Source organism: Salmo trutta, chromosome 30 (assembly GCF_901001165.1).
Source record: "Salmo trutta chromosome 30, fSalTru1.1, whole genome shotgun sequence".
NCBI classification, from domain to species: domain Eukaryota; kingdom Metazoa; phylum Chordata; class Actinopteri; order Salmoniformes; family Salmonidae; genus Salmo; species Salmo trutta.
This window is the reverse complement of record NC_042986.1, coordinates 20,951,989-21,016,047: the sequence shown is the minus strand read 5'-3', so window position 1 is coordinate 21,016,047 and position 64,059 is coordinate 20,951,989. Positions and strand designations below refer to the sequence as shown.

The window sequence follows — 64,059 nt, the reverse complement described above, 5'->3', positions numbered from 1 at the left end:
TATTCAGCATCCCTTCACCCATCCCTGCTAACTAGGATAGGATATAAACAAGGTAAATTTGTAAGAATTGTTTATTATAACTGTATCATAAACAATGCATGCATTTATTATGACTGCTTATTGTTCACATACACTGAGCATACTGCTCTTTCCATGATAGACTGACCAGTGAATCTATGAAAGCTATGATCCCTTACTGATGCCACTTGTTAAAACCACTTCAATCAAGGTAGATAAAGGGGAGGAGACAGGTTAAAGAAGGAAATTTAAACCTTGAGACAATTGAGACATGGATTGTGTATGTGTGCAATTCAGAGGGTGAATGGGCAAGTCGAAAGATTTAAGTGCCTTTCAAGGGGTTATGGTAGTAGGTGCCAGGCACACCGGTTTGTGTCAAGTACTGCAAATCTGCTGGGTTTTTCACGCTCAACAGTTTCCTGTGTGTATCAAGAATGGTCCACCACCCAAAGACATCCAGCCAACTTGATACAACAGCATTTCTAAGTTTTATAGAAAAAAAATAAAGTCAAAAAATTATACTTGATGACATCATCAAAAGTTAAAATTTCACATGCATTGCTTGCTGTTTGGGGTTTTAGGCTGGGTTTCTGTACAGCACTTTGAGATTTCAGCTGATATACAAAGGGCTATATAAATACATTAGATTTGATTTGATTTGATTTTAAAAATAGTGATTTTGCAAACACTATGAGACGCGGTGATGTGGAGAGCAAGAAAATACCCTCCCTCTAGCTAGAAAGTTGTTGCAGGTTTTGAAAATCACCTTTTTTCTTAATTTTAATCCTACCTTGTGGTGTCAGGAAGCAGGTTTCTATGCAACCTTGTTATGAGAGTAAAGTACGTCGGATAAAAAACGTCCTGACAGGCCTATCAGTAAACTTTCCAAATGTCGACAAAACAAAAGACGTTGTACAAGGTGGGATCTTTTTGTGTCGGTAAAATGTATTATGCGAGAAATGGTGGTGGAAGCGCTTTTATGCGCAAATATTAATATAATAACCCTGAAATCGAAGTGAACTTGGACTCACGTGATGACATTTTGTGTGGTCCTCCCACTACGACTCGTCAGGAAAACTTGCAGTTTATTAGGTTACAGATGAAATTAGTGATGATGAACTTCACAGGGTGGTAAAAGTGCAAGGTGATGAGCTTGATGCTGCTTTCCAATAAATATCAAGTGTCTTATTCTGGTGACATGATCATCGACGCTTGACTGCCTTTTGACAAATAAAAATAATCTCTCTCTTTTGTCCATAATAATCTCATCATGTAAATATACCCGCACTGTATTTGCGAGCTGTTGGCTAGAGCGAACATGCCAACAATACCAGAGTGAGCACACTTCCTATATAACACAATTGTTTTTGTGAGAAAACAATCAGCAGAATTAAATGCAATGGAAACACATTTATATTGTATTTTTTATTCGGTACATAGAAATGTAACCGCAAAAGTTATTTGTAGTTATTTGTATATGTTATTTGTATAATCCAACCATTTCCTGCGGCTGAATTACCTGATGCATTTAAAAAAAACTCACGACAGGTCTTATGAAAACAGATCATTTGAATGATGCCGGTGACATGATGATCGGTGATCGGCTGTCAATTATCAAATAATCTGGCTTTGATCCGCATCTCATCATATATTTTATCCGCATCTTTTATCCGCATCTCACTTCATCAGAGAGCTGTCTAGACTAGAGCATACGCCAAAACCAGATTGGGCAAGTTTTCTATATTATTGCAACAATTTTTGTGACAAAACCATCAGTAAAGTCTAAAATGTAATGGAAACCCATTTAACTTGGCAAATTAAAGAACGACTGCCCCTAAAAAGCAATTTCTCGTTTTGAAAACTCTATGTGGCATTGATATGATTAAGAAACATTTATTATTGTGTGAAAACTGTAAATAGGATCATTTTGGTCATAAAGTCAGTCTTGTACAAAACTGAGATTTGCGAGATAATAGGGAAAAAGGGTATGTCACGGAATGAAGGGTAAAGTAATCATTTTCCTTGGGCTGGGTTTATTTCCACATACCCACAGCTGGCAGCACCCAAGTAATCATCAGTTCAGAGCTCAGCTGGACGTGACCCGACTGTAATGTCCATGGTCAATTTCGTTTAACACTCGATATCCCTATGGGGCTAGTTAGGGACCATCAGTAAATTACACAATATACATGGGGCAAAAAAGGTCAATAGCTCCAAATTTCAATGACTTAAAACCACAAAACCAACAATAAATTGTAGAAATTCATAGACAAATATTGAAAGCATTTAAATTGACATTTTTCTACTTCATATTCATCATCTCCAGCACCACCCCAACATCAACATATGTAAAAATGCGCATTTCTATGTCTTGTAGTAAAAAAAAGATAGAGAAAGATAAGTGTTTCCAATGACAATTAGTAGGCAGTAGACAATTAGTAGGCAGGGCCTACTCACAATTGGTCAATAACACTGATGATGTCATTGGAAACACTTATCTTCCTTTACTACAAAACATAGAAACATGCCATTTTCACATATGTTGATGTTGGGGTGCTGCTGGAAATGATTTTATGTAACCTTTATTTTGACAGGGAGTAAAAGCTGAGACCTAAGTCTGTTTTCCAGATGACCCCTGTACAGAACCACAATACACATCAAAATACAATAAACACATTAAACTACACATTCATATACACATTAAAATACATGTTATTATACACAATACACAATACACAAAAAGCAAAACAATAAAAAAAAACAGACACATTCTTCAGTAAAATGGTCCCCTAACAACCACTACCTTGTATCACTAGCTAGCCAACTTTACCAACTAGTGGTACTGTAGAAACTAAATACATTACAACGGAACGATTTGATTAGTGTAACGTTAGCTAGCTACATAGTTGTCTTTGTATCAAAGATAAAGGTAAACGCAGCCACTGCTAGCTAGCCAACTCTACCAGCTACCAGCTAGCAGTACTGTATCATTTTTAGTCAATAAGATTTTTGCAACGTAAGCTTTCGAGTTGTGTAGTCCACTTGTGTAGCTAGCAGGACTGACTTTGCGTTAGCTAGCCAACGTTTAATTACTTCTGTGTTATGAAAGGAACTAGACACGGACACGAATGATCCATTGATAGTTTGTTGTAACCAAGTATTGGTGCTAACCGTGTGTTATTGGATGCTAGCATGCTAGTTAGCTACGGCGTCATAAGACACGGTGCACTGGGTGGGTTTCAAGGAAGAATACTGTACCAAGTTATCTAGCTGAATAAACTAAGTTTGAGCCTATTCCTGGAAACATTGAACTACTGTAGTTTACATCAATTATAATTTCTAAGTGGAAGTTGGAATAGTTATATTTGAGTGTTTCAGCGAATGGTTAGTGAGGGAGGCCCTGCTCTCTCGCTTCCCCAGTTGTCTAGTTAATTTTCTTTCCAATCTCCTTTGCATTAGCGTAGCCTCTCCTGTAGCCTGTCAACTATGTGTCTGTCTATCCCTGTTCTCTCCTCTCTGCACAGGCCACACAAACGCTTCACACTGCATGGCCGCTGCCACTCTAACCTGGTGGTCCCAGCGCGCACGATCCACATGGAGTTCCAGGTCTCCGGCAGCCTCTGGAACTGCCGGTCTGCGGCCAACAAGGCAGAGTTCATCTCAGCCTATGCTACCCTCCAGTCCCTCGACTTCTTGGCTCTGACAGAAACATGGATTACCACAGAAAACACTGCTACTCCTACTGCTCTCTCCTCGTCTGACCACGTGTTCTCGCATACCCTGAGAGCATCTGGTCAGCGGGGTGGCGGGACTGGAATCCTCATCTCTCCCAAGTGAACATTCTCTCTTTCTCCCCTGACCCATCTGTCTATCTCCTCCTTTGAATTCCATGCTGTCACAATCACTAGCTCATTCAAGCTTAACATCCTTATCATTTATCGCCCTCCAGGTTCCCTTGGAGAGTTCATCAATGAGCTTGATGCCTTGATAAGTTCCTTTCCTGAGGATGGCTCACCCCTCACAATTCTGGGTGACTTTAACCTCCCTACGTCTACCTTTGACTAATTTCTCTCTGCCTCCTTCTTTCCACTCCTCTCCTCTTTTGGCCTCACCCTCTCACCGTCCCCCCCTACTCACAAGGCAGGCAATACGCTTGACCTCATCTTTACTAGATGCTGTTCTTCTACCAATCTCACTGCAACTCCCCTCCAAGTCTCCGACCACTACCTTGTATCCTTTTCCCTCTCGCTCTCCTCCAACACACTCTCGCTCTCCTCCAACACAGATGGTATTGCGCCGTCGCAACCTTCGCTCTCTCTCTCCTGCTACTCTCTTCTCTTCCATCCTATCACCTCTTCCCTCTGCTCAATCCTTCTCCAACCAATCTCCTGATTCTGCCTCCTCAGCCCTCCTCTCCTCCCTTTCTGCATCCTTTGACTCTCTATGTCCCCTATCCTCCCGGCCGGCTCGGTCCTCCCCTCCTGCTCTGTGGCTTGACGACTCATTGCGAGCTCACAGAACAGGGCTCTGGGCAGCTGAGCGGAATGGAGGAAAACTAGCCTCCCTGCGGACCTGGCATCTTTTCACTCCCTCCTCTCCACATTTTCTTCCTCTGTTTCTGCTGCCAAAGCCACTTTCTACCACTCTAAATTCCAAGCATCTGCCTCTAACCCTAGGAAGCTCTTTGCCACCTTCTCCTCCCTCCTGAATCCTCCTCCCCCTCCCCCCCTCCTCCCTCTCTGTGGACGACTTTGTCAACCATTTTGAAAAGAAGGTTGACGACATCCGATCCTCGTTTGTTAAGTCAAACGACACCGCTGGTCCTGCTCACATTGCCCTACCCTATGCTTTGACCTCTTTCTCCCCTCTCCCTCCAGATGAAATCTTGCGACTTGTGACGGCCGGCCGCCCAACAACCTATCCCCTCCTCTCTTCTCCAGACCATTTCCGGAGACCTTCTCCCTTACCTCACCTCGCTCATCAACTCATCCTTGACCGCTGGCTATGTCCCTTCCGTCTTCAAGAGAGCGAGAGTTGCACCCCTTCTCAAAAAACCTACACTCAATCCCTCCGATGTCAACAACTACAGACCAGTATCCCTTCTTTCTTTCCTCTCCAAAACTCTTGAGCGTGCCGTCCTTGGCCATCTCTCTTGCTATCTCTCTCAGAATGACCTTCTTGATCCAAACCAGTCAGGTTTCAAGACTGGTCATTCAACTGAGACTGCTCTTCTCTGTGTCACGGAGGCTCTCCGCACTGCTAAAGCTAACTCCCTCTCCTCTGCTCTCATCCTTCTAGACCTATCTGCTGCCTTTGATACTGTGAACCATCAGATCCTCCTCTCCACCCTCTCCGAGTTGGGCATCTCCGGCGCGGCTCACTCTTGGATTGCGTCCTACCTGACAGGTCGCTCCTACCAGGTGGCATGGCGAGAATCCATCTCCCAACACGTGCTTTCACCACTGGTGTCCCCCAGGGCTCAGTTCTAGGCCCTCTCCTATTCTCGCTATACACCAAGCCAAGACCCAGCTTCTGGCAGGTTTCGGGTCGAGAGCCAGACCCAGTCTTGACCACCACCGCCTCATTGTGGTGGTGGTCAGCGCTCGCCTGATGGCCCGTTGCAGGCGCACATGGGCAGCGTCCCAGATCTCCTCTGAGCGCCGAAACCATTCATCCACCGCAGGTGCCTCGATCTGGCTCTGATGTCACGGTGCCAGGACCGGCTGATAACCTAGTACACACTGAAACGGAGACAGGTGAGTGGCGGAGGGAGTTTTGGGCCATCTCTGCCCAGGGGATGAAAGCCGGTCCTGGCAATAGGACTGCAGAAACCTACCCACATCCTGGTAAACTCTCTCCACCTGCCCATTACTCTCAGACATTCCATGAACATCCTCCAGACCCTCGATGTGAACCCCAATCAGACACTATATCCCCAGGCACCCCGTAGTGCCGGAAGGCGTGTGTAAACAGGGCCTCCGCAGTCTGTAGGGCCGTAGGGAGACCGGGCAAAGGAAGGAGAAGGCAGGACTTAGAAAACCGATCCACAACAACCAGGATCGTGGTGTTTTCTTGTGACGGAGGAAGTTCCGTCACGAAATCCACCGAAGGTGTGACCACGGCCGTTGTGGAACGGGTAGGGGTTGTAATTTCTCTCTGGGCAGGTGTCTAGGTGCCTTGCACTGGGCGCACACCAAGCAGGAGGAAACATAAACCCTCACGTCCTTAGCTAAAGTGGGCCACCAGTACTTCCCACTAAGACAGCGCATTGTTCGACCGATGCCAGGATAACCAGAGGAGGGTGACGTGTGGGCCCAACAGATCAATCGATCGCGGACATCAGATGGAACGTACAGACGCCCAACTGGACACTGGGTGGGAGTGGGCTCCGTAAGTAACGCCCGCTCGATGTCCGCGTCAACCTCCCATACCGGTGGTGCCACCAGGAAAGAAGCCGGAAGTATGGGAGTGGGATCCGTGGACCGCTCCTCTGTGTCATACATCCGGGACAGTGCGTCTGCCTTGGATGATCGAAGACCGCCCGGAAGCGGCGGGTGAAATCCTCATAGCGGACCAACGCTGCGTCTATTCCTCCCCATTCGGCATTGGCCCCCTCAAGCGCTTTCCCCAACAAACAGGAGATGAGGGCGGACACTCTCTCATATCCCGAGGGAGCCAGGTGGATGGTCGCCAGGTAGAGCTCCAACTGGAGCAGGAACCCCTGGCACCCGGCAGCTGTCCCATCATATGCCCTCAGGAGCGAGAGCCGAATCCCACTGGGTCCAGGTGACGGATGGGTGGACAGTGGTGTGGGTTGGTGTGGGCTGCCTCTGTTTATGTGTCCTTCACACGGCCACGGGGGTTGCTGCGGCTTCTGTCTCCGTGGCAAGGAGGGTTTCTACTGCCTCTTTTTCCATGACAACAGGGGTTGCTGTCGTCTCTATCTCCACAACAATATAGGTCTCATGGGCAATGTAGGTTGCTGCGGCCTCACTGTCCTGGGCAATGGGAACTGCTGTGGCCTTGGTCTCCTTGGCAACAGTGGGTGGTGTGGCCTCTGAGGCTCGAGCAGTAGTCTCCCCAGTAACAGCCTCTACAAGGGCTTCAGTCTCCGGGGCTGCCTCGGCCTCCTGGGCAACGACTGTGGGTTCAGATTCCTGGGTAACCACATTTGATGTGACCTCCGCTTCCTTGGCAATAGCAGTTGCTGTGGCCTCTGACTCTACTGTAATGGCTTCTGACTCCTTGACTGCTTCCGTGGCTTCCAACTCTTGGTTGGTTTTAGTTGGAGCTGGTTCTTCTTTAAAGATAGAGACCCTATCTACAAGTACCTCAGCTTCTACCTCCTTGGATGCAGACACTTCTGCTGTCACATCAACCTCCTTTACCTCAGGCACTGCTACAGTCTCTGGAACAACAGATGCTGCAGCATCTTCTGGTACATACTTGATGACCTCTACATTCTGCACCAATGGGATAGCAGTCTCAGTTTCCACAGGAACCTCCCCCACTTCTGCCTCTGAGGGCTGGAGCTGCAACTATCTCAGTGAGAATGGGGGTAGCAGCCTCTGCCTCCTTAAAACTTGTTAAGGACAGACGTTCCGCTAGCGGAACGCCTCACCAATATCCAATGGTAGAGCGTGGCGCCAAATACAAATACCTCAAAAATGCTATAACTTAAATTTCTCAAACATATGACTATTTTACACCATTTTAAAGACAAGACTCTCGTTAATCTAACCACATTGTCTGATTTCAAAAAGGCTTTACAGCGAAAGCAAAACATTAGATTATGTCAGGAGAGTACCCTGCCAAAAATAATCACACAGCCATTTTCAAAGCAAGCATATATGTCACAAAAACCAAAACCACAACTAAATGCAACTCTAACCTTTGATGATCTTCATCAGATGACACTCCTAGGACATTATGTTATACAATACATGCATGTTTTGTTCAATCAAGTTCATATTTATATCAAAAACCAACTTTTTACATTAGCATGTGATGTTCAGAACTAGCATACCCACCGCAAACTTCCGGTGAATTTACTAAATTACTCATGACAAACGTTCACAAAATACATAACAATTATTTTAAGAATTATAGATACTGAACTCCTTTATGCAATCGCGGTGTCAGATTTTAAAATAGCTTTTCGGCGAAAGCACATTTTGCAATATTCTGAGTACATAGCCCGGCCATCACGGCTAGCTATTTTGACACCCACCAGGTTTGGGACAACCTAAACTCAGAATTACTATTAGAAAAATTGGATTACCTTTGCTGTTCTTCGTCAGAATGCACTCCCAGGACTTCTACTTCAACAACAAATGCGGTTTTGGTTCCAAATAATCCATAGTTATATTCAAATAGCTCTGTTTTGTTCGTGCGTTCAGGTCACTATCCGAAGGATGACGCGCGAGTGCATTTCGTGACAAAATTTTTTCTAAATATTCCATTACCGTACTTCGAAGCATGTCAAACGCTGTTTAAAATCAATTTTTTGCTATTTTTCTCGTAAAATAGCGATAATATTCCAACCGGGCGATGTTGTATTCATTCAAAGGCTGAAAGAAAAAAATTGAGAATTCTCGTGAACGCGGCTCTCAGTCTCACTGTTCACAGGCTGACCACTAACAAATTCTCCTGCTGTTCTTCGCCCAGAGACAGCAGACACCCCATTACACTTTCTGGCGCCTTCTGAGAGCCAATGGAAGCCTTAGAAAATGTCACGTTACAGCACAGATGCTGTATTTTCGATAGAGATGCTTCAGAAGGACAACAAATTGTCAGACAAGGCACTTCCTGTATGGAATCTTCTCAGGTTTTGGCCTGCCATATGAGTTCTGTTATACTCACAGACACCATTCAAACAGTTTTAGAAACTTTAGAGTGTTTTCTATCCAAATCTACTAATTATATGCATATTCTAGTTTCTGGGCAGGAGTAGTAACCAGATTAAATCGGGTATGTTTTTTATCTGGCCGTGAAAATACTGCCCGCTATCCCAAACAGGTTAACTAGGGTAACTGCCTCCTCAATAATGGCAGTTGCCTCTTCAACCTTCACTTGTTCAGCTGCGGCTGCGGCCGGAGTGTTGGAGATGATGGCCTCTACGACAGGGAGCCCCCACTTGGATGGTGGGGACTGAATCCAGGGCCTGTGGTAGAGTCTCCTGCACTGCTGTGAATCCTCTTGAATTTGCTGCTGCCACCTCCTTTGGCTTCACCACCCTGTGCATCAATCATAGCAGCAGGCTGACATGGTACATGGATTGAACATTATCTTGTGTCCCGTTATCTTGTACTGTTATCTAGAGACAACTCAGCCAACTAAATGGTTTGGAAGCTTAACTGAACAGGTCACATGTATTATTCAAACATATTTTTAGTCAAGTCAAGCTTTTCATACTCTTCCTCAAAACTAAAATATAATCACCATTGTATCTTGCCAGTGTAAAATCACTTGAAAGGAATACATTTGTACATGACACAATTATTTGGTCTTGGCCATGGTGGAGAGTTTAGAATCTGATTGATTGATTGTGTCTGTGGACAGGTGTCTTTTTTACAGGTAACAAGCTGCGGTTAGGAGCACTCCCTTTAAGAGTGTGCTCCTAATCTCAGCTCGTTACCTGTATAAAAGACACCTGGGAGCCAGAAATCTTTCTGATTGAGAGGGGGGTCAAATACTTATTTCCCTCATTAAAATGCAAATAATTTTATAACATTTTTGACATGCATTTTCTGGATTTTTTTGGTTGTTATTCTGATTCTCACTGTTCAAATAAACCTACCATTACAATTATAGACTGATCATTTCTTTGTAAGTGGGCAAACGTACAAAATCAGCAGGGGATCAAATACTTTTTTCCCCCACTGTAGACTACTGCACATTAAGCACAGAAAAACATAAAAGCCCATAGATGTAGCTAGCAATATGCTGTTTTGGGTAAATAAATTAAACTAGCTCCAGTAGACTAATATTTTTGAGAGTTGACTGTATTGCTGTATTGTATTATATTGTTTTACAGTACATTCGGGAAGTATTCAGTCCCTTGACTTTTTCCACATTTTGTTACGTTAAAGCCTTATTCTAAAATGTATTAAATAGTTGTTTTCCCTCATCAATCTACACACAATACCTCATGATAAAGCAAAAAAAGGTTTCCTGAAATGTTTGCAAATGTATAAAAAAAGACATGAATATCACAGTTACAGAAGTATTCAGACCCTTTACTCAGACTGGGGCAAAGGTTCACCTTCCAACTGGACAACAACCCTAAGCACACAACCAAGACAATGTAGGAGTGGCTTCGGGACAAGTCTCTGAATGTCCTTGAGTGGCCTAGCCAGTGCCCAGACTTGAACATCTCTGGAGAGACCAGAAAATAGCTGTGCAGCGACACTCCCCATCCAACCTGACAGAGCTTGAGAGGATCTGCAGAGAAGAATGGGAGAAACTCCCCAAATACAGGTGTGTCACGCTTGTAGCATCATACCCAGGAAGACTTGAGGCTGTAACCGCTGCCAAAGGTCCTTCAACAAAGTACTGTGTAAAGGGTCTGAATACTTATGTAAATGTTTATTTCAGTTTTTCATGTTTTATGTTTTTGCTAAAATATCTAAAAAACAGTTTTTGCTTTGTCATTATGGGGTATTGTGTGTAGATTGATGAGGTAAAACATTTTTTTTAATCAATTTTAGAATAAGGCTGTAACAATACAAAATGTGCAAGTCAAGGGGTCTGAATACTTTCTGAATGCAGACAACCTTACATAATTTCCCCCCTAATGTTATAAGTCTACCTCCTCTCCCTCTCTATTGTTGCATCATTCCTTCCTCGCATTCAACAGTTAAATGTAATAATTGTTGTTGTCCTTATCTTCATCATTCTAATGACATCCTTGAATAATAGAGGACTAGAATTAGATGCTGAAGGGTTTCACAATCTCCCCCTGAGTTCTATTGGCTGCTGTATTTAACATTCACCAAACAAGAGCTTGCTTCCATGTTCGAATAGTCTATTGGTGTAACAAATGCTAAAAAAAAAAACATGTCCAGCAAGCTATTCTAGTATGGGACTCCCAAGATGCCAGCGGATTACAAGTGCTTACATATTGCGCAAAAGACAGAGGCTATACGTTAGAAGCTAATTATGCATTAATTAGCTAAATATAAGGATAATACTGCATTGAACGTATTACCTGAAAGAGGTAGGCTAGCACATCTATATATAGGGCTATATATCAATCTAGAACAGTCCAGCAACAATCCAAGATGGTAGCCAATCAGTCTGTCCGTTTGTATGTGTGATCATTGAGATAAGAGTTTTAATAGTTTTTATGTTTTAATGACCCTGATCCTGTTAACAGAAGCAAACACGTTTGATGTGGAGGTGGATGCTGTATATAACAACTATTATTTTTAGATCTTAGTCTCTATTTCACTTGTACAAAGATTTCTGATTGAAAGGCCGTTTTTTCTGCCTTGAACTGCTCGTAAACTGTAGCCTACACCTTTCTGGAGTTGGAGCTCGCCGAGTCAGGAGCATCTGTCTGCACACAAGGCCATCTACTCGAGCGCAGTTGCACACCGAAGGCCAGGAGCGGATAAGCGGTTGCCAGATTGGAAAACCTGATGCACAACGTCTACTGGTCGCGCACCTGTGCTGAAATACCGCTAAAAACCGGCATTGTGTATCTGTTACTGTGCCTGCTCTTTACGCAATGTCACCCTGGATTAAATAGGCTGAATAAATTATCTTCGCTTTATGCTGGTTACACTAGTGACCATACCCCCCGTGCATCCGGCAAAGGCGGAGGTGTTGCTAACATTTACGATAGCAAATTTACAAAAAAAAAAACAATGACGTTTTCGTCTTTTGAGCTTCTAGTCATGAAATCTATGCAGCCTACTCAATCACTTTTTATAGCTACTGTTTACAGGCCTCCTGGGCCATATGCAGTGTTCCTTACTGAGTTCCCTGAATTCCTATCGGATCTTGTAGTCATAGCAGATAATATTCTAATTTTTGGTGACTTGAACATTCACATGGAAAAGTCCACAGACCCACTCCAAAAGGCTTTCGGAGCCATCATCGACTCAGTGGGTTTTGTCCAACATGTCTCTGGACCTACTCACTGCCACAGTCATACTCTGGACCTAGTTTTGTCCCATGGAATAAATGTTGTGGATCTTAATGTTTTTCCTCATAATCCTGGATTATCGGACCACCATTTTATTGCGTTTACAATTGCAACAAATAATCTGCTCAGACCCCAACCAAGGAAGATTAAAAGTCGTGCTATAAATTCTCAGACAACCCAAAGATTCCTTGATGCCCTTCCAGACTCCCTCTGCCTACCCAAGGACGTCAGAGGACAAGAATCAGTTAACCACCTAACCGAGGAACTCAATTTAACCTTGCGCAATACCCTAGATGCAGTTGCACCCCTAAAAATTAAAAACATCTGTCATAAGAAACTAGCTCCCTGGTATACAGAAAATACACGAGCTCTGAAGCAAGCTTCCAGAAAATTGGAACGGAAATGGCGCCACACTAAACTGGAAGTCTTCCGACTAGCTTGGAAAGACAGTACCGTGCAGTATCGAAGATCCCTCACTGCTGCACGATCATCCTATTTTTCCAACTTAATTGAGGAAAATAAGAACAATCCGAAATTTCTTTTTGACACTGTCGCAAAGCTAACTAAAAAGCAGCATTCGCAAATGGAGGATGGCTTTCACTTCAGCAGTAATAAATTTATGAACTTCTTTGAGGAAAAGATCATGATCATTAGAAAGCAAATTACGGACTCCTCTTTAAATCTGGGTATTCCTCCAGGGCTCCATTGTCCTGAGTCTGCACAACTCTGCCAGGACCTAGGATCAAGGGAGATACTAAAGTGTTTTAGTATTATATCTCTTGACATAATGATGAAAATAATCATGGCCTCCAAACCCTCAAGCTGCATACTGGACCCTATTCCAACTAAACTACTGAAAGAGCTGCTTCCTGTGCTTGGCCCTCCTATGTTGAACATAATAAACGTCTCTCTATCCACCGGATGTGTACCAAGCTCACTAAAAGTGCCAGTAATAAAGCCTCTCTTGAAAAAGCCGAATCTTGACCCAGAAATTATAAAAAACTATCGGCCTATATCGAATCTTCCATTCCTCTCAAAAATTTTAGAAAAAGTTGTTGCGCAGCAACTCACTGCCTTCCTGAAGACAAACAATGTATACGAAACGCTTCAGTCTGGTTTTAGACCCCATCATAGCACTGAGACTGCACTTGTGAAGGTGGTAAATGACCTTTTAATGACGTCAGACCGAGGCTCTGCATCTGTCCTCATGCTCCTAGATCTTAGTGCCGCTTTTGATACCATCGATCACCACATTCTTTTGGAGAGATTGGAAACCCAAATTGGTCTACATGGACAAGTTCTGGCCTGGTTTAGATCTTATCTGTCGGAAAGATATCAGTTTGTCTCTGTGAATGGTTCGTCCTCTGACAAATCAATTGTAAATTTCGGTGTTCCTCAAGGTTCCGTTCTAGGACCACTATTGTTTTCACTATATATTTTACCTCTTGGGGATGTCATTTGAAAACATAATGTTAAATTTCACTGCTATGCGGACGACACACAGCTGTACATTTCAATGAAACATGGTGAAGCCCCAAAATTGCCCTCGCTAGAAGCCTGTGTTTCAGACATAAGGAAGTGGATGGCTGCAAATTTTCTACTTTTAAACTCGGACAAAACAGAGATGCTTGTCCTAGGTCCCAAGAAACAAAGAGATCTTCTGTTGAATCTGACAATTAATCTGGATGGTTGTACAGTTGTCTCAAATAAAACTGTGAAGGACCTCGGCGTTACTCTGGACCCTGATCTCTCTTTTGAAGAACATATCAAGACTGCTTCAAGGACAGCTTTTTTCCATCTACGTAACATTGCAAAAATCAGAAAATTTCTGTCCAAAAATGACGCAGAAAAATTAATCCATGCTTTTGTTACTTCTAGGCTCGACTACTGCAATGCTCTACTTTCCGGCTACCCGGATAAAGCACTAAACAAACTTCAGTTAGTGCTAAATACGGCTGCTAGAATCCTGACTAGAACCAAAAAATTTGATCATATTACTCCAGTGCTAGCCTCCCTACACTGGCTTCCTGTTAAGGCAAGGGCTGATTTCAAGGTTTTACTGCTAACCTACAAAGCATTACATGGGCTTGCTCCTACCTATCTTTCCGATTTGGTCCTGCCGTACATACCTACACGTACGCTACGGTCACAAGACGCAGGCCTCCTAATTGTCCCTAGAATTTCTAAGCAAACGGCTGGAGGTAGGGCTTTCTCCTATAGAGCTCCATTTTTATGGAATGGTCTGCCTACCCATGTGAGAGACGCAGACTCAGTCTCAACCTTTAAGTCTTTACTGAAGACTTATCTCTTCAGTAGGTCCTATGATTAAGTATAGTCTGGCCCAGGAGTGTGAAGGTGAACGGAAAGGCTGGAGCAACGAACCGCCCTTGCTGTCTCTGCCTTGTCGGTTCCCCTCTTCCCACTGGGATTCTCTGCCTCTAACCCTTTTACAGGGGCTGAGTCACTGACTTACTAGTGTTCTTCCATGCCGTCCATGGGAGGGGTGCGTCACTTGAGTAGGTTGAGCCACTGACGTGGTCTTCCTGTCTGGGTTGGCGCCCCCCCCTTGGGTTGTGCCGTGGCGGAGATCTTTGTGGGCTATACTCGGCCTTGTCTTCGGACGGTAAGTTGGTGGTTGTAGATATCCCTCTAGTGGTGTGGGGGCTGTGCTTTGGCAAAGTGGGTGGGGTTATATCCTGCCTGTTTGGCCCTGTCCGGGGGTATCATCGGATGGGGCCACAGTGTCTTCTGATCCCTCCTGTCTCAGCCTCCAGTATTTATGCTGCAGTAGTTTATGTGTCGGGGGGCTAGGGTCAGTCTGTTACATCTGGAGTATTCTCTTGTCTTATCCGGTGTCCTGTGTGAATGTAAATTTGCTCTCTCTAATTCTCTCTTTCTCTCTTTCTTTCTTTCTCTCGGAGGACCTGAGCCCTAGGACCATGCCTCAGGACTACCTGGCATGATGACTCCTTGCTGTCCCCAGTCCACCTGGCCATGCTGCTGCTCCAGTTTCAACTGTTCTGCCTGCGGCTACGGAACCCTGACCTGTTCACCGGACGTGCTTGTTGCACCCTCGACAATTACTATGATTATTATTATTTGACCATGCTGGTCATTTACGAACATTTTAACATCTTGACCATGTTCTGTTATAATATCCACCCGGCACAGCCAGAAGAGGACTGGCCACCCCTCATAGCCTGGTTCCTCTCTAGGTTTCTTCCTAGGTTTTTGGCCTTTCTCAGGAGTTTTTCCTAGGGAGTTTTTCCCAGCCACCGTGCTTCTTTCACATGCATTGCTTGCTGTTTGGGGTTTTAGGCTGGGTTTCTGTACAGCACTTTGAGATTTCAGCTGATGTACGAAGGGCTATATAAATAAATTTGATTTGATTTGATTTGATTTATGCCCTACAATTTTCAAACACACCGACGAGACCATCATGTCAATACCACCAGGAACTTAGTCTCTCTCTTTCTCTACACTTGATGGCATAGCCTACTTCCAAAATATCAAACTATGTAATTACTTGTTGTCTGCGTGGAAATACTTTATTGACAATGGTGCTGGCCCTGCCTAGTCCTCACGCATTGGGCAACTGAGATATATTGTTATGTTTTTATTGTTGATCTCTGGTAATGTGCGACCAAACCCTGGGCCGGTGGATACCATGCAATCTCTACCGACTCCCTATGATTTTAAAAACAGAGCAGGTTTTGGCCTCTTGTATGTTAATGTCAGAAGTCTATTTTCCAAAAACATTTGTAAAAATTAATATGGGCCAATACGACAAATGCAGACCTAATGGTTTTATCAGAAACTTGGCTAAATAAATCTGTGTCAAATAACTTGATTTATATTGATGAGTACACGTTTTTTTAGAACGAATCGGAAGAGTAGAGGAGGGGTTGCAATTGATGTTGAATCCAAGTTTAACACCTCTGAAATTATCTCAATTACCAAAGCCAAACATTTTGAATTGCTTGCGGTTAAAGTGAACGTATATAAGGACTCGCACATCACTGTAGTCGGCTGCTACAGACCGTCCTCGGCTTCAGGAGACGCACTTCTCTTTCTGATGTCCTGCACAAGCTAAATGACTCTGAATTCATTATTTTAGGAGATTTGAACTGGGACATGCTTACATCTGTATCGGGCTCTTTTAAAGAACTGTGTGACTCTCTGAATCTCGCGCAATTAATTCATGCGCCTAGCAGACCGAATCCCAGAGCACCTAACAAATCAACGCTGTTGGACATTCTGCTAACGAATACCCCTCACAAATACACATCGACTAGGATATTCTGTAATGATGTCAGTGATCACTGTGTAATTTCTTGTGTTAGAAGTACAAAACTGACCAAAGCCAACCCCGTTATATTTCTAAAATACATTTTAGACAGTTTGATGAGCATGCGTTCTTACATGATCTGTACCATACTATTGACAGAGTAAATCTCATTCCCGATGTTGACACTGCCTGGGACTATTTTTCTATGCAATTTGTGTCCATTTGTGATAAGCATGCCCCTGTGAAGAAATGTTGAATCAGTGGAAGGGGCAATCCCTGGTTTTCAGATAACTTGGCAGAATTAATTAGAAAGAGAAATGTCTCTTGGGCTCAAGCTCAAGCTAGACATACAAATGTTCCTGTTGACTGGGCCTCCTTCAGAGTGCTAAGAAACACATGTCCAGGATTGACCAGGAAGTCCAAATCAGATTTCTATCTAAATGCAGTCACAGAGAACCTAAACAACCCTACCAAGTTCTGGATGCTAATCAAATCAGTGTCAGGTTCTAATGTATCCTCTGGCCTTCGTGACCATTTAATGATGGATTCTAATGAAGTGAAGGATAAAGCCCATATTGTAGGAGTTTTTAACAAGCACTTCATATCTGCTGGTTCAGTTTTTGATAATGGTGGTGCCCAGGCCTATAATGTAAGCTCTGTTACAGTAAACTATGATATATATATATATAGGTCCTTATGTGAACCATTTTAACTTTGAGCCTGTTTCTTATGCTGAGGTATATAAAGCACTAAAGGCAATAGACACTAAAAAGTCTGCAGGTCCAGACAACCTGGATCCCTACCTCTTAAAGATAGCAGCTGGTATTATTACTGAACCTCTGGTTCACATTTTCAACTTGAGTCTCTTGACCAATTCCTTACCCAGCATTTGGAAATCAGCTTATGTCCTCCCACTGCTAAAGGGTGGAGATCGCTCAGATGCTAATAACTGTCGTCCTATCTCCAAGCTCTCTATCCTGGCCAAAGTCTATGAATCCCCATTAAACTCAGTTAAAAAACTTCATTGAAAAGAGTATACTGAGCAGGGTTCAGTCTGGCTTTAGATCGGGGCACAGCACCACAACTGCAGCTATGACAGTGGCAAATGACATCATAAATGCACTTGATAAAAAGCAACATTGCGCTGCTCTGTTTGTTAATTTATCAAAGGCATTTGATTCAGTTGACCATTATTTTTTGCTAGCTATACTCAGTAACATTGGTTTCAGTGAAGGGGCAGTAAATTGGTTTAGGAACTATCTTTCTGACAGAACACAATGTGTATATATACTGACAATCACAAATCTAGCTTTCTTGAGATTAATAGAGGTGTGCCCCAGGGTTCCATTTTAGCTTCTGTGTTGTTCTCAATTTCTATTAATGAATTGGGAAATGGGATACAACCAGCAAAGTTACATCTCTAGGCAGAGGATAGTCATATATTCATGTGCTCCTTCTCTGGTTCAGGCTGTTGAAGAGCTCCAGACTGCTTTTCAGTCACTCCAGGCCTCCCTTTATGGTTTCTAACTGGTCTTGAATGTGCAAAAAACATCCTACAAATACCTAGGTATATGGTTGGATGAAAAGTTGTCCTTTAAAGTTCATATGGATAATCTTGTGAGATAGCTTAAGTTGAAAATGGGTTTTTATTTCCATAATAAGGCTTGCTTCTGGCTTAGGGAACGAAAGAAGCTTGTTCAGGCCACTTTTCTCTCTGTAATTGATTACGGTGTGTCACGTCCTGACCAGTAAAGGGTTTATTTGTTATTGTAGTTTGGTCAGGGCGTGGCAGGGGGTGTTTGTTTTGTGTGTTTTTGGTTTATGTTCTATGTTATCTATTTCTATGTGTTTCTAGTTTTCTATTTTTATGTTGGGTTTTTGCAATGATCTCCAATTAGATGTAGCTGGTTGTCGTTGTCTCTAATTGGAGGCCATATTTAGGTGGGTTTGTTTTCTCTTGTTTTTTGTGGGTGGTTATTTTCTGTATAGCCTGTGTGCCTTATAGAACTGGTTTCGTCGTCTGTTTATTTTGTTTAAGTGTTTTCTTTAATAAATTAAGAAGATGAGCACTTTACCCGCTGCGCCTTGGTCCAATCCTTACGACGTCCATGACACAGTGACTTGTTATATATGCATGCAACCTCCTTCGTCTTACAGGGACTGGACTCTGTTTATCATGCATCCTTGCGCTTTATTACAAATGCCAAGTCACTCACCCACCATTGCACCTTGTACCAAATGGTAGGTTGGCCCTCATTTTATATGCACAGTAAGCTACATTTGTATGTGTTCATCTACAAAACCCTTTTGGCTATACTCCCTCTGTAGTCTCGTCTCTTTCACCACCAGCAGTTAATATACCCGGTCTACTACGTGGTTGCTTCTGTACTTAAAGTCCCCAGGACATTCACAGTATTAGTTAAGACTGCCTTCTCTTCTTGTGCACTAGAGGCATGAAATAGTCTACAATCCATGCTTCATCTAGATTGGAGACTGTTACGGAGGAGTGTAAATGCTTTTTTTTAGGCTGGATCATGTTGTATGTTTTAATTCTGTAATGTATTGACTGTAGCTGCCTATTGGCAAGGTCTCCCTTGAAAAAGGGCTTTTCCTGGTTAAATGAAGGTTAATAAAAATAAAGAACAGTAAGATCTATTTTGGTTGCACATTTTGAATGGAGTTGATGGTGAGATAAAGACTGCGAGAGAGCGCTCGCATGTGCACAGATAGGCCGTTTTAAACAATGCAACTGCAATTTAAAAATTGATAATTTTTACAATTAAATAGAGGCCAGATGGGTAAATTAGACAAGCATTCGATCTTTATATTACTGTAGCATAGACTATGCTGCACCAAATGTTGGCCTACCTGTCACAAGAAAAAAGTTAGCATGAGATGATGGGTCTACATGCCTGTCCCCACCCTGAGCATTGCTGATTCATTATGGAGAGGATGTACATTGCACATAATTTAACAGTTCCATTTCACGCCATATACAAATAAAGTCGCTACTCAATATATGCTCCCAATAATTTGATGGATAAACCTAATAACCAGACATTTGAAAGTGACCCACCTTCACTTTACTCTAATGCTCCAGCTGTTCCAACTGCTCTCGCATGCTTGCCAGATCAAGTGCCTCTTTTGCATGGCCTATAGAGAGGAGGTGGAAACACAATTAAGACACTTCTCTTTCAGTTTGTAACTTGATACTACGATTTGGCTGTTCCTTTGGGGAACAACATTAATTATTTAGCTTCAAGATTTATGGCAACATTTTTGCCATTAATTCACAAACAATACCACTTTTACTGTAATGAGTCGCAAGCTTTGGACATCTGTTCCTCAAAAGTACTGATTAATGTACACTAGTCTCATTAGCCAGGGGACAAGGTTAATGTACACAGGATGACCGTATGTGCCATACAGGCGCCAATGCCAAACTGACATTTATTGGCATAATATACACCCCCATATATGCAACAGCAGGCCATAGGTCTAGATCAGGGATGGGCAACAGATGAATCAGCCGGGGTCTCAACTTAATGTTGTAGAATACACAATGTGCAATTTCGAAATTTGGTTGTGCATCAGCAGTTTTTCTCGTTATGTTAGTCACTGACAGTCATTCAATTAGCCCATGTCAGCTACATTTTTTTAAATTGGTAAATTAGTCTAGCGGCCTGCTACCTAAACTTAACCATGGTAGTAATCAAGGTAGAATTACTGACCGGAGGTCCAATGTTGATTTTGTTAGTCACTCTTACTCAGATATCATATTCAAAACCACAAACATTTCTCTCCACTCCATGGCAAAATGTGTAGAATTGCAGGAAATGTACTTTCACACGTAAACATTTTTCTGGCTGCTGTCAAGAGAGGGGCCACTAAAATGTTTTGCTTATTGGGCTATGCAGACCCTCAAGCCACTGTGGCCACTCATGACGTGTTCAGATCAAAGTTGACCATCCCTGGTCTAGATGCAGGCCACACATGCTCTCTTGCACACATCGACAGGAATGTGTCTTGAACAAGTGGAAGGACAGACAACATCCCCATGAAGAACACCTTTGTTCTTTCAATCACTGAAATGCCCCCCAAAGCCTATCGCAGACAGTATGTTGATCCAGTCGACTCTAGTTCATGCCATACTGTATATAGTTGATTGACGTTAAATGTATATTTGTTGCAGTAGTCAGTTGTTCCAAAGTTTCATTGTTCATGTTCTGCAACGATATCGCAATGGTATATTTGCATTAGATTGCAAAATGTACCTCACGCAACACAATCTCCACGTTACTCAGGACATTACTCATATGGAGTCGTCTTCTTGCTCCTCGTGTTGAGGTGGCCTGAAGGGTCCAGTTCTTCTACCGCCACTATTATTCACAGGATCCTATACAGTACACACCTCCACCACTGTAGCTCCATGTGTGTCGGGAAGACTTCCAGGCAAACGCGACGTGGTGGGCAGGGTTGTCTAAAATACTGCATCCTTATTGGTTAGTAAACCGACGAGGCTATCTCCCGCTCAAGATCATCAATGTGCGGAGCTGCAAGCATATTATATTCGAAATCACTTGGATCGCCTGAGTTTTATTTTTATTTAACTAGGCAAGTCAGTTATGAACAAATTCTTATTTACAATGATGGACTACCCCGGCCAAACCCTCCCCTAACCCAGACGACGCTGGGCCAATTGTGCGCCGCCCTATGGGACTCCCCATCACAGCCGATTGTGATACAACCCGGGATCGAACCAGGGTCTGTAGTGACGCCTTTAGCACTGTGATGCAGTGCCTTAGACCACTGCGCCACTTGTAAACAAAAGGTAACATTGTGCATATCACTTCATGTGTAGATTAACGAAATCGCGCAACTGCAAAAGGATACCTAGTAAAAAGCAGGAAGCATATAGAACTCAGAGCACATAACATAAACAACCATTGAAAGAAAAATAGAAATGGTACACTCATAGGCCTATATACCACACAAGGACATTGACAGGTACATGATAGCCACCCACTCCACTCATTTCTAGAGACTAATTTCTGAACTTGTATCCGAGAAAATAGTCTAAGCCTTGACTACACTTTCCAGTGTGTAGGCTAGACAGTAGGCATACTTGTAAAACATCTTATAAGATGCAAGTTGTTACCCACATTATTTAATCACTTTTGCTCCAGCCTATCAGTAACACACCGGGTTCTACTAATCCAACCCTTGATTGAAACTCTGATTTGGTGATTAGTATGAGGTATCTCTCTGCAAGTGCACAGAGGGTAAGATTACCCACTCCTCTCCTAAACTCTTAACAGCCTTAGATTGTATAATTGTGTGTATACATCATAAAGAAACCTAATATCCAGTGCTCTCAAGTCTGATAAAGATCTAGGCTGTATATAACTTCAGATACATGAACAAGCCTTTGGAACTAGTTTCATCATTGAGATAAGTGTGTTATAGCGCTCGCAAGCTTGAAGTCCTAAAACAATGAAATTATTTACCTCTAGTTCATTCAGCCATTCATATGGGCAAAATGAATGGAGAAAGAATAGGTTTGGGAATTAACACAGGCTTATGACATGTTATACGTTTTGTTTTATGCGATATCAGTCAGTTAACATGACCTTTATGAATTATAAAATCTTTGTGCGTGATTACATATCCTTAAATTCAGTTGATTTTTAGATTATCATAGAACAAAACGTATAAGATTTCCGAAACCTGTGTTTACCACAGACCTTATATTCAGCGTTTATCCAAAAACTACATTTTCCCATAAGCTTTGTTCAACGAACGATAGCAGAGTTAGTGCCGCAGGATCACAGTACACTTGAAAAAACAGCAAACACTAAGTCTCAAAGTCACTCAGGAAATGAACGCACACAGTAAACAATTCAAGCTTCTGCTAAGGACCACAGAAAGCACACTTATTTTAACAGGGACACAGTCATGAAATATGGTGCCAGGAGGAACCATGACATACACACTGTTCACTATGCTTATCTCTGGTGATGTGTGGCAATGGATCTCTCCAGACCAGCCAGAGTGTAATGGGTATCCTTTAAGTATGCTCTGTTGACAAAATGGTATGCCATGGGGTTTGGGCACAGCATGCCCATGCAAGGAGATGGATAGATGGTTGTTTTGCAACCGCATGTAATACAACTACGTTCATCCCAGTGTACATAGTATAATAAGGCACATATTACATGGTCAAGCATTTAGGCACATTAGGCTGGGGAAGTGGAATAGGTCTACCTTCTTGAGGAGAGATTATGAAATTGTCTGAGCAAAGCAACACACATGAAGTGATGGTGGTGACCAATATAATACAAGAAATAAGAATTAGGGGATATATAGATTTTAGGATGTCCATAATCGCAGACTCGTTAAACATCCACGATAACCTGAATATGTACAGTACCAGTCAAAAGTTTAGACACATCTCCTCATTCAAGGGGTTTTCTTTATTTTTACTATTTTCTACATTGTAGAATAATAGTGAAGACATAAACTATGAAATAGCACATATAATCTTGTAGTAACCAAAGAAGTGTTAAACAAATCAAAATATATTTTATATTTCAGATTCTTCAAAGTAGCCACCCTTTGCCTTGCTGACAGCTTTGCGTACACTTGGCTTTCTCTCAACCAGCTTCCCTTTGAATGCTTTTCCAACAGTCTTGAAGGATTTCCCACATATGCTGAGCATTTGTTGGCTGCTTTTCCTTCACTCTGTGGTCAAACTCATCCCAAACCATCTCAATTGGGTTGAGGTCGGGTGATTGTGAAGGCCAGGTCATCTGATGCAGCACTCCATCACTCTCCTTCTTGATCAAATTGCCCTTACACAGTATGGAGGTGTGTTGGGTCATTGTCCTGTTGAAAAACAAATGATAGTCCCACTAAGCGCAAACCAGATGGGATGGCATATCGCTGCAGAATGCTGTGGTAGCCATGCTGGTTAAGCGTGCCTTGGGCCTCCCGAGTGGCGCAGTGGTCTTAGAATTGCATTGGTATACATTTTATATGCATGTGTAGGCTATATGCTTAAAGCACAACACAAGAGTGCAACAAAGTTACCAATGCAAGAGATTTTCACTATCCTTGATTAGATTATGTGATTTCAAATTTGACAATGAATGCAGCTAGCAATACATACACTTCCCTCAATTATATCTGACAATAATAACCTTCTACAGTGAGCTCCAAAGGTATTAGGACAGACACATTTTTAGTTTTTTTGGCACTGTTCTTCAGCACCTTGGATTTGAAATTATACAATGACTATGAGGTTAAAGTGCAGACTGTCATCTTTTTAATTTGAACAGTTTAGAAATTATAGGAAGTTACAGATGCACAAATATCATACCCCCAAGACATGATAACCTCTCACCATTACAACTTTGGAGGTTATCATGTCTTGGGGGGGGGGGGGGGGAACTATCAGTAATCAATGTTTAAGTGTTTATAAACATATTCTATTTTTTTTATTTACAATAAAAGTGACTCCAGAATGACACAATACATGATTTACCATTTCATTTTTACTGGGCACAAATAATCTGAAACACAACCAAAATAAACAACAAATGCATCCAACAAGATTGCAGTCACAAGCTTGATGTAATCATTACATGCTAGGAATATGGGCCCAAATACCAAACTTTTGACTACTTTAATACACATATAAGTGAATTTGTCATGATAAATGGCGGGGGGGGGAACTATGTGCAAAAAGTCATGTAATTTCTACAGGGGTGCAACTTTGGTTTTAGTGGGGAAGGGGGATGACAACACTCCAAACAGCCTACCCACTCTGAGGCTTCCGCATGGTCCTAAAGCACACATTGTGTCGTTTTGTTTCACACTCCAATTGCTAAAACATACAATTTCAGAATGTCCACAGTGAAAGTTGTGTCCCTGAGTTTTTTTTAAATGATTCACCCGATATGGATGAAAATACCCTCATATTAAAGCTGACAGTCTGCACTTTAACCTCACAGTCATTGTATCATTTCAAATTTAAAGTGCTGGAGTACAGAGCCAAAACAACAACAAAATGTGTCGCTGTCCCAATACTTTTGGAGCTCACTGTATATAACCGACCCCCGTCTAAGCCATGAGAGTTGTAAAATAGTCTCTGACATAATAGCCTGCAGCGCACCCATAGCTTTCAGTAAGTAGGCTACTCCTGAGTCGTGACATAAACTGACGTCATGCCTGGGGCGGGACAGCGACAAGATACATAAGCTGGAACCGGCACCGCGCTGTATCGGTTAGAATATTCAAACTGAAAATATAAGCATGTCGGTCGTGTGCACCTCTTTAGCCCGAAACGCCATGGCATTACGGAACACTGGGGCGATGGTGGTAAGTAAAGGAGTGTGCTTTTTTAAAGGAGAATAATAATGAAGTTGGGGAATGGAAAGAAAAGACCTATGACTGGGATAGGTAGACCCCTATCAATAGGGTAGTCGTAGACCACCTGCCTGCCTGGCAATGCAATGTGTTTTTACTAGCTGTCAATAGGTCCATGTCTGGTTTATAGCATGGCTTCAAATAGTAGGCTGTTGTTCATATGGCTTACTAGACAGTTCCTGTGAAAAGAAAACTCAAACTGTTGTCAATTGGAGGTTTACCTTACATCAGAGTAAAGCACAGTAGCAAAATCAAAGAGAAGCTATTCTTTAATTTGAGTAACTTTGTTAAAGTCTAAATAATAATATATTCAGTTACGAAATATTCATTATTTGCCTAATCGATTTTGAAATAGAGCATGTTTCAGTTAGGTCTATAGGCCTATGTATCTTTTGTGAAGGACTGTTGCGCAAATTGTGTTTCATATTAGAGATTTCTTTCATATAATCCGTTAAATTGTATTTTCTTTCATAATTTATTTATAAAAAAATAATAATAGCGTGACTCTTAATTCAAGGTTTATTTATCCATATCGAATGTATTGTGGCCAAAATGTTAGTTATGAAACTTGAAATTGAGGGTGATATAACAACTCAGAGCAGTACATATGTCCTACCGCTAGAGAGAAATGTCTACCTTGTTATGAAAGTAGATGTTTCCCTTTAGCGTAAAACCCCCATATGAATATACAGCTCTGTGTCTTTTTGACATAGATATTTTTATTTCCGACTGAAATCCATTTTAATTTCAGTTGCTCTATTGTGTAAATCTGGTGTAGTATACTTTCACTCACCCCATGTCTTGCCTATCTATTGATATCAAAGCAAAGCCCATAAACAGCTGTATGAATCAAATCAAAATGTATTTGTCAGATACTTCGTAGACAACAGCTGTAGACTAACAGTGAAATGCTTACAGGACCTTTTCCAACAATGCAGAGTTAAAGATAAGATTAAAAAATGTAAATAGTGAATAACAAATAAAAATAACATGCTCAAATAACATGGCTATATATAGGGAGTAGTATTAGATACTTAAACCGGCATTTAACACCAAAAACAATAATGTAAGCCTAATTTAAAATGTAATTCCTCCTACATTGATACATGTTGTCTATGTCTTGTCTCCAGATGGTGCGCTATGCACAGACTGCAGCCGCCCCGGCATCTGAGCCCAGGATCAAGAAGTTCCAGATCTACCGCTGGGACCCAGACACAATGGGGGATAAGCCACGCATGCAGACATACGAAATTGACCTCAACAAGTAAGTACAACGACAGTATAGGTCTTCACTTGTTTAAAACCTATCAATGTCAGCGTGTAGTCTGCATTGATGGAATTGCTCTCATTGATTAATATCTGCATTGTTAACAAATCCTTCTCCCTACTATTACAGCTGTGGCCCCATGGTTTTGGATGCCCTCATTAAAATCAAGAATGAGATGGACCCCACGCTCACATTCAGACGCTCCTGCAGAGAGGGTAAGGCATGAAGAGCAATTTGCAGAGTGGAGAGAAAAGTGGGTGCCATCATTATGGGTAGAAAGTAGAAATCATAAAATATAGACCTATAGATACAGTGTATCCTATTCTACAATGATAGAGCGTCATGAAATATGAAATGAGCCTTGGTGTGGAGTTGTCCTTTTCAGTGGTGTGATATACATGCATCTTGCTTTAGGTATCTGCGGCTCATGTGCCATGAACATCAACGGAGGCAACACACTGGCCTGCTTAAACAAAATAGACAGCAATACAAGCAAACCGATCAAAATTTACCCACTCCCACACATGTACGTTGTCAAAGATCTGGTGCCGGTGAGTATTATGGTTACATTTAGAAGTAAATGAATACTGATTATAATAGCTGCATTAAAAAATAACAAATCTAAAAGACAAACACTGAATAAAACAATGCAATGTTTAGTCACCATGTGGTAGCCTATATTTTGTTGACTAAGGGTGTACATGTATTGTGTGTGCCTCTACAGGACATGAGTAATTTCTATGCCCAGTACAAGTCCATCGAGCCCTTCCTGAAGAAGAAAGATGAGTCTCAGGAGGGCAAGGAGCAGTACCACCAGACTGTGGAAGACAGGCAAAAGCTGGTACATATTTCATCCCCTGGCCAGTGGAAGCAGATTTCAGTAGCTCTACTATCAATGCATCATATGCAATTTCCATGTCTAGTCTGAAACACAAGTACATTCATTCATTCATTTCATTAAGATATCAGAAAGGGACAATGTAGTATTTTGTAGGGTTGAAGTGATCTAGTCAGTTGAACCAATGTAATTTGCTGCATTGAGACCTTGTATCGCCCTTGCGAAGGAAATAATTTTATACACGTGAACCACACTTTGCCACACCTTTCTGGCATTTCAACTTACCACTTTGTATATTTGAACATTTGTTATATTGTTAGAGCGCAAGGAGTTTTCATTACAAAATCAATCTGATCTCTAATTGTCCTCCTCTCCCAGGACGGTCTGTATGAGTGCATTCTCTGTGCCTGCTGTAGCACCAGCTGCCCTAGTTACTGGTGGAATGGAGATAAGTATCTGGGCCCTGCTGTCCTCATGCAGGTATGCTTTCGGTTTTTAAGTCAATATATTAATCTTTTTTTATGCTTTTGCTTTTTTGACAGGGAGAACCGATGTCTGAAAACAAAGTAAAGCTGACGTGTGAATGCATTTTCAACAGGCATATAATTGGATGATTGATTCACCTAATTAGTTTGTCTGGCACCTCCATCTCAGAGATTAGCATTTTATGATATTGCTGTATGAAGTAAATTAATCTGATTAATGTGTTTCCCTCCTCAACAGGCCTATCGTTGGATGATTGATTCACGTGATGAGTTCACAGAGGAACGACTGTCGAAGCTCCAGGACCCCTTCTCTCTCTACCGCTGTCACACAATCATGAACTGCACTAAGACATGCCCCAAGGTACTCAACATTTGAATAGACTGCATCTGGTTTAGTCTTCCTTTGCTAAACCAAACCACCATTTCTAAATACAGTAATAAGACTAGTGTAGAGTTCAGCACAGTGGACTTCAGACCATTTATACAACTCATGCAGCTTAAAAGTAGTTATCACCGATCCCTTTCTGTCATGTTACTCATCTTGCTATCTTTATTTACCTTTTATTTTGTTTTAATTCCACAGGGACTCAACCCAGGAAAGGCTATTGCTGAGATCAAGAAAATGATGGCAACATATAAAGAGAAAGTCATTAACCCCGTGAACATTGTGGAAAACCACCAGACTTGAAATCCACTAGTAATGACTCTAATGCTGAACTTTCGATTACACATTATCCTTTCAACAGTGTCTGTCCCTTTCATTAGGCTTCGCACATGAAAAAAGATACAGGCAGTCTAGAAGATACTGCCGCTTTTATATATGTGAGAGTGAATGTGTGCTGGAGGAGAGGAGAGGAGAGGAGAGAAAGGACAGAGGGAGAAATGGAATAACTGCTCCTCCCTCTAGAAAAATAATTTGTTTTTCTTAAAATACATACAAAAGTAATGTTTGATGATGTGGTGATAGAGCTTATTACTCAGTGTGTGTATAGATTGTACAGCAGGGGTTGGCAACAGGTACTGGCCTACAAGTATTTAATATTTTGGGGGGATTTTAGTTTTTGGAGAAAAAAATACTTAAACCACCAGGAATTCAGCAAAAAATGTGTTTCATTTAGGAAATCTGTTCAAGTATTCCCATGAGTAAAAAAAGATGTGATTGTGTCTCAATGTAATCAAGGTCTGAAATTATTGCTATTTTCAAATACAATCTTTTTGGGGCTTAGTTGTGGTCAATTTGCAGTGTATAAATTATTTTTAATTCTGTTCCGGCACCCCCGACCATATTGAGCTCTGGATGACAATTTGATGTTTGTTCATTGGATATACTGTATGTATATACATAATACTTTAAGGAAAACCAGTTAAATGTTATTTAAATGCTTATCAATGCTTATCAATAAAGGAAGTAGAAGTCTTAATTTACCATTGTAACACATTGATAGGTTTCATGAACGAAACTGAAATGGTTTAGTTGATTTTTAAAAGGTTTGATACTTTATCTGGTTAATGGCTGTTAGAATAGTTTTTGGGCCAAAGATCGACTCAGAATGGAAGTATGTTTTCAAAACTATGATTTATCATTGTACCATGGGGAATGGAGTTGGGAAAAATGTATGTTACATCTCGTAAATATTATGTATTGCGAAATTTGATTTTATGTGTCGGTGTGGGGCTCTACTTTGGTGGCAACGCCCCGAAAAGATCTCCCCTATCATTTTCAGATTGTATACAGTATGCTTAATGATCAAAATAAACAAAAACAAACCACATTGCATACCAACCCTTATTTATTTATTAACTTTTTTGTTGTTGAATAAACTCTGTTTTATTATTGTCAAACTATTCATGGGCTTCCGTAGAAATGCGTTTGGGTGTCACATGACGGGATAGAGAGGCAAACCGGAAGATAACGGTTCGCTAGTATCGGGTACATGTTGTGCTAGTCAAAGACATCACAACTGGCAACTAGTTATGGTATCAATTACTAAATTATCGTGACTAAAGGAAGGATGGACACGCTTGGTGAGTTTTGCAGTATGGCAGTAACGCCCCCCCCTCCCCGACAATCCTGCTTGGGGAATGAACATTGGCTTTAACGTTAATGTATGTAGCTATCTAATTTAGCCGATTAAACTCAACGATTTATGTTGGAGTTGAGCGATACCTAACGTGGGCGGACTGAAGTGCAGACGTCACATAAAATGCAGTTTTATAAAAATAAAAAAATGATTTCAGCACCCAAAGAATAGCCCGAAATTACACATGACATTGTTTTGTGTAATTGCGGGCTATTCTTTGGGTGCTGAAATCCAGTAGTTTTTGATAAAAACAGATTTTTTTATATGACGTCAGAGCTCCGCCCACACCATTCGCCGCTCAACTGCAACATAAATCGTTGAGCTAGTAACTAGCAAGCTCTGGATTTTCTGGCTCCAGCAAATATAGACTCAATGAGACAGGATGTGGACTGGTGCCAGATAGGATGGTGCGTTACCTCCAACAACAGCAGAGGTGGTGAAATTACATTTAGAATTAGAAGCTAGGTACTAACGTTAACTAGAATGGTAGATAGTGTATGCTAGCTAGCTAAAGTAGTGACGTGAACTAGCTAGCCAAGCTCGTGTGTACTAGCTAGCTGCAATAGCAACAGTGGTTAATATAACGCTCTGGACCAGATCTAGTGCGACGACAAGAGCTAGTGCCTAGCACACTGACACCACAGAGTTTCTAAACCCTGAGCGCATCTGTTTTGAGGTTCGCAGACCACACGGAGTCGGCACCCATAATCTGCAGCTGAATGCTTCTCTGCAGTATTTGTATTGGATAACACTGGTGTTGAGCTACAAACTAATCCAACATTTTGCTTTTGGTAAATGTGCAAAGTCAGTGTTGACCAGCTGTAGCAACAGTAGCTGAACCATTTATTGTGAACACAGTTGTTGCTAGCTGACACTGCAGCAGGCTGTTTACCTCTGACACTGCAGCAGGCTGTTTACCTCTGTGTTGTCTAGCTATGGGAGTTGACTGCTTAAAACTCTTTCTGACAGTTCACCTGTCAAGACTCAATCAGTTTTATAATAAATAATTAATTTGGAATGAATAGGGTTTAGCTCAACAAAATTGAACTATTATGATTTTTTTTAAACTGCAAGCACAACTAAATCTTTCTCATGATGAAATGATCATGGGACATGGTTACAACAGCACAAGCTGAATTTGCTAACATGTCTCATCTGACCAGAGTACCTTTTTCCATATTGTTAGGTTCTTATATAACTCACGGACACTAGAGAAGCTTAACCAAGTTTAATTCTTACCAAAGGGTCGACACAGCTGTATTCAGACAAAAAACATTTCTCACCTTGTTTGTTGCCAGCTCTGCGCCACTGATCTGGACTCTTTGGTTTGACTACAAATTGTGGTGAATCCTGCCGACAACGCCAACTGTTAGGTTCTTATTTTTCAGAGTAAATAACTCACGGACACTAGAGAAGCTTAACCAAGTTTAATTCTTCCCAAAGGATCGACACAGCTGTATTCAGACAAACAAACAAAAATTCTCACCATCACAAGTATATATACCCCACTTTAGACACTCCTCCTTCTCTCCAATCCTAACATCCTATGGTTCCACAGGAAAAGGGTAACAGGATAATAAACCCTTATTACTCCCTTCAAGGGATCTGACCTGACCTCCTGACCTCAACCCCTCCTTCGATCTAATCCACAGATGTCCATCCGCTCCCCTATAGCAATCCTGTGATCTCCTCCCATCCACCCAACACATTCCAAAGCCATCTGTCTTTCTACAGTAAACCATTATCTTCTGACATAAAACCCAGTCTCTTCCACTCCTTATATTCTATGCTTCTGATCTATCATTTATTTAATATCTCAATGTTCAAAGTTCATCCCGAATCCAACAATATGTTTGGGGAGTCTCCAACATGCCTTTTGGCGAACACCAAACATGTTTGCTTATTTTTTTATGTAAGCAATGGCTTTTTTTTCTGGCCACTCTTCCATAAAGCCCAGCTCTGTGGAGTGTACGGCTTAAAGTGGTCCTATGGACAGATACTCCAATCTCCGCTGTAGAGCTTTGCAGCTCCTTCAGGGTTATTTTTGGTCTCTTTGTTGCCTCTCTGATTAATGCCCTCCTTGCCTGGTCCATGAGTTTTGGTGGGTGGCCCTCTCTTGGCAGGTTTGTTGTGGTGCCATATTATTTCCATTTTTTTAATAATGGATTTAATGGTGCTAAGTGGGACGTTCAATGTTTTGGATATTTTTTTATAACCCAACCCTGATCTGTACTTCTCCACAACTTTGTCCCTAACCTGTTTGGAGAGCTCCTTGGTCTTCAAGTGCCGCTTGCTTGGTGGTGCCCCTTGTTTGGTGGTGTTGCAGACTCTGGGGCCTTTCAGAACAGGCGTATATATAGTGAGATCATGTGACAGATCATGTGACACATAGATTGTGGACTTTATTTAACTAATTATTTGACTTCTGAAGGTAATTGGTTGCACCAGATCTTATTTAGGGGCTTCATAGTAAAGGGGGTGAATACATATGCACGCATCATGTTTTCCGTTTTTTATTTTTTGAAACAAGTTATTTTTTTCATTTCACTTCACCAATTTGGACTATTTTGTGTATGTCCATTACATGAAATCCAAATAAAAATCTATTTAAATTGCAGGTTGTAATGCAACCAAATAGGAAAAACGCCAAGGGGGATGAATACTTTTACAAGGCACTGTACTCTTATAATCTCCACTCAGCACAGCCAGAAGAGGACTGGCCATCCCTCAGAGCCTTGTTCCTCTCTAGGTTTCTTCCTAGGCTCCTGCCTTTCTAGGGAGTTTTTCCTAGCCACCGTGCTTCTACATCTGCATTGCTTGCTGCTTTGGGGTTTTAGGCTGGGTTTCTGTAAAAAGGGCTTTATAAATACATTTGATTGATTGAAATTTCAACGGCAGTACCGGTGCTCTAAAAAGTTGGCCAAATAATACTTAATAACACCTGTGGATATTTTATCTCAAACTTTGACCAGCTGAAGGTCCAACTGCACAGACAACCGATAGAGTAAGTTAAAATGTAATTTTATTCAATATTCTATCTTGTAAGGAAACAAGAATTGGTATCACAGTCTGATTTATTAGGCAACTGATCTGCATGCTTTGCCTAAAGGAAAAGTTGGCTGGACTGCCTTTTCATTATCTCCAACTAGAGAAGCGGCTTTGGGTCAACTTCTAAAGGCAAGGCGTTGCACAGATGTGCATGTCATTAGGCTAATGAGTACGCTAGGATATTTGTTAGGAATGCAAGGTGATAGATCAGTGAGTCTGCAGCACTTTGTTCAGGCTGTTCGAATGTACAGATGAGGCATAAATGTGACAAAGATTACCCTCCCCAATCCTAGTTTTATAACCATTTTCCCCAATGAATATAAGTTCCAAATGTCCTGACTCTTAGCTGACACTACAAGGCCACTAGTCAGCAGGTCCAACAATGTCACAGATGTCTCAAGTTTTGAGGGAGTGTGCAATTGGCATGCTCACTGCAGGAATGTCCACCAGAGCTGTTGCCAGAGAATTGTATGTTTATTTCTCTATCATAAGCCGCATCCAACGTAGTTTTAGAGAATTTGATAGTATGTCCAAACGGCCTCACAACCGCAGACCACGTGTAACCACACCAGCCCAGGACCTCCACATCCGGATTCTTCACCTGCGGGATCGTCGAGGGACCAGCCACCCGGACAGCTGATGAATCTGTGGGTTTGCAGAACTGAAGAATTTCTGCACAAACTGTCAGAAACCGTCTCAGGGAAGCTAATTTGCGAGCTCATCGTCCTCACTAGGGTCTTGACCTGACTGCAGTTCGGTGTCGTAAGCAACTTCAGTGGGCAAATTCTCACCTTCGATGGCCACTGGCATGCTGCAGAAGTGTGTTCTTCACGGATGAATCATGGTTTGAACTGTACCAGGCAGATGGCAGACAACGTGTATGGCGTCGTGTGGGCGAGTGGTTTGCTGATGTCAACGTTGTGAACATGGTGGGTTTATGGTATGAGCAGGCATAAGCTACGGACAACGAACACAATTGCATTTTATCGATGGCAATTTGAATGCACAGAGATACTGTGACGAGATCCTGAGGCCCATTGTATTGCCATTCATCCGCCGCCATCACCTCATGTTTTGCAAGGATCTGTACACAATTCCTGGAAGCTGAAAATGTCCCAGTTCTTCCATGGCCTGCATACTCACCAGACATGTCACAATTGAGCACGTTTGGGATGCTCTGGATTGAGTGTTCCAGTTCCCGCCAATATCCAGCAACTTCGCACAACTATTGAAAAAGAGTGGGACAACATTTCATTTGTAGACTGCAAGTTAACCACAAGAAGCCCAAACCGATATAATATTTGACTAAAACATAATCATTTCAAACCTTGCTTACATTCATATAAAATCACTTCTCTCTATTATGCGTGGAAATACTTGAACAGATTTACAAAATTAAAATCACTTGGAGCTGATTTCCTGGTGTTTTTAAAAGTATTTTATGTCCAACAATGAAAATTCAACAACAAAACAATTTGAGGGGCCAAATCAAACCACCCTCGGCAGTTGGGCCTAGTCTTATGCAGGGAGCATTTTTTTCTCTTACCCTGGATTTACGAGTTCCTGGGTGTGGGAGATAGAGATGATGTCCGATTTGACATTTTCTGAGGGCTTTCCAAATGGAGGAATGACTGGTTTTACCTCTCAGTACTCGTAGGTCTCGTGAGCTAAGATTTCTGCCCAGTGCTGTCACTTTTAGCACTATCATTTCCTGTGTCTTCAACTGGAAATGAACATATTAGGTTTTACTGAAGAAGTGGAACTTAGGGACATTCATTATGGGCTACTTAGTGTGAACATTTTATTCAAGAAATGATGAGCAATGGTAAGATAAAATATAAAAACTAAATTTCAAACTTTTAATTGGTTCATTCAATGGTGTGGAGGAACAAGATTATGTTAACATTGACCTAGATGACACACACTATAATTAACTTAACAGAATAGCCTAGTTCCTCTTTGCGTTAGCCCTGAAACTACTGTAGGCAGCATGATCCAGATGTTTAGGATTCTTGTGCTATGTCAATTAAATAGTTACTTGAAGCCAGGAGAACTCTAGTTTATAGGGACTGGTTTGGGCTTCATATGTTTTGAATGAAACTAATATTACTACATTAGCCTACTATTAGCCTACAATGGCACCAAGAGGCCTATTGCTTCATGTCGGTCAGCCCGTTGAGTTGCAGTTTCCGCTCTGTAAGATCCTTAAAGGCATGTAGTTTTATAAGAAAATACTACTACGCTGTGGTTTATGTACCTACAAAAACATCAGCTCTAAGAGCACCGCCACAGGCCTTTTTATTTTAGTTGACTGAGAACACATTCCAGCAACAGTTACAGGGGATGAATAAGCCAATTGTAAACTGGGGATGATTAGGTGAACATAATGAGGGCCAGATTGGGAATTTAGCCAGGAGACTGAGTAACACCACTACTCTTATGATAAGTGCCATGGGATCTTTTAGTGACTGCAAAGAGTCAGGACACCTGTTTTACATCCCATCCGAAAGACTGCACCCTACAAAGGGCAATGTCCCCAATCACTGCCCTGGGGTATTTTTTTAGACCAGAGGAAAGAGTGCCTCCTACTGGCCCTCCAACACCACTTCCAGCAGCATCTGGTCTCCCATCCAGGGACTAACCAGGACCAACCCTGCTTAGCTGCCAAAGCAAGTCAGCAGTGGGATGCGGGGTGGTATGCTCCTTTCAGGTTCCCTATAAACAAGTTTGGGAGCTAGCCAAAAGTGGTGTGTATGAAAACAAAGTGATCATTGTAAAGGCGATTCCAGATATTGGCAGTATTAATTTGATGACAAATGTATATTAGCCCACACATAGTGACTTTGTTTCTATATAAAAGCAATGTAGCCTAATAATGCGATATCATTCCATAAATCTTTCTCAAAGGAATCAATCAGATGACAATTAATTCAATACTATCCCAGACAGGCTAATACCCATGTGTTTAGCACCTGATAGGACCTCAGAAGTTGAAGCCACTACTGTGTGCCAGTACTACAAATCAAATCCAACCGTATTTATCACATGCGTCGAATACAAGTGTAGACTTTACCGTGGTACAATTTAGATTAGACTAGGAAAACGTTCAACATTCTTTGGTTTGTATTTCAAATGAACGAGGGAAATACAGTATGCGTAGGCCTATATGTTATTATTAGTGTGTAGGCCATAATGAATGGTAGTGGAACTCGACAGCGAAACTGGACAGACATGCGTATCGGAGCATTGCTACGTAGACAGGTAAACACAGGTGCGCTTTTGACACGCGACGCAAAAATAGCATTGCCAACGACTCAAATCACAGTTTCGGATATAATTATGACCAGATAAATAAGGTAAGTACTACTTTCGTTGATATTTCAAATAAATAGAAAGCCAACATCTGTGATGATATTTACATCGTAACTAAAACAGGTTACTGATATGTGTATACCCGGAAGCCAAAACAACTTCAACATTGCCAACGTTTCTGTTAATATATTATTTATTTCGATAGGCTATTCGAGTCGATGAAATTAGTTTTACCCTGACCTCGACCGCACTTATGGTGTTCTATTCAGAAGGGTCTCCTTTTCATCGTTTAGCGGTCGTAGCTGCTGAAGTGAGAGAGAGAGGGGAGAGGGGTTGTCTTTCCAAGGGAATAATAATATATCTGTTGTCAGATGACTTTTTCTGGTATAAACTGGTAATGATAATATCTAGGCTAGTGTTGGCTTATCAAATATCCTATTTTTGCTTAACATTGTGCAGGCAAGCAGTTGGATAGCCTATAATTAGTTAAATATATCTACTGTAACTGGATAGTTTATTAACTGAATATGTGCCCCCCAAAAATGTCTAATGTTCTATAACCTGAATAAGTATTGTAACCCCTTGGTCTTCCTTGTTTTATTACAAAAGCTTTATCTTGAAAAATGTATGAGTTTGTTAACTTGTAGAACCAAATAGATAAACCCTACTGCATTTGAAACTAGGCATGGAACAACACCCTCTTATTTGTTTCTGTATCTAGGCCGCATCAATCATATACCCACCCGTGTCAATTAATATGTAAATGAATGATTACACCGATATATCAGCATTTTTCTATTAATTAATTATGTTTACATTCACTTGAGCTGATTGAATGAAAAATGGAATGGACCCCCTACACTGATTCCCAATTGGTTCATTCATTCATACTGCTAGTGTAATACATTTGCCTTTCTTTCATGTGAGCTGTGTGTGACATTGGTGACTTTTACAGCTTATGTGTGCCCTGTTAATGTTAACATAATGGGTGTGTACATGCAGTGCAGTGTTATGTTGTGTTTGCAGTGGCGTCACTGTGTTGACTGTCTGTTGACCAACCTCAAGCCTGTTCCACAGGTAGTCCGGAGGAGGAGCCACCGGGAGGGTTCTGCTCCCCTAGTCCAAGGAGAGAACCCCACCGCAAACCCGAAACACACATGGTAGGAGCCTTTAGCTCATCAATTAAACATCAGTTAACTGACTACTTAAATTCTTTGCTCCCTGTTTAGCATAAAGCTACTAGTACAACCCACACCAATAAAGAGGACAATTATTTAAATGTAATTTGGTGCTGAACAATGGGTTCCATATCAACTTGTCTGCAATGCAAAATGACACCTGGAAATCAATGTACTGCTTTTGAATGAATGACATCTACTCTGATTGCTCTCTCTGTGTGTCAGGATGTCCAGGGGTTCAGATGGGTGCGCTGGCGTGTCTGGCTGTGTCACATTGGGTCCGTGTTGTCGCTGGGTCTGTTGCTGGTGCTGTTTCGCTGGCGCCCTCGTCTAGGGGTCCTTGCTCGCTGCAACTCCTGTCCCCTGGCCTTCGCCGATATTCTGCTTCTGAGGGTAATGTCATTGTCACGATTCAGTGTTTTTTGGTAGTTTGGCAAGCAGCACTTGGGTTCATGGTTTTATTCTTGATCTTCTCTCAGGACAGTTTCGGACAGCAGTATGTCGTGGAGGTCCTCACAGAAGAGCTGGAGGAGGGCAGGTTAGATACACGTCTTTATCATCAGACCATCTGTTGTATGTTGACATTAAAGATTTCCCATATTATTAGCCATAATAGAATTGCTCTGTCAGTGCTACCATAAAAAAACTGTCATTTTCAAATGTTCAGTGTTTGGATATTGGTCAGCTGGAATGCACTGACTCCTGTACAATGACTCCTGTATGTAGTTGAATCTGTTGTTCTGTAACAACTCATGTTGGTCGTCCTGACTTCTGATGTAGTGTTTCTCCTTGTGCTCTCGGTAGTTTGGAGACGGCAGGGAGTGAGGCGGAGGACAGTTCAGACTGGAGAGATACTGTCCAGCTACACAAAGAGGAGGTAAGGAAGGGGTAGTAAAGTTGTATGAACAAAGTTGAATTGAATTAAATTGTATTGAAGATGCAGCTACAGAGCCAATGGCTAGAGAAGTCTGCAGCTTTTATGCATCCTGAATGGCTTTCAGGTACCGCTGCTGCATTACTACCTGTTTGAGGGTCTGCGCTACGTATGGATGGCCAGGAAGGGAGCCTTCTGTCGTGTTAGGTACTGTATGGGGGTGTAAACAGGTGTGGGCTATTGGGTTAGACTGGAGTCAGTGGCATATATATATATATATATATATATAAAACACAACATAAAATGTTGATGTAATGACAGTTGCCTATTCCTCCACAGTGTCCTCAATGAGGACTGGACATGTGCCGACATTTATCGTTTCCGTAGGGGCCTGAGTCGCCTGGAGCAGAACACCAGGTACACTGCTCCACATGATGGGATCACACACCCTTTCCTCAAGGGTCCTCTCTTGGACCTAGCTCTTTTTAAAGGCTTACCTCAAACACTTACTTCAAACATACTTTAATTTCCACACACTTCACCCCCCCTTGCTGCCTCATCCAGTGTCTGACTCCAGTTCTCTCCATCTTTCAGGAGGAAGGTCTACGGGACCAATCTCATCGATGTGCCTGTGAAGTCCTTCATGCGACTACTGATTGAGGAGGTGATTGGCTTGAACAACGATTGACGGTTTCTCATTGATTTACATGTACAGGACTAGATTTACTGCCCATTTGCAGTGGTGCACTTGTTTATATTCATAAGGGAAATATACATTCACAAAAGCCGAATCATGAAACTTAGGCTTAACATCTCATTGTTCCACGTAAACTTTCATCTACCAACAGGTACATACAATAATACAGGTTTAAGGCCTGCTCACTCTGTACCCCTCTCTCGCTTTCTCCATCCATCCCTCTATTCTCCCTCCCTCCGTCTCTGCAGGTGCTCAACCCATTCTACGTGTTCCAGGTGTTCAGCATTGCTTTGTGGCTGACAGATAGTTATTACTACTATGCTGCTTGCATCGTCATCATCTCCCTTATCTCCATATGTCTGTCTCTCTACGAGATCCGCAGGGTGAGTGACACCAGGAGGCTCCTCCCATGTCTTCTGTGCTCCCATGAAAGCTTTCAGATAAATTTACAAATAGGTATTTTTGAGATTGTTATGGTTCTGTTTTCATGGGTGATACATTATGGAACACTCCTTTTTATATTCAAATGTTCCTATTACCTGTTATAGGGCACACTATCATCTAGCTGTCTACATGTTCACCACTGAATTGTCGATTCTGTGGTTCCACAGCAAAGCAACACGATCCGTAGCATGGCTCAGCAGATAACCAATGTTACCGTGCGCAGAAGCTCCGGGGGTGAGCTTTCCCTCCATTTTTGTCTTCCACAGCCAGCTTACACATTTTAAGCAGATGTTATTGTGGGTTTAGCGAAATGCTTATGTTCCTATCTCCAACAGTGCAGTAATACCTAACAATACATGCAAAACCCCAAAACAAAAGTCTGCATCCTCTGCTGTAGTATGAGCCGATTGATGCCCTGGCTCTGTCTTTCAGAGGAGGACAGTTTGAGCTCTGTGGAGCTGGTCCCGGGGGACTGTGTGCTGATCCCTCAGGAGGGGCTGCTGCTGCCCTGCGACGCTGCTCTGCTGGCCGGGGAGTGCATGGTCAACGAGAGCATGCTAACCGGTGAGGCCAAACAGAACTCGATCACAAAATGACTTCAGTCATGAACTACACTGAGGTCTGGCTGAAATGTGCATTCTCAACTCTCGTGAAACTTTCTCAACTCTCGTCACAAAATGTCTAGTTGAACTTGCCAATGATCAACTCGTTGAATGTCTCCTCTGTTGACAGTTACTAATTTTCAATCCTTTTGAAGCTCTTAGTAGTGAGCAATGTGAATCCATTGTAACAGCCACCCACCTTACCTCTAGGTGAGAGTGTCCCTGTGATGAAGACCCCGCTGCCGGCTGCTGGGGGGCGTTACAGCCCTGAGGCCCAGCGCAGACATACCCTCTTCTGCGGCACGCAGTGCATCCAGGCCAAAGGGGGCCGGCCAGGAAGGGGCGGGGCCATTGCCGTGGTCACAAGCACAGGTGAGATGGATACTTTTAGACTACCAATATGAAAGGTCAAACAACAGACAGTTACATACATACACTGTACATATGCATGATGTATGTACAGTACCAGTCATTCAAGTGTTTTTCTTTATTTTTACTATTTTCTATATTATATAATAATAGTGAAGACATCAAAACTATGAAATAACACATTTGGCATTATGTAGTAACCAAAAAAGTGTTAAACAAATGTAAATATATATTATATTTGGGATTCTTCAAAGTAGCCACCCTTTGCCTTGATGACTGAGTGGCGATCCTGAGTGGTGCAGCGGTCTAAGGCACTGCATCACAGTGCTAGATGCGTCACTACAGACCCGGGTTCGATCCCGGGCTGCATCACAACCAATCTAGGGCGGCGCACGATTGGCACAATGTCGTCTGGGTTTGGGATGGGTTTGGCCGGGGTAGGCCGTCATTGTAAATAAGAATTTGTTCTTAACTGACTTGCCTAGTTAAATTAATGTTTTAAAAAAATCCTGGAATGCTTTTCCAACAGTCTTGAAGGAGTTCCCACATGTGCTGAGCACTTGATGGCTGCTTTTCCTGCACTCTGCACTCATCCCAAACCATCTCAATTGGGTTGAGGTTGGGTGATTATGGAGGCCAGGTCATCTGATGCAGTACTCCATCACTCTCCTTCTTCGTCAAATAGCCCTTACACAGCCTGGAGGTGTGTTGGGTCATTGTCCTGTTGAAAAACAAATGATAGTCCCACTAAGTGCAAACCAGATGGGATGGCGTATCGCTGCAGAATGCTGTGGTAGCCATGCTGGTTAAGTGTGCCTTGAATTCTAAATGACAGTGTCACCAGCAAAGCACCATCACACCTCCATGCTTCACGGTGGGAACATCACATGCAGAGTAGCCACCCTTTGCCTTGATGACTGGGTGGCGATCAGTTAACACTTTTGTGGTTACTACATGATTCCATATGTGTCATTTCATAGTTTTGATGTCTTCACTATTATTCTAGTAGAAAATAGTAAAAATGAAGAAAAATCCTTGAATGAGTAGGCGTGTCCAAACTTTTGACTGGTACTGTATGTATATACATACATTCAAAATACACATGCACTTTCTTATGCGTGTACATAATTAGACCTCATCATATTACATTATAAAAGGACTGTGCTTGTCCTCCACTCAATGTTGTTGGTTTTTGTCCCTCAGGGTTCTTCACAGCCAAGGGAGACCTGGTCAGCTCTATCCTCTACCCCCAACCTATCAACTTCCGCTTCTACCAAGACGCTATTAAGTTCTTGCTTTTCCTGGGGGGTGTAGGTAAGCCCCGACACACAGTAGAGTTGCACGTCGTAAAAATAACTCACTTTTGAATTATTTTAAATGGGTGCTAGACACGTTTTGAGAAGTATAAAAGTATTACCAATTAGCCCCTTGTATTGTGTAAACATATCATTTCAGCATGAACCAATATTTAATTGTGTTTCAGCATTGTGTGGCACAGTATACAGCATTGTGATCCTAAGCAGAACCAACGTAAGTATTTGCCATACCAACCTTATTAATACCATGAGTTCATTTCCACCCTAATTGATTAGATAAACAAACAACAATGTGGTGATCTTGGAGCTGGACAAAAATATTTGACCGTCTGAGGATTATTTCTTAATAAGATGTAATTGTGTCTCTAGACCACGTGGTGGGAGCTGGTGATTCGGGCTCTGGATATTGTGACCATCGTGGTGCCCCCTGCCCTCCCTGCTGCTATCACCACCGGTACCATTTACGCCCAGGGTCGTCTGAAGAGAGAAGGGGTCTTCTGCATAAGCCCCCCGCGCATCAACATCTCTGGGAAGGTCTCGCTCTTTTGCTTTGACAAGGTGAGGCCCCAAACCAGTATGCTCTAGTGTGTGTTTGTGTGTGTGTGTGTGTGTTTTGGGGCGGACGCAGCTAGGAGGACTGACAGCAGTTGAAATCATCTCTTGGTCATGTTCTGTAAGCACACAACAGGAGAAAACATTTTGAAACGGCGCTACTACACAAGTTTTTGTTTTTCTTTGCAAAACGCTCTGCTACGTTACGCTCTACTGAACTGAATATGACCCTGGTGAAGAACTATTTTGAAGCAGGAAGTGTGTCTCTACTCTCTATTCCTCTCTATTCAGACAGGCACTCTGACTGAGGAGGGACTGGACGTGTGGGGGGTGATGGAGGGTAGTGGAGCTGGGTTCTCTGAGCTGGTCCCTGACCCACGCCTCCTGCCCCAGGGGCCCATGCTCTCTGCAATGGCCTGCTGCCACTCTGTGGCCTTGCTGGGGGGAGAACCCCTGGGAGACCCTCTAGAGCTCAAGATGATCGAGTCCACTGGCTGGGTAAGACTGAGAAACCAATAACCATATTTATGGAGTGTTTGTACTAGGTGCAAAGTCATTTCTTCAATAGGGGCTGAGTATTTCATTTGTGTGACTGACTGACTTTTCCTGCCAGGAGCTGGAGGAGCCTGCAGGGGATGACAAAACGTTAGACTCAGAGTTCGGAGGTCACAGGGTTCTGGCAGTGATGCGACCCCCTGCCCCTCAGCTCCAATCTGAGAGTGTAGTGAGTATCCCACGTGGTCATGGCCCCTGTGGTGTTCACAGATCTGAAGGAATTGAATAAGTGAATTCAATCAATGTGGTGGAAGAAGCTCTTAGCTTTTATTGTCGGCCCAGATCTGTGGACACCAAAGGGGTTGGCACTATGAAAAAGTTGCACTATCAAGGCCTAGGGCTATGTGGACCTGTTTCCGTAGTGACAGACTTCAAGTCTGGCTCACAAGGTTAATAGTGACCTACCTAGCCTTCCCCATCTACTGACGAGGTTGTATTTGTTCTTGGGTTCTTCTCAGATTATTCATTCATTATTCATAGGAACTCTGCAATATTTGTGTCATTGGGTACACTTGAATCCCTTTACCCAGATCAGCGTTTCCCAAACTTGGTCCTGGGGACTCCAAGGGGTGCACATTTTGGTTTTTGCCCTATCACTACACAGTTGATTCAAATAATCAAAGCTTGATGAGTTGATTATTTGAATCAGCTGTGTAGTGCTAGGACAAAAAACCTAAATGTGCACCCCTTGGGGTAGCCAGGACTGTGTTTGGGAAACACTGACCTACAGTAGTTAGTGGTTTGTGTCAGGAGTGTTAAGGCCATTGTCATAAACTGACTTCCAGTTATCATGACGTCTGTGAAATCGCTTTAACACCATTATGAAGGCCTTATGATGAAGGATTCAAGCCAGGGAGTTTAACCATGCTTTTCTTCTCTCCTGTCCCATCAGTCCATCCATGAGGCGGTGGCCCTCGTGCAGCGTTTCCCTTTCTCCTCGTCCCTCCAGCGGATGAGTGTGGTGACGGTGGCTCCCGAGGGACAGTCGTCCCTCGCCTTTATCAAAGGGGCCCCAGAGATGGTGGCCAGCCTCTGCCTGAGAGAAAGCGGTATGGAAGAGAGAGGGAGACAGATTGGAGAGAGCTATGAATTGAAATAGATATTTCACAGAAAGAATAAGTTGCTGTAAGATTAGCATTGGCACTGGTTTGTGATGAAATTGTGTTTTAAGTCTGTCTTTTTTTGGTTATTGTTTACTTCTACTGTCTTTTAACCCGTGACTTGCAGTGCCTGCACAATTCTCAAACACCTTGCGTACTTTCGCAAGTGACGGCTTCAGGGTGCTAGCTCTCGGCTACAAAACTCTGCATGGGCAGACTGACTTGAGCACCATTGAACGGTAAGACATTTTTATGAAGAACATCAAATGCGGTTATGTCCCTTCTAGTTGCCACCCAAGTCCTCAATGAATTCTTCTAAACCTGTGCCTATAGCTCCGCTGGTGAACTATCACGTCAGTAGGTGTTGATGGAGCTGTGTTGGTGTCCACAGGGGAGAGGTAGAGCGAGACATGCAGTTCCTGGGTCTGCTGGTGATGAAGAATCTGGTCAAGCCGGAGAGTGCCGAGGTCATCACTACCCTCAGATTGGCACATCTTCGTACCGTTATGGTCACTGGTATGAATAGCATATCTCTTTTCTGTCTTTGTAACCCAAACATAATTTGACTATTAGAAATATCAGTCATGGCCATAGAGGACCGCAGTGTACAGGATTTTTTCCCCCCCAGGAGGGTTAGTGCTGGCTAGAACAAAACATGCACACGCTATGGCCCTCCAGAGCAACCCATTCTAAGGCATACACTCTTAAGTCCAATCCTCTCACTCAAAGATATTACAGTATGTCCCACAGCAGGCCATCTGCCTAAGTAGTTCCTTTCCTACTTCACAGGTGACAATGTTCTGACTGCAGTCAATGTGGCTCGAACCTGTGGGATGGTGGGCTCAAACGAGAGGGTGATTTTTGTTCACGCCACCCCCCAGACGGGCCAGTCTATGCCCTCACTGCGCTTCCACCTGGGGGAAGGAGGGACGGAGGCCACAGCTACACAGAGCTCCATAGACATGTACACTCAGGTTTGTCTTTACCTCATGCTAGGGCGATTCATAACTTCCACTTAAGTCGAATTTTCACTTGGTCATTCATAGGGCTGTTACGGTGACCGTATTACCGCCACACCAGCGGTCACGAGTCATGATGATATTCAAATTCCATGTGACCACTGAGTCACGATAATTAGGCTTCTGAAAGTCATTAGTAGCCTACCAAACTTTCTAACTGCCTGGTACTCAGCACTCTATTGTCCCTGTAATCACTCTGACATCAATACAAATGTAATCAAAAACTTTTTCAGAGCCCATGAGCTCTTGTTGTGCAACATTTCTATAGGCTATGCAATTGCATGAGAAAACAGATTGATGGCCTCTATTAAAAATAGGAGGATCCCATAAACTTTCTATAGGCTAGGCCTACTATATTTATTTCTAAACTTTCCTAATATTAAGCTCATTGCTTTACTTTACAACAGGAGTATAGCCTATCTGGCTGGCATAAAAATTAACCACGGGGAAAGCATCCTCCATTTTCTATTTAAGTGCATAGATGACATGTATTTTTTTGCCCCCGTTTTGAGACAGGTGCATGATAATGGTCCATTTGAAATCAAAATGAATTTCACACACATATTATTTAGTAAAGATGAGAGAAAATCAAGAATAATCTGATGGGTGACAATATTAGCCTATCATATATATATATATATATTAAATGCCCAGTTTAAGGCAAGAAACAGGCGCAACTTTTTTTTTTACTTTTAGAAATCATAGTCGAACACCTCATGTTGCCTGGGCTATACGTTTTGATTAGGTTGGTATCACAACTAAAGTGGCCAAATAACTTCTTAAAATGAAGCACATTAATCGGCTTTACAACGAGTGTCGAGCCTTAACTGGCATGCATACGCAGCATGTGAGTTTCAAGTTTGGGGAAGATTATTGAATTGAACATTTGCGCTTATAGCCTACTGCCGTGTCCACATTGCTGCGCTTATAATGTGAAGAAATGGCCTAATAGTTTATCAACATTTTGAGCTAAACGTTCTGAATTGTTGCGTCAGGCTCATTGCTTAAAACAGGTTTTTTGATGCTAGTGGTTGTATTAATTTAGGATCTATCACATCCCACAACTGTCCCAGACTATGTTTGGAATATTTATTTATCACACAGAATAGAATAGGTCAACTTTTGTACAATGGAGGATAGTAGATTGACATAGGCTAATGCTTTTGCTGTTCGTTAGGCCTACTCATCTTGTTGGCTGACAAAAAGTAAATGTGGACAGTTCTTCCAATATCTTCAATATGCGCCTCGGAATTGGTCAAGGACGCACGCAGTTTCCTTCCCGATGTGTCAGGCTTCACTTGTAGCCTGTGAGAAAGACCCAATCATGTGAGTTAGAGGTGCTTCGGCACACAGTCGGGAGAAGGGAATTATTATATTCAGCCCAAGGGCACAATGGACACTGGCCATAACAGGCATGGATTTTCTTAGGGGGCATTACTGCAACACAATTATTTATTTTTTATTTTACCTCTATTTAACTAGGCAAGTCAGTTAAGAACAAATTCTTATTTAGAATGACGGCCTACCCTGGCCAAACCTTAACCCGGCCGATGCTGGGCCAATTGTGCGCCGCCCTATGAGACTCCCAATCACGGCTGGTTGTGATACAGCCTGGAATCGAACCAGGGTCTGTAGTGATGCCTCTAGCACTGAGATGCAGTGTCTTAGACTGCGGGAGCCCAAAGGGGATGCAGCCGAGAAATTCGAGGCATTATCAAGTGCTTTTCAAATTGTGAATGAGAGACTGATGAAGTGTGTATAGCCTGCACAAAAACAAAAGGCAGAGCTCATGCCTTTTATGCAACTTTTGTCAAATCATCATTAGTCGCATCATGAAGCCTTAGTATTATGTATTAAAAAATCATAACATATAGGACAATATTTGTATCACAACTAAACATAACTAAAGTTACATAAATAACTAAATTAAGCACATATGAGTGCCTGTTTCTTTGTTAACTGCTCACCACAGAATAGTCGCATGTGCGCACTCCCTCAAATCGTTTGGAGAAAATATCCTTTCTATTTTATTCAGCTATGTTCAGTTGTATTCTTCATGCTATAAAATAATGCCACAGAATTCTAAGAAAATCTTGTCTGCTAAAGGAACCAGTGTAGCCCACAGCTATATGGCATAGCCAAATCAGGGCTTAACATAAGGACAACTCAGAGTATGCTATTCTGTTCTTCTGAAATAGACTACATTTTCTTCATATCATGTTTCTTTAGACATGTCTAAAATAAATGATGGATTTATTGTGATGGTGTAGGCTATATTACATGGATTTATTAGACTTTTTAAAATGTAAATGTTCCAAAGGTCTGCATCAGTGGCTTGTAGGCTATGCGTGGAAGCCAGGAGAGGCTAAATGTGTTTATTTTAATTAACGGTCAATTACAGTGAGACCGGCAGTTATTTACTTGACAATCACCGGCTGACGAAATGTCATGACCGCCACAAGTCTAGTCATGCATTGATGTCAATGGGAGACTAAGTGAAACATTTTAGGAAGTGGATGTTAGGATCCACCCCACTGTTCTTTCATGTTATAATTTTATTTTGAGACAGACCTATGCCTTGTGCTATACCTATTACGGAAGGTACTGTTTGTAATACTCCAGTTCACCGCCCCTTGCTTTCTCAGGGTCTGTACCAGGGTGTTATCAACTATCACCTGGCCATCAATGGAAAGTCCTTCTCCGCCCTGTGTGACCACTTCCCTGAGTATCTGCCAAAGGTGAGACCACCTTCCCATTGTCCACTCTACTCAACAGCCACCAAGTTAGCTGAATAGTTTTAACACTTACTGGGGAAATGGTTCTGAATGGTCAGTACGATGCTATTATGTAGAATAGGCAATGCATTATGAGTGCGTTGTGTTTTCAGGTGTTGATGCGGGGAACGGTCTACGCACGGATGGCCCCTGAACAGAAGACTCAGCTGGTCACAGAGCTGCAGAAACTGAAGTAAGAGAGGGGGAGCAGAGGTGGAAAGAACAGAGGAAACCAGTCAGGGAAGAAGAGACCAGCCTAGATTGAGAGAGGTGGAGGGTAGAGTCATGCATAGGGAAAAGGAGGAAGACACAAAGGAACTCGGTAGCAAATTAAGGTACATGAAAGGATAGATGGACAGACAGGCAGATTCTTCCATTGATTGGCTCTCTTCGGCACAGCTCGGTAGTGTGAAAATGGAATAGTCCTACGTTTTCACCCTTTCTCCCTCCCCTGTGTAGCTACCGTGTGGGCATGTGCGGAGACGGGGCCAACGACTGCGGAGCTCTAAGGGCCGCAGATGTAGGCGTGTCTCTGTCAGAGGCAGAGGCATCCGTGGCCTCTCCCTTCACCTCTAAGTCAGACAACATCAGCTGTGTGCCTCTACTCATCCGGTAAGGTCACCACACTCTGTTCAAGAGTAGCCTGACATCCAACAGTAATGTCATAGGAAAAATAATATGTGCTGTTGTCATTCTTTTTAACAAGGGTGATTCTTCCTCTGTCTCACAGGGAGGGCCGGTGTTCTCTGGTGACATCATTCAGTCTCTTCAAGTACATGGCCTTGTACAGTCTCATCCAGTTCTCCTCTGTGCTCATCCTCTACACTGTGAGTTCTACAGTAGTTGTTCTGCCAAGCTTATAGTGTTTCTTTACCCCTGGAAAGAAAGACAGGAGATATGCCAGATAATGTGTGCAGTAGTTTGGAGGGGTTCATTGTGTATACTTTCTCATGTTTCATCACTTTAGCCAAAATACTATAGCATGTTTTTAACTTAATTATTGTATGTACAGTTGAAGTCGGAAGTTTACCTACACTTAGGTTGGAGTCATTAAAACTCGTTTTTCAACCACTCCACAAATTTCTTGTTAACAAACTATAGTTTTGGCAAGTCGGTTAGGACATCTACTTTGTGCATGACACAAGTAATCTTTCCAACAATTGTATACAGACAGATTTCACTTATAATTCACTGTATCACAATTCCAGTGGGTCAGAAGTTTACATACACTAAGTTGACTGTGCCTTTAAACAGCTTGGAAAATTCCAGAAAATTATGTCATGGCTTTAGAAGCTTCTGATAGGTTAATTGGCATCATTTGAGTTAATTGGAGGTGTACCTGTGGATGTATTTCAAGGCCTACCTTCAAACTCAGTGCCTCTTTGCTTGACATCATGGGAAAATCTAAAGAAATCAACCAAGACCTCAGAAAAAAATTGTAGACCTCCACAAGTCTGGTTCATCCTTGGGAACAATTTCCAAACGCCTGAAGGTACCACGTTCATCTGTACAAACAATAGTACGCAAGTATAAACACCATGGGACCATGCAGCCGTCATACCGCTCAGGAAGGAGATGCATTCTGTCTCCTAGAGGTGAACGTACTTTGGTGCGAAAAGTGCAAATCAATCCCAGAACAACAGCAAAGAACCTTGTGAAGATGCTGGAGGAAACGGGTACAAAAGTATCTATATCCACAGTAAAACGAGTCCTATATTGACATAACCTGAAAGGCCGCTCAGCAAGGAAGAGGTCACTGCTCCAAAACCGCCATTAAAAAAAGCCAGACTACTGTTTGCAACTGCACATGGGGACAAAGATTGTACTTTTTGGAGATATGTCCTCTGGTCTGATGAAACAAAAATAGAACTGTTTGGCCATAATGACCATCGTTATGTTTGTAGGAAAAAGGGGGAGGCTTGGAAGCCGAGGGAACACCATCCCAACCGTGAAGCACAGGGGTGGCAGCATCATGTTGTGGGGGTGCTTTGTTGCAGGAGGGACTGGTGCACTTCACAAAATAGATGGCATCATGAGGGAAGAAAATCATGTGGATATATTGAAGCAACATCAAGACATCAGTCAGGAAGTTAAAGCTCTGTCGCAAATGGGTCTTCCAAATGGCCAATGACCCCAAGCATACTTCCAAAGTTGTGGCAAAATGGCTTAAATCGGGTACGTTTTTTAATCCGGCCCCTATCCCAAAGAAGTTAAGGACAACAAAGTCAAGGTATTGGAGTGGCCATCACAAAGCCCTGACCTCAATCCCATAGAAAATTTGTGGGCAGAACTGAAAAAGCGTGTGCGAGCAAGGAGGCCTACAAACCTGACTCATTTACACCAGTTCTGTCAGGAGGAATGAGCCAAAATTCACCCAACTTATTGTGGGAAAACATTTGACCCAAGTTAAGCAATTTAAAGGCAATGCTACCAAATACTAATTGAGTGTATGTAAACTTCTAACCCACTGGGGATGTGATGAAAGAAAGAAAAGCTGAAATAAATCATTCTCTCGACATTTCACATTCTTAAAATAAAGTGGTGATCCTAACTGACCTAAGACAGGGAATCTTTACTAGGATTAAATGTCAGGAATTGTAAAAAACTGATTTTAAATATATTTGGCTAAGGTGTATGTAAACTTCCGACTTCAACTGTATCACAACACATTTTTCTGGATCTGAAGAATAGCCTTGGAATGTTATTTTACCCTCCCCCACCTATAGCACGTGTTGATTCTATTTTGTGTACCCCATTCAGGAGAAGACTAACCTGGCCGACCTGCAGTTCCTGTTCTTTGACATGGTCCTGGTGACGCTGCTGGCTATCGTCATGGGGAAAGGGGGCCCAAGCACAGAGCTGCACCCCCAGCGGCCCCCAGCCAGCTTGCTGGCGCTGCCAGTCCTGGCTAGCCTGACGCTGCACACCCTACTTCTCATCCTGGGCCAGGTGTCTGCTCTGCTGATCACCACCTCCCAGGACTGGTAAGAACCATTTATGAATAGTGATTATGATCAGCTTGATTTGTATAGCACCTTTAATACTGTATAATATTTAGGGCTGTCCCCGACAAAAAAAAATAATAATCTTTGTCGGGGACATTTTGGTCGACATTTTAAAACGTGTATTTTTCCATATATAGACACACCCTATGTTTGAATGAATCAACTATATGTAGGTTACTGAGCTTGTTAAGACACAAATTACTAAAGAGGGCGCCAGAGATCAATATAGCCTAACCAGAAGAAAAAAACCTGTTCCCGGCCATCCTCCCCCGCTGCAGATTTTGCTGTTATGCTCCTGAAGTTGCCAGTATTGGGCTACACCAGCCTTTTGCATTTGGAGTGCCAAGTTATCGTACCAGTTCTACTGATCTGTGTGCCAGTTATGATTTCCATATGCACATTTCCGTGGAACAGTTTAATTTATAGTCTTCATATTTCTAAATCAATATCATGTGGTTCATCAAAATTCTATTTAAATGAAAATGTTACCAATCTAAAAGTAACTCTATTGCCATTGCCAATATGTGAAAATAGCCTACATAAAGCAAACAAATTAAAAAAATTGCAGCCTGCAGGTAGAAAATATTCAGATAAATATCCTATAAATCACATTGGCTATGCATGGCCTGTCTGCAAGAAACTTAAAACATTGTATCAACTATTGTATTAACTTGGTCCGGTGGGAAACTTGTGCTAGCAAACTTGCAACATTGTAGAAAATATTCTGGGCCCTTAGTTTCCAGCACCAGTGAGCTCCGGACAGACACTGCAGTAGGCTATTTAGCGCAAAGGATAAGAAGTAATCAGGTATGCCAATTTTATGACGTTTCCACCAGATCACAGCATTACTTTTTTTCCCCTTTCATGCTGAGTGGTATTCGAAAGGGAGAGTTGGAAAGATTTGTCAAATAGGCTATGTTGAGGAACTATTGTCGTCAGGGCCGGAAAAAATATGCCCCCCCCCCAATAGGTTTGGCCTTGGGCCAATTTATTTCTCAGCTAAAAGTCGGAGGAACAGAACATAATAGCAGCCCAATTAATAGGCCTATGCTAGAAATTAAACAATTTTTAACACATCTGGTTAGTAGGCTATATAATCAGTTCAATGTCAATAACATAGTCTAATATTTTCAATCTGATTTACATTGATAAAATCACCAATGCCCTGGACATTCTGCCGCCCTAGGCGAGACAAAAATAATTACATCTTAGACATCCCAATTAATCTAAGAATGACACCTTTCTACCCAGACAGAGGCTCTACTGACACAGAAAACTGTAAGCTTCAACTGCTGGCTACTCGTCCGTTGTATAACCCAACAACAAAAGTGCTTCCCTAAAAGCTGCCTGGGTTTAAACAAACATCTTCTCTTTTCAGAAAGAGAAAAGCTCAATTAATAGGGACAGAATAGCAAAGTCAATTTTATTTTATACGTCTCCTCGAATATTATAGGCTGCAGTTTTAGCTTCAGATTGTCATAGAGAGGAATCAATATATCCCCATATGCATCAGAGTCACGTCTTTCGCGGGCATTTTAGAGCTTGTTTCTACCATAAGGCATCACCGAGTTAAGCATTGTTAAAGAACGCTTGATATAATCTGGATACGTTTTATGATTTTATTTCCAAATATAAAGCAAACAATAGATATCCTTTTTGCCCTTTTCTTTAACAAAGAGTATGTGATACCCTCACTCAATTCGAGCCCTGGTTTTAGTCAAACACACCAAGCCCTTCCCAGACACGGAGGTATTTAATCAGTGCATGCGACAGTATTTGGCTATACCGACATCTATGAATAGGATAATTGTGTGTGTCAAACAGGTAGGCTTACCACTTATTTTTTGGAAGATGAAGAAATAGGCTCCAATATATATGAAATTCTATGTTTATGCCCATAAAAACGTTTGGTGCACGCATGCACATATAGGAGGTCCCTTACCAGGCAGAAGGGAATTTTACTTTAACCTCTGCATCGGGGAGTTACAATGTTGCTATCACTATGCAACCTACTACCTATAGTAGGAAACCAAGTTTTTTTAATAATAATATCCCACCTGTTATCATGGCACGACCCCATAATTGTTACAATTACAATAAAAAATAACACTTTTATATAACATATTTAACATACAGTTGAAGTCAGAAGTTTACATACACCTTAGCCAAATACATTTAAACTCAGTTTTTCACAATTCCTGACATTTAATCCTAGTAAGAATTCCCTGTCTTAGGTCAGTTAGGATCACCACTTTATTTTAAGAATGTGAAATGTCAGAATAATAGTAGAGAGAATTATTTATTTCAGCTTTTCTTTCTTTCATCACATTCCCAGTGGGTCAGAAGTTTACATGCACTCGATTAGTATTTGGTAGCATTGCCTTTAAATTGTTTAACTTGGGTCAAACGTTTTGGGTAGCCTTCCAAAACCTTCCCACAATAAGTTGGGTGAATTTTGGCCCATTCCTCCTGACAGAGCTGGTGTCAGGTTTCTAGGCCTCCTTGCTCGCACACGCTTTTTCAGTTCTGCCCACAAATTTTCTATAGGATTGAGGTCAGGGCTTTGTGATGACCACTCCAATACCTTGACTTTGTTGTCCTTAAGCCGTTTTGCCACAACTTTGGAAGTATGCTTGGGGTCCTTGGCCATTTGGAAAACCCATTTGCGACCGAGATTTAACTTCCTGGCTGATGTCTTGAGATGTTGCTTCAATATATCCACATAATTTTCCTCCCTCATGATGCCATCTATTTTGTGAGGTGCACCATTCCCTCCTGCAGCAAAGCACCCCACAACATGATGCTGCCACCCCCCGTGCTTCACGGTTGGGATGGTGTTCTTCGGCTTGCAAGCCTCCCCCTTTTTCCTACAAACATAATGTTGGTCATTATGGCCAAACAGTTAGATTTTTGTTTCATTGGACCAGAGGACATTTCTCCAAAAAGTACAATCTTTGTCCCTATGTGCAGTTGCAAACCGTAGTCTGGCTTTTTAATGGCGGTTTTGGAGCAGTGGCTTCTTCCTTGCTGAGTGGCCTTTCAGGTTACGTCGAAATAGGCCTCATTTTACTGTAGATATAGATACTTTTGTACCTGTTTCTTCCAGCATCTTCACAAGGTCCTTTGCTGTTGATTTGGGATTGATTTGCACTTTTCAAACCAAAGTACGTTCATCTCTAGGAGACAGAACGTGTCTCCTTCCTGAGCGGCATGACGGTTGCGTGGTCCCATGGTGTTTATGCTTGCGTACTATTGTTTGTACAGGTGAACGTGGTACCTTCAGGCGTTTGGAAATTGCTCCCAAGGATGAAGCAGACTTGTGGTCTACAAATGTTTTTCTGAGGTCTTGGCTGATTTCTTTAGATTTGCCCATGATGTCAAGCAAAGAGGCACTGAGTTTGAAGGTAGGTCTTGAAATACATCCACAGGTACACCTCCAATTGACTGAAATGTCAATTAGTCCATCAGAAGCTTCTAAAGACATGACATTTTCTGAAATTTTCCACGTTTTTTAAAGGCACAGTCAACTTAGTGTATCTAAACCTCTGACCCACTGGAATTGTGATACAGTGAAATAATCTGTCTGTAAACAGTTGTTGGAAAAATTACTTGTGTCATGCACAAATGTGATGTCCTAACTGACTTGCCAAAACTATAGTTTGTTAACAAGAAATTTGTGGAGTGGTTGAAAAACGAGTTTTAATGACTCCAACCTAAGTGTATGTAAACTTCAGACTTCAACTGTAAGTATTTTAATATTCCTGTAGAACTGTAAAACAGAGTAAGATCATTTGAGCTTTGGAAACAAGTGCTTTCATAAATGCACGGTGGGCGTCATTTCGCTGGAGCAGTGTAAAATAAGCTTTATGTCATTGACCCAGCCTTAACAAATGTTGTTTATTTACATATCGAATTTGATTGTCCAACATCAGTTTCAGCATTTTATTTATTTTTGTCTCCGCCTTGATTGGCCTTTTCCTCTGCTGTGGTGCTGCATTGCAGTCAGTGATGTTTTCTCTCGGTAGCTGTCCATGGTCCTGAAATCAAATCGTCTGAGTTTGCTTAGACACCAGCCTGATCTCCTGCTCCTTCTACCTCTGGAAACTATCTAGGTGGTCATGCATCTTCTCATGCGAGCTGAGGAGGCGGAAAGATTCTTAAAGTCCCTGGTTCCATTCCTAGGCTTGTCATTCTCCACACTGGTGGATGGACATTGCTGCACACTGATACATTTCACCAGTGAATACTTTGGTTTAGAGATTGTGCCTCTTTTCTCATTGTTTAAAAAAAATATATATTCGCTTCCTGATAGTTTTTGTCTCTTAGACATGGTAGCAAATAGTTTCAAATCTCTATAGATTACTTTTAGCTAAAATTATATCCACTAGTAGTAGCTAGCTAACGTTAACAGGCTAGGTTATGCTACTGCCTTAATCACTAATCGTTTTCGTCACACACAACCGCCCCCAAAAAATACCATAATTTAATTGGCAGATTCATTTTTATTAATATTTCACAATTAGATAATCCCATAAAAACATTCACAGCACCATAGCTACCGATGATAGTAGGAAGTGAACTTCGGGAGAAGCGGGAATGGGGTGGGGGCGGGAACTGCAGCAACGCTATGGGCTGGGGTGCCGCGGGCGTTGTAGTAGCCGATCAGGGAGCCAGATGGTGGCAGCCAATTGTCAGTGCCACCATAGGTGGCCGCCTAATGGGAGGGCCAGCCCTGATTGTCATTATCAATGGATGTAAAAACAGACTTTATTTACTTGCTGTTTGATGCAAAGAAAAAAATACTTTGAGAAGCTCCACATTGATGGTGAGTTAAGAAAATCAGAAATAGTATCAGATCCCCAAATGGGTACATTTTATAGGCCTACATTTGCACTCAGGCCAGGTAGACTAGTCCTACTTCTATATGCGTAATCAGTTGCGTGTCCTTACTCAAGATTGACAAGAGCTCTCCAAACAAAAGTCAATGAATAAATTCACAAATGGAATGAAATAAACAAACTTTTCTCACAAGTGTAGCCAAGGTTGTGCACTCTGCAAACAACGTGCACACTCCGACAATGACAACGGTAAGACTGTAATAATAATATTTTGAATGCATTAACAGAAATAAACCAAACAAACATTGTAGATTAGGAATTAACGGTAGATGTTCTACTGGTGATACTGGTGTGCCATCACGACGGCCTCCGCAATGGATTCTGACAGGCGTGAAACAGACAGTTGTCTCGTGTGCCATAATTGTTTTTATATACATTTGCCACTGCTCGACTAAAAAAATCTTTGTCGACCAACAGCCTATCAACCAAACAATCAACCAGTCGACTAAATGTGGTCAGCCCTCATAATATTAGTAATTAGTGATGGGGATCGAAACAGTATCTCAATATTTTTCCGATTTTTATATACGATACTCTGACTCCACTTATCGATTCTAAAATAAAATAAAAAATATTTGTTTTAATAATTGGTAGGTAGTTAATGTTAGCTACATCTAGTTTAGTCGGCTGTACCTGCTCCAAAACTCATCCTATAGCTTGTTCTCCATGTTCTTTTTAAATGGTGAGCTAACATGTTTTTAGCACTCATTTCCCAACATGTTTTTAGCACTTATTGCTCTCTCTTGTCCATCTGAGGCAAACATATAGTGTGCAATATGTTTGGAACATAGAATCCCAATAAAATCTCAATACATATTGTATCAGCACCTAAGTATCGTGATGTCCCTGACAATTCCCAGCCTTATTCTTAATGACACAGAATAATGTTCTGATATTTTGAGGAGGGGAAATGAAGGGTTTCTCATTGGAATAGATCCTTGAGAAGGACCAAAGGAATAATAAGAAGGGTTTTGGGTTTGACTCAGTCACATTGAGGTTTAAAATTATGTATGAAAAACACAGCAGCTCAATGACTTTCAACAAATGCAGTGCATTTTGGGGGAACGTCTAGGTAAATGAATGAATTATTCCTCTCTTCATCCATCCTTTCAGGTTTGTTCCTCTCAATTCAACAATGTCAGGAGCAGCGAACCTGCCCAACCTTGAGGACACCAGCGTGTTTGACCTGTCAGGGTACCAGTACATCATCATGGCGGTGGTGGTGACTAAAGGATACCCCTACAAAAGACCTCTGTACTACAACGGTGAGGCACCAACCAAGGGGCTCCAGACATATCACATCATTCTTTGTGTGGTTCGGTAACGTTGTATGAACGTGCCTTGCAAATCAAAGTCACAAAAAAATCACCTGTTGCTGGGTCTCCTTCCCCCTTGACGTTCATTCAGTGTGCTGTAAGGGATAGTTTACTTGATTGGTCAATTTAAAAAGTGGTTTTAAATCCACTTGAAACCAATGTTGAGGTACTAAACCATCTGACACTTAGATTTGAGTGAACTATCTCTTTAAGCAGTGAACTCTGATAATCACAGTAGCTGCCAAGGTCTCGTACATGATGCCCATCTTTTTTCTCTCCTAACAGTGGTTTTTGTGTGTGTGCTGCTGGTCTTGTTCGCTCTGATGAGTTGGCTGGTGCTAGCTCCCGTGCCTTTCCTGCGCAAGCTGCTGAAGCTTTACAACATCCCTGATATGAACTTCAAAATCCTGCTGGTGGCCCTGGCCTCACTCAACTTTGTCTTCTGCTTCCTATTGGAGGTACTGTATGCAGAGCCAACCCTAGGGCCCTGTTCTAAAAATTGTCCTTCTTTCCTTGAGGTAATCTCATGTTAGGATTCAGCCCTTAGTGAGTATGGTTACATGCACACAATAATGCGATTTATTGTGGATAGTCAGATTAATAGAATAGTTTGATTAAAACATTTACATGCTTTGCGAGAACGATTTCCCCCAAAAAATCCTGTTTACATGGACACATCTGAAATCAGGCTACTTGATGGCACTCTGATAAATGCAGAAAAATCGGCAATCAAAATAAACGCTCTACCACAGCGACCATGTTATTTTTCGGAAGCATATTTTATTCTGAGTTTGGACAAATAAAATGTGTATGTGAAAACTACTTCAAAGAGGAATACATTCAGTTGTTCCGAACTCACTTCACTTGGGCGAAAGTGGGAGGCTCACTCGGCTGGAGCTAGCACATACGCAGACCAAATACACCGCAGCAAGGCCAATTTAAGGTGTTTACTTGTCCTAATCATTTGAAATTTGCTTAGAAAACCAGGGCCCTCATTTATCAATATTGTGTAGAAACTATTCTAAAATACTACTTAAGAACAGAATTGAGAATGTTCATAACATAGGAAAAAGTGGGATTTATCAAACAATCCTACGAGTGTCTTACGCACAGCGGTAGGAGATAACCATTGATAAATACCACAAGAAGCTGCTGAGGGGAGGACGACTCATAGAATCAAACACATAGAAACCACATAGAAACGTTTTTTGGCTTGCTCAGTTGTGGCTTGACCAGTAAAAACCATTATGAAAATTCACATCGCTTTAGCAATGGCAAATATACTTCAAATGAGTAGGCAACACTCACCAATAATCCATCCTCAACAGCTCCCTCCTGTAGGCGTATAGGCCAACAATACTGTTCTGCAGAATGAATAAGTTGTGTGTGCCACCTTGCCACCACATTCAGCAGCATCTTCTGCACATCACCTACACATTAAAAGTGGAAGTCTTTTCTGTTCACATAGTTGAAATAGTTTTGGGATGGTGGCGATGTTGGTGTTGTTTATTGCTCCGTTCGTATTTGGGAACCCATTGATGGCATCATGGCAAAGAAACCCCTCTTGACTTCACCTGTATGGAAATGATGTGTTTTACTGTTCGTTTTGCTGATTGCATCCAAAACATTGGCTCCCACTGAAAAGTGCCCGTTGCCCAAAACCCGAGGTTGGATAGCACTTGATGTTCACCGGAATGGCATGTTTGTCTTTTTAAGGTAGGTCTTAAATCCTTGCAAAAATCCTATAAATTGGTTTTGGAAAACGATATCTGATAAGCCGATCAGTACTTTCTGCAAAAAGAAATCCCACCCGTCTCCAAAAACCGCACTCTCTGCGAAATGCAGCGTATGCCAAATCTCTAATTCAATTTCCCATTATCGCAGTCTTTTTTTATAGTATTTCAACAACGGTTTAATTTTCACACGAGCCTCTAATTGAACAAATTACTGTACTTTATATGGGTTATTATTAGGGCTGTCAAACAACAACAAAAATATTGGTTCACCGGAAGGGCATTCCTTTGAACAATTGATTGTTTAAAATATATATACACTGCTCAAAAAAATAAAGGGAACACTAAAATAACACATCCTAGATCTGAATGAATGAATGAAATAATCTTATTAAATACTTTTTTCTTTACATAGTTGAATGTGCTGACAACAAAATCACACCAAAATAATCAATGGAAATCCAATTTATCAACGCATGGAGGTCTGGATTTGGAGTCACACTCAAAATTAAAGTGGATAACCACACTACAGGCTGATCCAACTTTGTAATGTCCTTAAAACAAGTCAAAATGAGGCTCAGTAGTGTGTGTGGCCTCCACGTGCCTGTATGACCTCCCTACAACGCCTGGGCATGCTCCTGATGAGGTGGCGGATGGTCTCCTGAGGGATCTCCTCCCAGACCTGGACTAAAGCATCCGCCAACTCCTGGACAGTCTGTGGTGCAACGTGGCGTTGGTGGATGGAGCGAGACATGATGTCCTAGATGTGCTCAATTGGATTCAGGTCTGGGGAACGGGCGGGCCAGTCCATAGCATCAATGCCTTCCTCTTGCAGGAACTGCTTACACACTCCAGCCACATGAGGTCTAGCATTGTCTTGCATTAGGAGGAACCCAGGGCCAACCGCACCAGCATATGGTCTCACAAGGGGTCTGAGGATCTCATCTCGGTACCTAATGGCAGTCAGGCTACCTCTGGCGAGCACATGGTGGGCTGTGCGGCACCCCAAAGAAATGCCACCCCACACCATGACTGACCCACCGCCAAACCGGTCATGCTGGAGGATGTTGCAGGCAGCAGAACGTTCTCCACGGCGTCTCCAGACTCTGTCACGTCTGTCACATGTGCTCAGTGTGAACCTGCTTTCATCTGTGAAGAGCACAGGGCGCCAGTGGCGAATTTGGCATTTGCCAGAGAACACCAAGATTGGCAAACGTCCTGCACGGTGTTGGGCTGTAAGCACAACCCCCACCTGTGGACGTCGGGCCCTCATACCACCCTCATGGAGTCTGTTTCTGACCGTTTGAGCAGACACATGCACATTTGTGGCCTGCTGGAGGTCATTTTGCAGGGCTCTGGCAGTGCTTCTCCTGCTCCTCCTTGCACAAAGGCGGAGGTAGCGGTCCTGCTGCTGGGTTGTTGCCCTCCTACGGCCTCCTCCACGTCTCCTGATGTACTGGCCTGTCTCCTGGTAGCGCCTCCATGCTCTAGACACTACGCTGACAGACACAGCAAACCTTCTTGCCACAGCTCGCATTGATGTGCCATCCTGGATGAGCTGCACTACCTGAGCCACTTGTGTGGGTTGTAGACTCCGTCTCATGCTACCACTAGAGTGAAAGCACCGCCAGCATTCAAAAGTGACCAAAACATCAGCCAGGAAGCATAGGAACTGAGAAGTGGTCTGTGGTCACCACCTGCAGAACCACTCCTTTATTGGGGGTGTCTTGCTAATTGCCTATAATTTCCACCTGTTGTCTATTCCATTTGCACAACAGCATGTGAAATTTATTGTCAATCAGTGTTGCTTCCTAAGTGGACAGTTTGATTTCACAGAAGTGTGATTGACTTGGAGTAACATTGTGTTGTTTAAGTGTTCCCTTTATTTTTTTGAGCAGTGTATATTTTTCCATAGACACAACCTATGTGTTTTAATAGAATCAACTATATATGCATTGAGCTTGTCTGATGCTTTAAGCACACTGTTTGATGAAATAAGACACAAATGACCCAGCAACATTAAGGCAGTTATATACAATTTAAAATACGACATGACATTACATTTTTGTATTTATTAGGGATTCCCATTAGCTACTCTTCCAGGAGTCCAAACACATTAAGACACTTACATCATATAACATTATTACACCACCACATATCTACAATGTATGTGTGTGTAGAGTGTGTGCTAGTGCTTGTGTGCGTATGCGTGTGTCTGTACCTGTGTGTGTCTTCACAGTCCCCGTTGTTCCATAAGGTGTATTTTTACCAGTTTTTTTATCTGATTCTACTGCTTGCATCAGTTACCTGATGTGGAATAGAGTTCCATGTAGCCATGGCTCTATGTAGTACTGTGCGCCCCCCATAGTCTGTTCTGGACTTGGGGATTGTGAAGAGACCTCTGCTGGCATGTCTTGTGTGGTATGCATGGGTGTCCGAGCTGTGTGCTAGTAGTTTAAACAAACAGCTCGGTACATTCAGCTTGTCAACACGTCTTACTAAAACAAGTAATGACGAAGTCAATCTCTCTTCCACGATAGATTGGCATGGAAATGATACTTTTTAGGTTTAACTTCTATTGCCAACTATGTAAAAATTGCCTATAAAGCAAACAAATAAGACCATTGCAGCCTGCAAGTAGAAAATATCCTGATAAAAATAAATATCCTATAAATCACATTGGCTATGCATGGCCCTGTCTGCAATGAACTTGAAACGTTGTATCAACTATCTTAGGCCAAGGATCAGAGAATTACATTTTTCCCTTTCACGCTGAGTGGTTATCGAAAAGGAGAGAACTGTAAAGATTTTTCAAATACATTGAGGAACTATTGTCATTCTCAATGGATGTAAAAACAGACTTTGTTTGCTTGCCGTTTGAGGTGAAGAAAACATTAGCCTACTTTGAAAAGCTCCACAGCTCATTGGTGGTAGTGCGTTAAGCCAATCAGAAACACTGATTGGCTTACGAGCATATAGGCCTACTTGTACCTGATTGTGAACGCTCCAAACAAAAGACTGACTAAATTGACATGTTTCTCAAAAGTGTAGCATAGGTTGTGTGCTCTGCAAACAATATAATAATATATTGAATGCATTAACAGAAATTACCGTAACCAAACAAACAGATTTAGGCATTAACGGTAAATGTACTACTGGTGATATGTAATGGGGAATTGATAGACGCAAACAATTCACACAATGAAGTTATGAAACAATGAATGTACACAAATTGGCGGGAGAGCGCGCATTCTGGAGAGAGGTGCATTGTGCATTTCAGCCACACTACACTTCTTCTTGCACTGTGCCATCCCCGTGGCCTCCACAATGGATTAAAGCCAATTTATGCTTGAGACGTAAATATGGTTGGTGGCTTCGTATGGCGGGTGTGACGCAACTGCGGAACCTCTGGGGGCCAAATCAAGGCGGAGGGCTCCTTATAGCTCCGCATTGACATGATTGGTTGATGGTAGGTGGGGGCGGGAGGTCCTGTATGAACACGTACTCACTTTGACAATAGCTCTACTCCGCGATGTGCAAAATGTATGTTTGCTCAGACTTCTGCGGAGGCCTCATCACAGTAAATGCTATACGGCCACTGCAGATGTCAGATTGACCATGCAGAGCCTTTGTCTCAGTCTCCACTATGGATTAGTTCACTAAGATGGGCACAAATAAGACAGGGCTCTCATGTGCCATGAAAAAATATATATTTGCTTGGTCGACTGACCAGTCGACTATTTGGGTTCAGCCCTAATTATCGTAGCAAATCCACTGTGGTGAAATTATGTGATATAGCCTGACAAGATACAGTTTGTTGCAAGAATTCAATGAAAATGCAATGAAGTAGATTTTTTTTAAATTATTATTACTCACAATTTCACACATTTTCCCCATTCTACGCTTGACAAGCAGTTCCCTTATTCCACCACTTGGCACTGTGCCTACGCATTGTCATGGCTGTGCGTGAAATGTATGCACTCAAGCAAATGTTTATATTGATAAATCACATTTTGTGTGGAAATGATCCCAGACATGGTTTACGCAGATTTGTGCCGACGCATGATTGATAAGAGGCCCCATATGCTTACTTTGAACTTGACCTTAAGCCAATTAAGATAGCAGAGTAAGGTGTTTACATGACTATTGCATAATCTGCATACTGCCATAATCAGTTTAATATCAAATTATTACTATGCATTTAAACGTACTCAATGACTGTGTGACTATATCCTACTGGCTCTCCTGTAGATGCTGATAGACCGAGGTATGCTGAACTGCCTGCGTCTGCTCCGAGGGAGGCACCAGTCCAAGAAGCAGTACAAGCGCCTAGACGTCCTCCTGTCAGACTCTCCCTCCTGGCCCCCCCTGGACCAACCACTAGTCCCGCCCCAGTGCACAGTCATTGGCCTGAGCTAGCATCAGCCTCTCCTCCCATTGCACAATATTGAGAGATTCGATTATCTGGCCCAGGTTGCCTCGGTGGGAGGAGTCTAAACCGATAGCATTAGTTTTGGAACCGTGCTGCCTCCCGGGCATGAGTCAGCCAAGTGCCCAGCTCTGGCCGATGGCGAAGTCGGCTCAAAACAAAAGTGATGTAGGTGAAGCACGTGAAGTAATGAGTAGGATTCTGTGTTCACATGTAAAAGTGATTGCTTTAGATTAACGCTTTCTGCCTTCCCAATGAAAGTTAGAATTTTCTAACATTTTATCGATAAACCATGCTCCATTTTTGACATGACCGAGTGGTGCAGATTACTCTTCAATTTGATAAAGGTGCTCCTCCCTCACCGCATTCCCTCATTTACATCACAGGCCATAGACCGGTGAACCGTGGTTAATTTTAATCGAACTCTCTCAATATTTCCCCAGCCAAAGAGTGCCTAGGATCTGAGCCACATCCACAATGTCACAGTGAACAAACCTCTGAAGTCTGTTTCACACATTTTTCCTTTTCAACAGTAGTGTGAAGTACAATACTGCGCCACTGGGTTGCCGAGTGGCACAAGGCACTGCATCTCAGTGTTAGGTGTCACTACAGACCCTGGTTCGATTCCAGGCTGTATCACAACTGGCCGTGATTGGGAGTCCCATAGGGCGTCGTCCGGAGTAGGCCATCGTAAATTAGAATTTGTTCTTAACTGATTTGCCAAGTTAAATAAAATAAATGCCAGCCAGTGATATGAAAAGCTCAAATGTTCAATAGTATTAGGAATAAAACTATTTTTTAAATGTTCTTGTCAGGTTGAATTAATGTTTCTCAGAGGTAGGTGGTTGCAACACAATAGAGAAAAGTGAAATGTTTACAAGAGAGCTAATTTAATCCCATCAATGTGTTCAATAGGGGACAACAAATGTGGATGAAGATATACGTATCATTTCTGTGGTGAAATCAATATCACTTTAAACTGTCATGGCCATGTTGAGATATAAAAGAAACGCAGTGGATTATTTTAGAAATAATTTTAATAAAAATGTACAAGCCGTTTTGTTCTCACTCAGAGCTTCAAACCCTGTTGATCCTGTCTCCCCCTCTTAGTGCAGACAGAGGACTTTCAGAAAAACCTTAATATCCAGAGTTACCCTCTGGCATGTAAAGTTTTCACAACCAACATCGGATGATGTTACTGAACACTAGGTGAATGGTTGATAGATACAGTACTATGAAAAAGTATTTTCCCATTTAATTTGCTCTACTTTTGAATAGAGATA

General features: G+C 42.2%; 2 protein-coding genes across 5 annotated transcripts; both read left to right on the top strand.

Moving 5' to 3' along the window:
• Positions 1-24,703: 24,703 nt before the first annotated feature.
• LOC115168215 (succinate dehydrogenase [ubiquinone] iron-sulfur subunit, mitochondrial) lies at positions 24,704-29,246 on the top strand. The gene is made up of 8 exons (XM_029723273.1): positions 24,704-24,836; positions 26,015-26,148; positions 26,281-26,366; positions 26,566-26,702; positions 26,876-26,992; positions 27,368-27,469; positions 27,713-27,835; positions 28,058-29,246. The coding sequence occupies exons 1-8, from the start codon at positions 24,771-24,773 to the stop codon at positions 28,160-28,162; spliced, it is 870 nt and encodes a 289-aa protein (XP_029579133.1). The 5' UTR covers positions 24,704-24,770; the 3' UTR covers positions 28,163-29,246.
• A 109-nt stretch (positions 29,247-29,355) lies between these two features.
• Positions 29,356-63,844, top strand: atp13a2 (ATPase cation transporting 13A2). 4 transcript variants are annotated; one of them, XM_029723269.1, is made up of 29 exons: positions 29,356-29,499; positions 36,981-37,075; positions 37,319-37,486; positions 37,573-37,631; positions 37,898-37,970; positions 38,095-38,174; positions 38,307-38,384; positions 38,562-38,631; positions 38,913-39,047; positions 39,276-39,342; positions 39,541-39,672; positions 39,921-40,082; positions 41,283-41,393; positions 41,563-41,609; positions 41,765-41,953; positions 42,239-42,445; positions 42,561-42,671; positions 43,395-43,551; positions 43,730-43,841; positions 43,994-44,118; positions 44,392-44,576; positions 47,267-47,359; positions 47,509-47,588; positions 47,855-48,007; positions 48,126-48,222; positions 50,156-50,379; positions 56,412-56,563; positions 56,900-57,072; positions 62,599-63,844. In XM_029723269.1, the coding sequence occupies exons 1-29, from the start codon at positions 29,487-29,489 to the stop codon at positions 62,764-62,766; spliced, it is 3,516 nt and encodes a 1,171-aa protein (XP_029579129.1). In that variant the 5' UTR covers positions 29,356-29,486; the 3' UTR covers positions 62,767-63,844. The 4 variants fall into 4 exon arrangements, with proteins under 4 accessions (XP_029579129.1, XP_029579130.1, XP_029579132.1 ...); XM_029723270.1 differs by having other exon boundaries at positions 36,993-37,075; positions 62,599-62,766; XM_029723272.1 differs by lacking the exon at positions 29,356-29,499 and adding an exon at positions 35,209-35,959 and having other exon boundaries at positions 36,993-37,075; positions 62,599-62,766.
• Positions 63,845-64,059: the final 215 nt, after the last annotated feature.

Bases quoted from the DNA above. Each gene is read 5' to 3' on its own strand.
- LOC115168215 (XM_029723273.1), top strand. From the start codon at position 24,771: ATGTCGGTCGTGTGCACCTCTTTAGCCCGAAACGCCATGGCATTACGG. The intron at 26,703-26,875 runs GTGAGTATTATG...GTGCCTCTACAG, and splicing joins TTGTCAAAGATCTGGTGCCG to GACATGAGTAATTTCTATGC. The intron at 26,993-27,367 runs GTACATATTTCA...CTCCTCTCCCAG, and splicing joins TGGAAGACAGGCAAAAGCTG to GACGGTCTGTATGAGTGCAT.
- atp13a2 (XM_029723269.1), top strand. The intron at 48,223-50,155 runs GTGAGTTCTACA...TACCCCATTCAG, and splicing joins CTGTGCTCATCCTCTACACT to GAGAAGACTAACCTGGCCGA. The intron at 56,564-56,899 runs GTGAGGCACCAA...CTCTCCTAACAG, and splicing joins AAGACCTCTGTACTACAACG to TGGTTTTTGTGTGTGTGCTG.